Source organism: Saimiri boliviensis, chromosome X (assembly GCF_048565385.1).
Source record: "Saimiri boliviensis isolate mSaiBol1 chromosome X, mSaiBol1.pri, whole genome shotgun sequence".
NCBI lineage: Eukaryota > Metazoa > Chordata > Mammalia > Primates > Cebidae > Saimiri > Saimiri boliviensis.
The window spans coordinates 96496669-96568757 of NC_133470.1; the positions used below are offsets into that span (position 1 = coordinate 96496669).

Genomic DNA, 72089 nt, shown 5'->3' on the forward strand with positions numbered 1-72089 from the left:
AAAAAGGAACGACATTTCTGAGAACCAACTCTGTGTCAAATACTGTCCTAGATGCTTTGACCACATTATCTAATTTATGCCTCTAAAAACATTACACAAAGAGGCCGGGCATGGTGGCTCACACCTATAATCCTAGCACTTCGCAAGGCCAACGTGGGTGGATCGCTTGAGGTCAATAGTTTGAGACTAGCCTGGCCAAAATGGTAAAGCCTGTCTCCACTGAAAATACAAAAATTAGCTAGATCTGGTGGTGCATGTCTGTAATTCCAGCAACTTGGGAGGCTGAGGCAGGAGAATCACTTGAACTCAGGAGGTGGAGGTGGCAGTGAGCCAAGACTGTACCACTGTACTCCAACCTCAGCTACAAAAGGAGACTCTGTCTCAAAAAACAACAAAAAATATATACAAAGAGAAGTCGTACAGCTAACAAGCATCTGAACTGAATCTTGATCTTATCTCTTTGGTGTCCCTCCATTATTCTGTCCCTCTAATAAAGAATTCATTACAAGTAATCAGTACTGTTTAATCTCCTTCCTCACCACAAACAGCATTTCAGATGCTATCTGGGCCAGTTAATTGAATTTCAGAGGCTCATTCAATACATCTGCCATTCAGCTTGCCAATACCTATCACATTGTTCACTTTAGATTGTTTAAACCTGTTTAGTCCTTTAAAATTTTTTTCATCTCCTCAGGGTACATGGTTGTAATAGCCTGATGACAGAAAGTCAATCATGACAATCCAAGCAGGCTGAGTTCCATTGGATCAATAACTCACTTGGTGGTCTGCTGCCAAGTGGCCAATCGCCATCAGAAAATATGGAGCCAATTCTTCTCTCATCTGCCGCTGATTAATTGGCAGTTCTATCATCAAAAATGTTTTTCCTTGGCAGTGGTGACAGTCTCTTCGAAGCAATCATAAGCGTGAGACTGAATGTGCAAACAGCCTGCAGATAGGGAGTCGCTGCAAACATTTATAGACATTTTTGGATTGGGGAAAAGTTTGTAGAAATGTATGTATAAAGTACTTATGTAATAGGGCATACACAATCAGTTTAAAAACACTAAACACTTGTCAAAATGGCAGTTACATTTTTTTAGAATTCAATGAAAATGATGGAACAAGAATCAGGAAAGTAATTAGCCAGAAAAAAATGTTTCTCGGATTTGTAATTACAGTTAATTGCAAAGAAACACCATGTTGATTTGAAAAGCTGTTAACTAAATTGAAAATAATGATCTTGTGAATGCATATGTTTTTATGTTTGCCTATGCATATGGGCTAGGGTAAAGCCCCAGATGACTCTGTGAACCAGCTCATCATAGCACTTTCCGGACTGACTGTACATCCAGCAGTTTTATCCTGGTTGCATCTGCTTTCTCTTTCTCACTCTGTCCCAATACATGTGAAAGTTGCCTTTCCCTATTCCAGAGAGCTTGTAGGATGGAGATGTCAAAAGAAAATAATTTATGAGATTGAAAAATAATAAAATGAAGCTGTGCAGTTGACCTGGCTTTATAATTGGCATTCCATGGAATCATGCCAGGGTTGAATCTTTCTACACTTTACATAACTTCAAAGCATGTCGTTTTTATTCACTGTAGCCACAACTAGCTAAATACAAGAGGTTTCCAGGTTCATTCTTCTTGAAGTTTTTCATTCAAATGTGATTTAGGTTATAACTATAGTATGACGATGGACTTTCAGAAAATCTGTCCTAAATAACAAAGGGTAATTTTATCTTTTCAAACTTTACCTGACACAAAAAATGATCTAAATCCATGGCTCCATGTAATGTCTCTTTGATGAGTTAATATTGCTATCTTCCTTCAGCTGTTTTTAAAAAGTTGTGCCCTAGTTACTTATTGTTCTATGTTGGGCAGGGGGTTATATAAGTAATTCAAAGAATTCTACCTTTTTGTTCAAGTAATTACATGTACATGTCTCAATAATATTTAAATACCGATCCAATACATGCTTGTGTGCTTGTCCATTTTAACGACTCTTTATTTAGTAAAATTTATTTATATTCGACTATAATTTACCCTCATTTATCTTTCACATTTGGGGACAATCTGGCCCTTTAAAATATCTCTATCTTTTTCAAAATGTGTACTGTCGTAGAAAGTGGTAGAGGTGCTTTTACTAGCTTTCCATCTATGTCTAGCCTCTATTTTATGAAAATGCAGCTGGGCACATTTTCATGTGGCTCACACCAGTACTTTGGGAGGTCGAGGCAGGTGGATCACGAAATCAGGAGATCGAGACCATCCTGGCCAACATGGTGAAACCTCTTCTCTACTAAAAATCCAAAAATTAGCTGGGCATGGTGATGTGCACCTGTAATCTCAGCTACTCGGGAGGCTGAGGCAGGAGAATCACTTGAACCCAGGAAGCGGAGGTTGCAGTGAGCCCAGATTGCACCACTACACTCCAGCTTGGGCAACAGATTGAGACTCCACCTCAAAAAAAAAAAAGAAAAGAAAAGAAAAGAAAAAAGAGGCTGGGCAACGTGGCTCACACCTGTAATCCCAGCACTTTGGGAGGCCGAGGCAGGTGGATCACGAAGTCAGGAGTTCGAGACCAGCCTGGCCAACATGGAGAAACCCTGTCTCTACTAAAAATACAAAATTAGCCAGGCATGGTGGCACATGCCTGTAATCCCAGCTACTCAAGAGGCTGAGGCAGGAGAATCTCTTGAACCTGGTAGGCGGAGGCTCTGGTGAGCTAAGATCGCACCGTTGCACTCCAGCCTGGGCAATAAGAGGGAAAACTCCATCTCAAAAAAAAAAAAAAAAAAAAGAAAGAAAGAAAGAAAAAAAATGCCAGGGGAATGGAGATAAGCTGAATTTAAGTATTTGATAGAGAAACTAATTAGGCTTTGAGAGTTAGCTACCAAATTAAACTCTGGTACCTTTAGACTGTCCCAAACAGAGGGCAACTCTGTAAGCATATACTTTTACAAGATTAATATTCACGAATTCATTCATCTATTCATTCTACCAATGTTTCTTTAGCTTCTGTTCTGGAGACATTACTGCACAAGATGTGGGAAATAGGTAAAGCAACTCATGAAATCTTCACAAGACTATGCAGTGGATAGTATCATGATTCTTATTTTACAAGTGGAGATCACAGAAGTTATTTGCCCAAGGCCATATAGCTAGTAGTGGCAGAGCCACTCCAAAACAACTCAAACAACAAATACACCTTTAATTTAATCTTTCACTCAGGGAAGTAGTATTTGATCAAAAACCTTAGGCAGAGGATTGGTAGAGTTTTAAGGCACTGTGGACACATAGGATTATTTACTGGAACTTTTATCAACTCTTTACTACTTTGACAAGATAGCACCACCACTAAAGGTGGCACCAAATATGGACATTCATGATCATAGTAGCTCACCATCTCTTTTTTAAGCATCTGTGGTGTCAGGAAGTTCTGTGTGACTTACCAGGATCACAAGGTACAATTCAATAGAGTCTGATTTAAAAGCTTAGGGTTTTTAGTTATTTTGAAAATCTGCTCTAAATTCATTACCAGGACTCCAATTTTAGTCATCCATAGGAGTTGGGCAAGTACGTATGGCTCTGAGAATCAAGAGGACAATTAAAAAAGGAAAAAGCAGCTTCCCTTCTTACCTAAGGCCCATAACTAGAGCCTAACCACAAGTAATTATAGATCTTATGATCATATAGGGATGGCAGACTTCAGTGAGAGTGAACTCCAAAATTTGAGGATGAGGCTGAAAAAACAGCCTATGCTGCCAGAAATCAACATGAAATCGATGGCTGCTTGTTCCATGTTAGAGATTCATCCAATTTCTATCTAGCCACATTGCCCACTTTTACTTCCTTCATTATATTAGGAGTCTAAAAAAAATCCCCTGGTAGAAAAAGTAATATGCTGGAAGAAATTTTCTTTACCTAGGAGTTAGTCACACTTCTTGAGCTCCATTTTCCCCTCTGAAAACAGACCAAGCAATGTCAAGTATCTCTCTGGGAGACTATGAGAGATGAGATGGAATGTAATAAACTGATTTTCAGAAACTTAGACAAGAAGCAGCAGCTAAGACAGAATTAATTCAAGATACTAATTCCTGTTTGCTTGATTTTTAAGTACTAAAGAGCTAAACAGTTTTGCCCTTGAGAATGGTTAAGTGTCAATCACTAAGCCTGCTTCAGTGATTCATGCCCCCTTAATCCAGTAGCTGTCCAACTTGGATGTATACAAGTTTCTGGCATACATATAACAAAGTCTTATTTTTTTATTATTAAATCACCCATGGCCTTACAGAAAAAAATCAGAGCATATAAGAAAGATCACTGTGAGTTTAATTAGAATCATATTTTTCATTTTTTTTTTTTGAGACAGAGTTTCACTCTCGTTGCCCATGCTGTTGTGCAATGGCACAATCTCAGCTCACTGCAACCTCTGCCTCCTGGGTTCAAGCAATTCTCCTGCATCAGCCTCCCAAGTAGCTGAGATTACAGGCACGCGCCTCCAAAACCAGCTAACTTTTGTTTTTTTAGTAGAGATGGGGTTTCTCCACATTGGTCAGATTGGTCTCGAACTCCTGACCTCAGGTGATCCACCTGCCTCAGCCTCCCCAAATGCTGGGATTACAGGCGTGAGCCACTGGGCTCTGGCTCATATTTTTCAAAAGATGCCAATGTGATTCCAGTGTACATCCAAGACTAAGTGCAACTAGTTTGGATAGTTTCAACCTTGGGAGGTTTTTGAACTTGAACTCAGGTCAAACGTAGCAGGAGTAACTCTCTAGACCAGGATTTTCCAATAGAAATATAGGAGCCATGCGTGTAATTTTAAATATTTGGAATAGCACATTTTTTAGAAGTGAAAAGTAACAGGTAAATTATTTTTATAATATATTTTATATAACCAAACACATCCAAAATGTTATCATTTCCACACATAATAAACAGAAAAAATAATGGGATATTTTATAAATTTTTCAGACTAAGTCTTGGAAATGTGGTACGTATTTTACATTTTATCCATCCTCGGTACTAGACAACACAGGTCTAGAAGCTAAGGTACTCTTCCACCATGGGACTATGCTCAAATAAATACCCCCAAAGTATATGGCTCTTACTGCCCTATTGGTTATCACTCCAACATGGCACTGTATAAAACAATAAAGGCAAAGATGTTTCACAAAGTCACAAACCCTCAAAGCTGAAAAGGCCCATAGATATTTGATCCAATGTCTACTAACAAGGTAATTAAGGCTCAAGAGTGGAAGGCTTGTCCCAAATTACACTGATAATTAGTAGCATAGACTCTAATTAGTACAGACTTTGGAATCTTAGTCTGCTCTCACTATCCTGAAAGAGACTGGTAATTGAAAAGGTGGCATCTGTCCTAATTTTCCCTTTTCTTGATTTTCAAAACAGTATTTAATCCTGAAGACAACTAAGAAGCTGATCTTCCTCTTCTACTCATGTATATAACAAAGAAAATTATGTTGTCAGCAATTCAATCATATCACCTAGCCAAATATATCAGAAACTTTATATTTTATGCTAAATAATTAAAATAACTAATTATCACTTTGTTGGGATTTTTTGTTGTTGTTGTAGCAGGGTTTAGATAGCTTATTTGATGCTTCCTCAACCATCAGTGTCACCACACAAAGAATGAGATGACTAAAGGCCAAATTAACTCAGGAGGTTCCCAGTTGAATGGAGTCATTGATTTCTGGAACAATCCACACATCTGGTAGGAGCAATCAGATGCCTCATTAACAGACTTGGTGTTAAACAAAAGGCTATTTGGGGTGTCACAGGCCATTGCTTCGTTATACAACCTCCTTAGTCTCTCATCTTTTTTTTTTTTTTTTGAGGAAGTAAGTGTCAGCAAAGGTCACAAATACTAATAGCCACCTGCCTAACATTCAGGAATGTGTGGTAACAAAAAAGCCTTTTTTAAAAGAGAGATGCTTAGTTACTGTCAACATGTGCTTCTCTAACATGCGATTGTGTGTACTAGAAAGAGATTTGGGTCAGTGTGTTTGGGTCCTTCTTTGTTCTTTTAATTATTCTCCTCCGTGGTTTCTGTTGGTGTTAACCTGGAGACAGTTCTGTCCCATTCAATGTTGGCTTGTCTATAGCTTGTCACTTTATACCACATAACTGTGCAAAAAAACCAATACATGGATACATGCCAACACATACATACTGATGCTATTCTTAATGCATTTATTCATTGACTGAACATCTCTATAGAAGGCACTGTGCTAGGCCCTCCATGGGACATAAAGAAGATACAATTTCTACCCATAAGATGCTTAGGTGCATGTAGAGGGAACATAGAAACAGCTGAAACAGATGACAAAATCTTTGTGTTCATAGACATGAATTGTGCAATATTATGGGATATATCACATATTTTTACAGCTGTGTATCTGTATAATTTATTATATTGTTTTGAGTAGATGTAAGAAAGGGACACACAGATGAGGTAGGGACAAGTGACAGGCAGTTTTGACAAACTCCAACACTTGAGTGTTTTCTCTTTATTCTGCTTTAAATGCACAGTGGTGAGAAAATTTCTATTCACCTAGAAAAGTAATGCATTTTTGCTTGTCCAATTTTACATTACCTGATAGGAGTTGGGCATAATTTTTTTACAAAAAAAGTGAAAAACAGCCTTCATAATCAATGATACTTTTACAAGCTATTCATACAGAGAAATCAGGGAATCTTTACTATGGGGCTTGCACAGAGCCCAGTTAACCTGGCAATATTCTTGCACCACATTGTGAAGATACGAACAAATGACTATGACTGGTGGTTGGACCAATAGACAAGTGAAGTATTATTGATGTTAGAGAGAGAGAGGCCCTTCCTCACAAAACGTCTAGGAGCGTTGTTCCCTCTACCTCCTCCTTTAGACCTTGCAGTTGATAGGATTTTGTGATATCACTACTGACTATTCAAGATGTGGAAACACCAGAGATTGCTGAAAACTTTTTCTTGTTTATGGTGGAAGGGATAACAGAGATGCATTTGAGATGAGCTTTAACAGATGGGATGAGTTTTGAACAGCCGAATTGAGGACAAGTGGCACTATAGGCAAAGGCAGTGACAGATCCTAAAGAATTGGTAGAATCCAGAGCAAGGGGGAGCTACTACTATACCCTGTCCCTAAGATAATCCTCACCAAGGGATCAAGGGAGGGGTATAAGAAGATGATTCTGGCAAAAGTGAAGAAGCAATTGCAAACATCTCTGTTCCTTTTGGCAAAGTTCCTCCTAAAACTCTTCCAACTCTCCTTTATCTATTTATTTTATTTTATTTATTTTTTTGAGGCAGAGTTTCACTCTCATTGCCCAGGCTGGAGTGCAACGGTGTGATATCAGCTCACCTCAACCTCTGCCTTTCGGGTTCAAGCAATTTTCCTGCGCCATCCTCCCAAACAGCTGGGATTACAGGCATCGGCCACCACGCCCGGCTAATTTTGTATTTTTACTAGAGGTGGGATTTCATGGCGTTGGTTGGGCTGGTCTCAAACTCCCAACTTCAGGTGATCCACCCACCTCAGCCTCTTCAAGTGCTGGGATTAGAGGCATGAGCCACTCCGCCCGACTCCTTTATCATTTTTTAATTCCTACGTAATAAGGAGGCCTGTGGGATAGATATATAGACTCCTTTCTGAGTTGCTGCAGGAAACTGAATAATGGGGCTTTGTAAACAAGGCTCTTTTAAAGTCCTTAATCCTAAGACATTTAGTAATATTCACAAATACAAGTTTAAATGAAAAATGTGAAAAGCAAAATATGTCTGCTATATTAATAAAGTATTAGTGAACTATAATAAGGTTTTCATTTAATCTCTTTAGGTAGCCCGTAAAACCTGCATTGATTACAAAACGATTCTTCTTGTTTCATCTGAAATTCTACCTCAGCAAATTGTTCATCCAGCCATGGAAAGACACTGAAGCTTCTTCAAAATGTATTCTGCCCACTGGCAGATCAGTTTAGGTTGTCAAGTCTTATTTTATATAACATGTGTCTTGCTTTGGTGATTATTTCCTGGATTAAATAATCCTCTATTCGATATACAAACAATCAACAAACATATGAAAAAATGCTCAACATCACCAATTATCAGAGAAATGCAAATTAAAACCACAATGAAATACCAGCTTACTTCTGCAAAAGTGGCCATAATTAAAAAATCAAAAAATAATAGACGTTGGCATGGATGTGGTAAAAAGGGAAAACTTTTACATTGCTGGTGGGAATGTGAACTAGTACAACCACTATGGAAAACAGTATTGAGACTACTTAAAGAACTGAAAGTAGAAGTTCCATTTGATCCAACAATCCCACAACTGGGCATCTACTTAAAACAAAAGAAGTAATTATACAAAAGAGACACATGCATATGCATGTTTATATTAATAGCAGCACAATTTGCAATTGCAAAAATATGGAACCAATCTAAGTGCCCATCAACAAATGAATACATAAAGAACATGTGGTATATATGCACCATGAAATACTAGTCAGTCATAAAAAGTATGAAATAATGTCTTTTGAAGCAACTTGGATGAAGCTGGAAGCCATTATTCTAAGAGAAGTAACTCAGGAATGGAAAACCAAATATTGTATTTTCCCACTAATAAGTGGGAGCTAAGCTATTAGAATGCAAAGGCATAAGAATGATATAATGAACTTTGGGGACTCAGGGGGAAAGGATGGTGGAGAGTGGGCAATAAAACACTACGTATTACAGATGGGCGCAGTGGCTCAAGCCTAGTAATCTAAGCAGTTTGGGAGGCCAAGATGGGCAGATCACGAGATCAGGAGTTCAAGACCATCCTGACTAACATGGTGATAACCCTGTCTCTACTAAAAATACAAAAATTAGCTGAGCTTGGTGGCACACACCTGTAATCCCAGCTACTCAGGAGGCTGAGGCAGGAGAACCGCTTGAACCCAGGTGGCGGAGGTTGCAGTGAGCCGAGATCATGCCACTCCACTCCAGCCTGGGCAACAGAGCAAGACTCCATTAAAAAAAAAAAAAAGACTATGTATTAGGTACAGTGTATACTGCTCAGGTGAGCGGTGCACCAAAAGCTCAGAAATCACCACCAAAGAACTTACCTATGTAAACAAAAACCACGTGTACCCCAAAAACTATTGAAATAAAAAACAGTCCTCTATCAATAGACATAGTTTTTAAAATTAATTCATTTCCAGTTGACCAAAAATTCATATATTTATCATGTATACGATGCTTTATTAAAATATGTATACATTGTAAAATGGCGAAGTCAAATTAACATATGTATTACCTCACATAGTTATTATTTTTGTGGTGACAACACTTAAAATCTACCCTTTTGACAACGGTCAAGAATATGATATGTTGTTATTCACCATATTCATCATGTTGTACAATAGATTTCTTGAACTTATTCTTCCTGTCTAACTGAAATTTTGAATCTTTTGTCTCCCCATGGCCCCTCCTCCTTACCCCAGTCCCTGGCAAATGTCATGCAACTCTCTGCTTCCATGAGTTCAACTTTTTTTAGATTCCACGTATGAGTGAGATCATGCAGTATTTGTTTGTCTGTGTCTGGCTTATTTTATTTAACAAAATGTTCTCCAGGTTCATCCATGTTGTGCCAAATGACAAGATTTCGTTCCTTTTTATGGCTGAACTGTATTCTATTGTGTATATATACCATATTTTCTTTATCTATTAATTCACTGATGGACTTGTAGAACATGTTTTTAAAACTTCAAAATTTGGCCAGGCATGGTGTCTCACACCTGTAATACCAACACTTTGGGAAGGCCAAAGCAGAAGGATCACTTGTGCCCAGGAGTTTGAGACCAGCCTGGGCAACATAGGAAGACCATGTCTCTACAAAAAACATTTTTAAAAATGTTTAAAAATTAGCCAGGCGCTGGGCACAGTGGCTCATGCCTGTAATCCCAGCACTTTGGGAGGCTGAAGCAGGCGGATCACGAGGTTAGGAGTTCGAGACCAGCTGGACAAACATGGTGAAACTCCATCTCTACTAAAAACACAAAAATTAGCCAGGCGTGGTGGCACATGCCTGTAATCCCAGCTACTCAGGAGGCTGAGACAGGAGAATTACTTGAACCTGGGAGGCAGAGGTTGCAGTGAGCCGAGATCATGCCACTACACTCCAGTCTGGGTGACAGAGCGAGACTCCACCTTAAGAAAAAAAAAAAAATTACCCAGGCAAGGTGACGGGAGCCTGTGGTCCCAGCTACTCAGGCAGCTAAGGTGGGAAAATCACTTGAGCCCAGTCAGGGCTGCAGTGAGCTGTGACTGTGCCACTGCACTCCAGCCTGGGAGACAGATCAAGATCCTGTCTCAAACATAAAATAAAATAAAATTAAATTAAAACTGCAAAACTTAAAATACTTTTCAAGTAGTTACCCACAAACGTTACTTCTATTCCTCCTTCCATCACTCTTTCCTTCTCCCCTACTTATAATTTGTAGAGACTCTTGAGTCTTCTCCCCTGGAGAAGCTGCATACTGTGGACCTCCTTCTTCCTTTATATCTGGGCAGTTCACTGAGCCTCAAATTACTCCTCTGTTCTGGCTCCTCCAGTCTTCGTTGGAGGAGTCAATATCAAATTCATTGCACTGGCACCTGTGTGCTTCAGAATAAACCCATTCTGCCCTGCAAGCTACAATGCCTCTTCCCCTGTTACCCACTATTTTAAAAAATGAACCAAATAGTTTAACTTCAAGATTAGAGAAAATAAAATGTATCACAAATTTTTCCCATTCCCATTACTCAGGAGGATTACATAATGTTTTGGCAAATTCCTAATGCTAAAAACTTTTATATTCCTTAAAACTATAGATATTTGGAATGTAACATCTAGACAACTGCATCACATATGAAGGGTTGTCACCTAAAAGCTATTTCAGAATTGGGTAAGCCACCTTTTTTAACACTCATGAAAAGTGAGCAATTGTAAGAAAATGTTGGAGTCTAATTCAGCTGAATGACACTTATCTTTATAAAGTACATCGAAACATGTCTGCAAATTTTATCTGAGAATCAGAATTATACACTAAAATCTACAGTTGTAATAATTTCACTGGGGCAATAAATACCACTAATATTCAATGCAATATTGTTTTCCACATCTAAAAATTTACTTATACATATTACAATTAACAATTATAATACCTCTCAATTATATATCACATTATATTTTATAATGTGTGTTTATATGTACTTTCTTACTTGCCCTCACAATAACCCTGTGAAGAAGGCAAAGCAAATATTATTGTTCTTCCCATTTTAAAAAGGAGAAAACTGGAAATGAGATCAGGATCACCCAACTAATTAATAGTGGAGTTAGATGTTGAATTTATTTTTTGACTTCCTGTTTGACAGTAGACAGCAATGGGGTACTTATCTGGCACTCAGTAATAAGATGTTCCATAGTCTGAATACAATGGATTGCAATTATGTCAGAGAGCTGACCCTTAACTGATTAGGTTGAGGGAAGAGAAAGAGGGTGAATAGAAAGACAAAGAGATCTGTACCACTCTCAGATCAAGTGTTCATCTGCAGCCATTCAAGTGAAATTCAATGAAATACTTTTGCTGGTTGATGGTCCCACTTTCTCTAAACAAGAAGCATATTTTCCCTAACATTTTCTATTAATTTTTAACCTCATAACTTTAACAAATTTTCATTAAAACAAAAATTAGGTGGCTTCTTCTGGGATGGAAGTTAATATTTTATATTCTATCCCAGTTTGTTTGTCTGAAAAGGATCATGAAATGCCCCTTTAGCCGCATAAAATATTGTCATCCACTGTATACTCTGCTCCTTATAAACTGTTGGACAAAGAGGAGGGAAGAGACCAGGGCAGGGATGGAATGTGACCAAATAGGCCAGGGTCCCAAGGGCACAACCAGAGGAATTTTGCTTTCCATAGCCAATTCCACGTCTTCAAAAATAAGGCAGCTCTTAGTGAAGACAGTTGGGCACAGTCATCCTATCCCACTGCCAGCTGGAAGAAAACAAAAATAAAAGCCAGCACATCTGGCTTCACATGTTTACAATGCCTCTGCTGTTCTGCATGAAAGGGCAGGACAGGATTCAATGAAGGCCAATGTAATTCTATTTATTTATTTATTTATTTATTTATTTATTTAGACAGAGTCTCGCTCCATCACCAGGCACCAGGTGCAGTGGTGCCACCTCGGCTCACTGCAACCTCCGCCTCCCGGATTCAAGCAATTCTCCTGCCTCAGCCTCCAGAGTAGCTGGAACTACAGGCGTGCACCACCACACCCAGCTAATTTTTTTTTTTTTAATTTTTAGTAGAGACGGGGTTTCACCATGTTGGCCAGGATGGTCTTGATCTCTTGACCTCATGATCCAGCCGCTTCGGCCTCCCAAAGTGCTGGGATTACAAGCGTGAGCCACCACACCGGGCCCCAATGTAATTCTTTATTCATCAGTTCAGACATTTTCAAGCTTTGAAAAAAATGCAAATTCTGACCCATCTTACCTCATACCTAAATGTTTTTTTCAGAGCACTTCCAAATACAACAAAGTTTTTGTTGCATTTATTATTTTTCCTACTAAGAAAACTTCTAGGCATTTATTGTAGAAAATTTTGAAACTGCAGGGAAAATGTATTTATCTTTCCTCCTTAAGATAAATTTGGTTGTGCTTCAGAGGCTTACATGCTCTATCTTTCAGAGCACAAATCTTAGGGCAAAAAGAAGGAACCATATTTGAAACTGGCTTTGGAGTGAGTCAATATGTGGGAACAAATGCAGTTATAAGGTAAATACTGCAGGAACTCCAGTCCCAAGAAGGGAGTTAGACAGAACAGTAAATATAGTAAATGTCAAGGGTGGAACTCTCTCTCATCCAACTATATGAAACAAATCTGCCAAATCACATTTTCTTTGCATTCTACTGGGGATTATTACTTGGTTAATTAGAATATATCACATTTTTTAGCCCATGTAGTGAACAAACTTAGTGAACATCTAGAGGAATGGAACAAGGACAGATGTTGATCCAAGGATACAAAGTTTCAATTAGACAGGAGGAATAAGCTTTAGTGATCTATTTCACAGAACGTTGACTGTAATAAATAATTATGCATTGTGTATTTTAAATGTTTCACCACAAAAAGTTATTAAGTAGCTGAAAGAGTAGATTTTAAATGTTTTCACCATAAAAAAAGATTAAGTATGTGAGGTGATGGATTTGTCAGTTTGAGTTAATCATTGTGCAATGTCAACATACATCAAAATATCACATTGTGGCCAGGCACGGTGTTTCACACCTGTAATCCCAGCATTTTGGGAGGCCAAGGAGGGCAGATCACCTGAGATCGGGAGTTCAAGACCAGCCTGACCAACATAGAGAAACCCTGTCTCTACTAAAAATACAAAATTAGCTGGGCATGGTGGTACATGCTTATAATCCCAGCTACTGGGGAGGCTTAGGCAGGAGAGTCACTTGAACCCAAGAGGCAGAGGTTGTGGTGAACTGATATTGCACCATTGCACTCCAGCCTGGGCAACAAGAGCAAAACTCTGTCTCAAAACAAACAAACAAACATATGAAAAAAAGCTCATCATCACCGGTCATTACAGAAATGCAAATCAAAACCACACTGAGGTACCATTTCACAACAGTTAGAAATGTGATCATTAAAAAATCAGGAAACAACAGATGTTGGAGAGGATCTGGAGAAATAGAAATGCTTTTACACAATTGGTGGGAGTGTAAATTAGTTCAACCATTACAGAAGACAGTGTGGTGACTCCTCAAAGATCTAGAACTAGAAAGACCATTTGACCCAGCAATCCCATCACTGGGTATATACCCAAAAGATGATCAATCTTTCTACTACAAAGATACACGCACACGTATGTGTATTGCGGCACTGTTCACAGTAGCAAAGACTTGGAACCAGCCCAGATGCCCATCACTGATAGACTGGATAAAGAAAATGTGGCACACATACACCATGGAATACTATGCAGCTATAAAAAAGGATGAGTTCATGTCCTTTGCAGGGACATGGATGAAGTTGGAAACCATCACTGTCAGCAAACTGACACAAAAACAGAAAACCAAACACTGCAGTTTCTCACTTATAAGTGGGAGTTGAACAATGAGAACACATGGACACAGGTAAGGGAACATCACACACTGGAGCCTGTCAGGGGCGGCGGTGAGGGGCTAAGGGAGGGAGAGCATTAGGAGAAATAACCTGGTATAGATGATGGGTTGATGCATGCAGAAAACCACCATGGCATGTGTATACCTACGTAACAAACCTGCATGTTCCGCACATGTACCCCAGAACTTAAACTATAAGAAAAATCACAGTGTACCCTATAAATATATACAACTACAATTTGCTAGTCAAATAAATATTTTCTAATCTAGTGGAAGAAAAAATTAAAAATGCTTTTCCTCTATTTGCAGGCAATGCCATTCATTCCTAACACATTGGTTGGGGGTGGGGGGCATGAAGAGAGAAAGGCAGTTTCAAGTTCACTCCTGATTTATTGTGAGCAATGCTTATGACTAATAAAACTCCTTACTCTTATGTAAGTTTCATTTTTCCATATTTTCTTGGGCCTGGTCCCAGGCAGCATAGGAAATAACAAGTGAATAAACTAGGGATAATATATAGAAGAAAAGTAGACACTGAAATTATCACCAAAAAAATTACCAGATAACATTCTGTCCTCCACTTCATTATTTTTTATTATTTTCTGTGTCACAGGACCTATTTTCAGCAGTGAAATACTTTTGGTTGGAGGCACTGGCTGTCCCTATAGTTCTTTGTGAAGCAGCATTGGGGCATCTTCCAGCTGGGTTTAGACTGCCTAGAAACTATGCTGAGTCAACAATGCAATCCGACCATAAATGTCACATGGTCAATAGAGCAATGAGGTTCATCTTGGGGAATGAATGGTCAAACTCACCAGGAATACTATGTAAGACTTTGGCACCTTGGCCCATGGACTGTTGAGAGGAGAAAGCATGGATAACAGAAGCCTCAAAATTGTCAGATGAGGATTGAGAGAAACTTAGCTAGGCAAAGATAAGAATAAAATGACACATAGGTGCTGTCTTCAATTATCAAAAGGGTCATGTATCAGCAGGAGGTGACTTGCTCAACAGATTAGAACCTGTATCTAAGGAGGCAGATTTCAGTTCAATATGAGGAAGAGTTATCTAATGAAGATGACCAGAGACTGAATGAGCTACCTTAGAAAACACTAAGCTCCCCAGTACCGGAGATGTTCAAGCAGAGGTAGAAGAGATAATTTCAAAACTGCGATATAGGGATTATGCTAAATGGCCTTTAAGGGTTGTTTGCAACTCTAAGACTACATCATCACCTTCCCTTGACTTGTCCTCAGTCTCAGCTGAGATCTACGGGAAGCAATGGAAATTTTTCCTATATCATAAATCAGGTCATTGCTTAGCTTTCAACCAACCTTCACTGACAGGTGTGCCCTCTCTGGGTTGGTCTGGGAACACAGTAGGGATTTCAGACAATACTGCAGGTAGCTTTAAAAAATCTCTGATCCAGGCCGCACGTGGTGGCTCACACCTGTCATTCCAGCACTTTGGGAGGCAGAGGTGGGAGGATCACGAGGTCAGGAGTTCGAGACCAGCCTGGCCAGCACGGTGAAACCCCGTCTCTATTAACAATACAAAATTAGCTGGGCGCCGTGGCGGGTGCCTGTAATCCCAGTTACGCGGGAGGCCGAGACAGGAGAATCGCTTGAAGCTGGCAGGCAGAGGTTGCAGTGAGCCAAGATTACGCCACTGCACTCTAGACTCTAGCCTGGGCAACAAGAGTAAAACTTCATCTAAAAAAAGAAAAAAAAAAGGCTCTGATCCAAACTAGAGCTGGACTTGACCTAAGTTACCAATAGGCACTGGCACAGATGACACCCATCCAACCAGTTCAGGAAGCCCTCCGGAGCATGTTCCCCACTACCACCTTCTCACATGCAAGGATCTCCATGCTTGAACAGACCTCTGCACAACAACCAACTCCCCTCTGTAGGCTGCTTTGTGACGAAAGCCTCTCAAAATGCACAGGTTTAGTAATAATGCTCAAGGCCTATTTAGCACAAATGCAGATGCCCAACCACATCTTTACCTCCTATCTCCCTAACTGATCTAGATTGTGACTCATCCTTCCCAAGTCAACTTGACTTGTAAAGCAGCTGGAAGTCTCTGATCTGAACCAATAACAGATCAGAGGTTGGCTCTTTGCTATTGGTTTACCAGATTTAGAGCCCTTGCTGCAGCCTGAACCTAGTGTACAAACTCAGGTGCAAAAAAATCAAAATGTTGCAAATACTCCTACCTACCTTACCCTTACATTCTTACAGAACACAACAAACCCCTCCTCCTCATTTCCCAACAGAAATATGCAACCAAATATATTGTATCATTTTAGCCAGGAAAACAGCCTTCTCAAGAATGCTCACTCCTAAAAAACTGCTTTCTTTCTGCACACACAAGAAACAATTTCAGCAATTTCTGATATTTTCAGGTCTGCAGAGTCAGTACCAACACCTAAAAATTTTACCAACTCCAAGGTCAAAAGGAGGAGGTGGAAGAAAAGCCTCTCGACTTTCTTGTAGGGGAATGGCTTCCCAGTACCTAACATCAGTAATGCTTCAAAATGTCTGTTGATGTAACTGCCCGCAGGGTCCTGTGCTTGTATCTTCCGAATACTGCCAGATTAACTAGACTCTGGGCAAGCCCTATAATAAAGATTTTCTCGTTTTCTCTGTGCAAATATTTTAATATCTTATAAATGTATCATTAGTTAGGAAGGCTGTCTTTATCTTTTTGTGTAAAAATTCACACCCAACTCATATTGGGTAATATAAAGTTGGACAAGTGAAATGCATTACTATTCAGGGTAGGAAGGGATTTTCCTACTATTATGCAATTGAAGCAGATTAGACAAAAAAGAAAATCTCTCTTATTGCAGAAGCTGATAAGCTTGTAGCTATCATCTTTAAGCCCTGATTCCAAGTGTTGAAGTTTGTCAAAACTGCCTGTTACTTGTCCCTCTTTCATCTGTATGTCCCATGTCTAATAGAAATGACCTAATAACAAATACCTGGCATTTCACCAGACATAAATCTCTATTTCTATTTCTCTCTCTTTCTTATTTTCTCTCTCTCTCTCTCTCTCTCTCTCTCTCTCTCTCTCTCTCTTTCTGTCTCTGAGACAGACTCTGGCTCTGTCGCCCTGGCTGGAGTGCAATGGCATATCTCGGCTCACTGAAACCTCCATCTCCTAGGTTCAAGCAATTCTCCTGTCTCAGCCTCCTGAATAGCTGGGATTACAGGTGCCCATCACCATGCCTGGCTAATTTTTGTATTTTGAGTAGATATGGAGTTTTGCCATGTTGGCCAGTCTGGTCTCGAACTCCTGATCTCAGGTGATCCGCTCTCCTTGGCCTCCAAAAGTGCTGGGATTACACATGTGAGCCACCGCACCCAGCCAGTATTTCTCTCTCTCTCTCTCTCTCTCTCTCTCTGCCCACCTCTCTCTATGTGTGTGTATATATATATATATATATATATATATATATATATATATATAGCCTTCTACCATAAGGCCTTACCAAGAAATGTTCTTTCTGCTATTCACTGATTGTTTTATTGTTTTGTCAGCTCAAAGTCACACTAACTGCTTTCTACATAAGTATTTTAGTGGGATACCTCGTTGTCGTGCAAGACTTTTCTATCTACATGACTATGAACAAATCTCAGGATATAGAATCGCTGCCTGAATGCATATTCTCTTTAGGGGATTTAAGTAATTTGATTTTTTTATTCACTTGCAAAAGAGACCACATTTCAGCAGGGCAAAATATAGTATAGAAAGAGGAAAGTTAAAAAGTTGTCTACTTGGATCTACCTAGTGGGCTGCAGGAAAAATTAAAGTGTTTCTGTTCTGCCTTTTAATACCTTGGATTCAATGTACAAATCTAAGAGCAAAGCTCAAATAACCGTGAATTAATAATCCTCACTTTGCCAATAGGAAAGTCATTTACTTGAAGATTTTGACCTTCCTCTCTCATAGAAATCCCAACAGTGCACCTACCCTAATCAAGCTAAGAGCTGTACATATTAAAACATATGTATCAGGTGCGATTGGTGCCTTTTCAAGATATTCAGCACACAATCTGTTAATAAGGTCTACTCAATAATTTTAACCATAATCCAATTTACACAAAAATTTTCCAATAAACTTTTGCAAAACAAAGTGTCCCTGGAAAAGCTTTCTTTAGGTAAATTGCAACCAATATAGTCACTCTACTTATTATAAAGATAGATTAGAAGTTCCCTACAAAGATACAGTGAGGTTTAATTAAGTTGATTCCCTAGGACTGATCAGAGCTGAGAGACAAGGAGGAGCACACCGGCCATTTTGCCAGCAATGCTGAAGGGACAGCGTGAAATAAAGCAAACTGTTGTTCGCCATCTCCCATCAATGAGCAAAAGCATTGCCAAGATTATTTGTAAATCATCTTTCAACTGGCACTTTCATTTATTTATTTATTTATTTATTTATTTATTTATTTATTTGAGAGAGAGTTTTGCTCTTGTTGCCCAGGCTGGAGTGCAGGAGCGAGATCTCGGCTCACTGCAACCTCTGCCTTCCAGTTTCAAGCGATTCTCCTGCCTCAGCCTCCCCAGTAGCTGGGATTACAGGCGCCTGCTACCACAGCTGTCTCATTTCAACCGGCACTTTCTGTGGCCTCATTTGAACTTCCACTTTCACCTCTGTCCATTGCACTTCATAGCAAGACCCTATAACTGTTTAAGTCAGACCCTCAGGATGTACTACATAAGTCAGTATCTACAGGCATTCTTTCATACTCTGGAGCCATCTGGTTATTTCCTACCTTCCTCAAGATCTCTATTATGAGCTATTCCCTTTATGGGATAGCTTTATTCCATTTATGAAAGGAAAATAAGTTCCTTCATGCAATAGAGACAGGAGAGTCCTTTCCTTATTCAAATAATGGCAACTCTGAATACAATTCTCTTCTGGATAACAGGAAAATTTCTGTTAGTCTGAGAGGCTGGCATTCTTGGCCATTCCCTCCTCAATCTGGTGCCCAAGATAAGTGCCTATGACCATGCCCCTGTGGCTCAGAGGATCTTTCCAAGCTGCATCTCCTCTCCTTTCTTCCAAATCCTCTAATCCTATCTGCGTTTCTGTGATTTGCATCCAGATGCCTCAACCCAGCCCTTTTGACAGCAGTGGGATGCCCCCGTTGGACTCTTGAGATTTCAAAGGCTTATTTTCCTGGCTTTAGTACCCCCTGGAATACTTACTCTGTATTCATGGGTCAGAGCAGCCTCACTACTGAGTCAAACTGAGATTCCTAGAGCCCCTAGCTGGCGCTTGCCACCCAGGCTCCAAGCTCTGGAGAGGAATAAATAATCTTTTACATCTGTTTCAACCTTTACAGTTTCAACTGTTGCAGGTCACAATTGAATTTCAATTTCATTCTAACAATTGCCTTATCTGGGGTTAAGCAGGGCAAGTGTAATGTCACAGACATTTTATAGATGAGGAAATAGAGACACAGAAGATGCCCCAGGTTGTGTCATGGACAAATGAAGAGTCAATATAAGGTACTGTAGAGTAGTACTAACTACTCCTGTTCTACAACTATGATTCCTAACAACACAACCGTAACAATAATAGCTTATGAATCCTATGTTATAAGCTGACAGCAAGAATTCACTGCACATTAGAAAAGTAATGCTTCTCATTTAATTTTGCAACTTCAGTTAATTATACACTGGCAAGTATCTCCTTTTGAACGGCATCAGCTACATAATTGGTAGGGCCTAGTGCAAAATGAAAATGTGGGGCCCTTTTTTCAAAAATTATTAAGAATTTCAGCCGGGTGCAATGGCTCATGCCTGTAATCCCAACACTTTGGGAGGGCGAGGTGTGCAGACCACGAGGTCAGGAGATCTAGACCATCTGGCCAACATGGTAAAACCCTGTCTCTATTTTAAAAATACAAAAAATTAGCTGGATATGATGGCATGTGCCTGTAGTCCCAGCTACTCGGGAGGCTGAGGCAGGAGAATCGCTTGAACCCGGGAAGTGGAGGTTGCAGTGAACCAAGATCGCACCACTGCACTCCAGCATGGGTGACAGGGCTAAACTCTGTCTCAAAACAAAAACAAAAACAAAAACAAAAACAAACAAAAAAAAAAACAAAGAATTTCAAGACAGTAACAGCAAAGCATTAAGCCAAGCATGAAACCTTTTAAGCAAGGGCCCTGTTCAGAAGCCCCTTTTGTCCATGAAGTTGGTCTTGCTTATAAACCCTCAAGAAATACCTAAGTCTTAATGTAAGGTTTCACTGTAGGGACAAGAGAAGAAACGTGTCATTGGTTCTCTTATTCTTCTTGTTGCATAAAAACATTCACTTTGTTACTTCTTGTAAATCCTTATATCATCAAGAGTATCATTAGAATCAGGGAGGTGCCATAATTCCTGGTTGACAAATCTCGTTTTTATTTTATTGATTTCTTGAGATAATGTACTTCCTGTGAAATTTTGATGCATCTTGCTGACCTCCCAAATATAATATTAAACAAAAACTAGGGAAGCTGCTTAATCTTCATTCCTTCCCTTCTTAGAACCTTCAGTCAAGAAAGGATACACTGATTATGTTAAGACTAAACTAAGCCTTGACAAGACTCCATCTGTCAGCCTACTTATGAAGAAAAACAGAGTCACTGAAGTCATAGCTTCACACAAGACTGTGCTAAGCAGCTCCCCCAATGGAGATACTAGAACTTTTCAGTCTAGAGAGATCCAGTCTGTTCCAGCCCTGCCCCACCTGTCACCATTCTTCCCTAGCCTTCCCACTTCCAAACCAGGAAACAACTAACAGAATGCCAAGAAAACCATGAAATACCGATTATGATGAGACGCATAATGGAATGTTATTTAAGGGGACTATGACAAAATTTTAAAGAGAATCACATTTTAAGATTTGCAAATACAATAATATAGAGAAAAAATGTTTTCACTAGGCTGATGTCTTTGAGTTTGACTTTTTGCCCTGCATGATCCTTTTCTCTTGATAAATGACCTGCTGTATTTTATCAATTCTAGGATGCATTTTTTAAGTCACATTCCACAGCACTAAAATCAGAATGGATCTTATAATCAATGGCATTTTACGGTCACCGTAGGCCAGAAGGTGGTTGAATGAGGGTAGACATTGTCTGTGTATGCTCAAGTTTGGTCACGGTTGTTATATCATGATACATAATAAAAATGTATATCTAACTAAGTCTAAAAGAGCTCATTAGTAAGTATAAAATTAAAATTCTATAAATATGAAAGCATTACATCATAGTTTATCTGAAAGTGTATACTTCTCTTAATTTTACATTAAAAAATTACATTAAAAATTTCAGCTGTGATTAAATACTTCATGTCTTCAATAGGATGCATTATCCACCACTAGAATTATGAAGAGTTTGAAAAGCTTTACATGTAACCACCAAAAAACCCTTCAAAGTTCATACTGGAAAAGTTTCCAGGTACTAATAGAAGACTTTTTCCCAATATTCTTAATGAAATATTACTTTTTAAACTTTTTCCTGCTTACTACTAAAAATCCCCCAACATGGAAACCCAAAATCTAGTAAAAGGCACAGGTTACATCAGAATAGCAATATACTGAACCAGATTAGTGGAAAATCAATTTTTTCCACAGAAGTGGTTTTAGAGTAACTTAGAGAGATTTCCTATATATACTTTAGACCAGCACTGTCATCTAATATATATAATGTGAGCTTCACAAGTAATTTTAAATATTCACATTGCAACATTTTTTAAAAGTTTAAAAATCAGGTAAAATTAAATTTAGCGATATGTATTATTTAATTCTATATCATCAAAATATTATTTCAACATGTTATCAACATAGAACATTAGTGAAATATTTTGTTTGTCCTGTTCTTGAAATCCAGTGTGCATTTTATACTTACAGCATATCTGTGTGTACTAGCCACATTTCGAATGTTAAATAGCCAGATGTGATCGTGGCTCCCATATTGGACAAAACAACTTCATTCAATACATATATTTATCAACAAAACAAAACAAAAAATCCCTTCCAGAACATTTTGCTCAAACATAATCACTCATGGAAGCATCTGGCAGAAATTCAAAAGTGACTTCCACTCCACAATTGTGAACATGAGCTACAATAAATGAGTTATTCCAACAATTACAACAATATATTGTTCTTCTGGAATAATCTTGCAGGAGACAGACTAGAACATTGGTCTTCAATTTAGGCTACTTTTACACAAATTCTTTTGTTTTTATGGTTTTGTTTTTGTTTTTTTGAGATGGAGTTTCGCTCTTGTCACCCAGGCAGGAGTGTAGTGGTGTGATCTCGGCTCACTGCAAACTCCGCCTCCCAGGTTCAAGCAATTCTCCTGCCTCGGCCTCCTGAGTAGGTAGAATTACAGGCATGCACCACCACACCTGAATAATTTTTTATTTTTAGTAGAGACAGGGGTTTCTCCATCTTGGTCAGGCTGGTCTCCAACTTCCAACCTCAGGTGATCCACCCGCCTTGGCCTCCCAAAGTGCTGCGATTACAGGCGTGTCTCACCACGCCCAGCCCACAAATTCTTTTCAAGAAGTACTTGAGTAGAAAGAGTATCAATGAATTCACTTTCAGGTTCTCAACTCTCACATGTATTCTGCATAAAATGAATCTGCCTAAGAACAGCATTTTTTTCCCACATGCATAAAATTAAGCATTATTTTTCAGCTATTTTCAACACTAATCACTAACATGTGTCATCAACTGGGAAAAAAAAAAAAAAAAAAAAAGCATCTCCTAACTAATTGCAGTATATATTGCTGGTGCTGATTCTTTTCAATATAACTGGACTGTTTTCTAGTACTAAAAAATTATTTAGACTGGTAAAACTTATGTATAGAAATTGGCAATACCACTACTGGGCATTTATCTAAAGGAATAGAAATCAACATATCAAAGGGATACATGCACTACCATGTTTATTGCAACACTATTCACAATAGCAAAGATATGGAATCAACCTAAGTGTCCAACCACAGATGAATGAATAAAGAAAATACGGCACATATAAACCATGGAATACTACTGGGCCAGCCATAAAAAAGAATGAAATCCTATCATTTGCAGCAACATGGATGGAACTGGAAGCCATTATCTTAGGTAAAATAAACCAGGCACAAAAAGACAAATAGCACATGTCCTCACTCACATGTGGGAGCTAAAAAAGTTCATCTTGTGGAGGTAGAGAGTAGAATAATACACATCAGAGACTGGGAAAGGTGTATAGGCAGGAGGGGAGAGATGAAGAGAGGTTTATTAATTGCTTCAAACATACAGTTAAATAGAAGAAATAAGTTCTAGTGTTTGATAGCATAGTAGGGTGACAATACGTAACAACAATATATTGTGTTTTTCAGAATAGCTAGACAAGAGGATCTGAAATGTACCCAACACATAGAAATGATAAATACTCAGGTGATAGAGACCCTAAATACCCTGACTTGATTCATTACAAATTCTATGCATGTAACAAAATTTCACATGTACCTCATAAGTATGTACAAATGTATCAAAAATATTTTAAAATTTAAATTTTAATTAATTAAAGAAGAAATTATGTGATTTATTTCAGAAATTTTGCGATCATTCTATTAAACCTGTTAGAATCTGTTTTATCAGACTGTATTGTAAAATATCTTTTCCAATTAAAATCAATCATTGGCCAACTGCAGGGACTAAAGCTTGTAATCCCAGCACTTTGGGAGGCCGAGGCAGATGGATTGCTTGAGTCTAGGAGCTTGAGACCAGCCTGGGCAGCATGGTGAAACCCTGCCTCTACTAAAAGACAGAAATTAGCCAAGTGTTGAGGCTCGCACCTATAATCACAGCTACTCCAGAGGCTAAGGTGTGAGAATCACTTGAACCCAGGAGGCAGATGTTGCAGTGAGTTGAGATCGCACCACTGCACTCCAGCCTGGGAGAAAGAGCAAGACTCTGACTCCAAAAAAGAAAAAAAAAAATCAATCTTTATTTCATTTTATAAATAACCTTCATATTTTCTACCTCCTATTATCAAAAATAAAATAATGTGCTAGTTTTATATTTAGCAATTTTTTAAAACTCTTTCATAAAATATCGTTAAACAGTTTAATTCTAGGCTGGTAATCCCAGCACTTTGGAAAGCGGAAGCAGGTGAATCATTTGAGGCCAGGAGTTCAAGACCATTGGCGCCAATGTGATAAAATCCCATCTCTACTAAAAATGCAAAAATTAGCTGGGCTTGGTAGTGCGCACCTGTAATCCCAGCTACTCTGGAGGCCGAGGCACGAGAATTGCTTGAGCCTGGGAGGCGGAGGTTATAGTGAGCCGAGATGGCACCACTGCACTCCAGCCTGGACAACAGAGCAAGACTATATCTTGAATTATTTTTCATTTTACTAATTACCAAATGTGTGATATTTTGTGTTCTTCAGATTAAGTGTGTATTAGTAATAATTTTATGATGAAAATTTTAATCTTGGCCAGGCACAGTGGTTCACACCTGTAATCCCAAGCACTTTGGGAGGCTGAAGTGGGTGGATCATGAGGTCAGGAGTTCAAGACCAGCCTAGCCAACATGGTGAAACACCATCTCTACTAAAAATACAAAAATTAGCCGGGGTGGTGGTGGGCACTTGTTATCCCAGCTACTTGGGAGGCTGAGGCAGAGAAGTGCCTGAACTTGGGAGGTGGAGGTTGCAGTGAGCCGAGATCACACCACTGCACTCCAGTTGGGGTGACAGAGCGAGACTCCATCTCAAAAAAACTAAACTAAACTAAAATAATAAATTAAATTAATGTTTTAAGGCTTAGAGTCACAGAAAATTTATTTCAATTCTTCTATGCTTTTTGCAGGCATGTATGGTAAGGTGACTAATAAAGGGCCTTTCAACATTAAAAATATATGCATTGCTATACATTATGTAGAGAAGTTGAATGGGATGGCAATTTCAAGGAGATAGAAAAATTACTTAAAATTTCTGACTGCTAAAGAAGACCTTGTTCATGTTTTTTTAATCAACAATTATGAATATCAAATGAGTATGGTATTTTTATTTCATTGAATGCATGCAAAAATTTGATGAAATCAATTTAAAAGTATGAGTATTCACAATATGCTGGAAATAATAACACTACAAATATTTAAACTTATGATAAGAAATTTCAGATGTTCATTTCAAGATGTTTGATGGAGTTGATTATTTTCCAAAATGATTTTAGGTGGTAAATAATTAGAAAGTATGAAGATCACTGCTATAGAACCCAGACTCAGTGAATTCCAAAGGGAAATTCGGGGCGGCAGGGGGAAAAGTTAGAGACAAAGATTTCTTTTTATTTTATGACTTTTTTATTTCTAGATATGTAGCAGAAACCGCTACAACTTGATGTATACATGTTTATTCACCAGGGTGGTTACACAAACTTGCAATGAGTGAAGTTTAGGAACGTTTCTGAGCAATCCACAAATACGGTACTTACTCAATTTGGTCACTAGGTGGCTAATGTGCAGTGGGCAAGAAGCCCTCTTCCCCTTCTTGCACCCTGCTCTCTCAATCTTCCATCTCTTCCTGAAAAGAGGAACAGAATACTAACAACAGTAACAACAACAACAAACCACACTAGCAAGAAATATTTGCTTCAAGTCTTTCCTTTTGCCAGAGACCGTAATAATCCCTTTGATCACTGAGAATTTCAGCAGTGACCTTGTTTGTGAACATAATCTATATTACTACATTAATAAATTATTCTTTTTATTTATTTATTTTTTGAGACGGAGTCTCACTCTGTCTCCCAGGCTAAAGTGGAGTGGCGCAATCTTGGCTCACTGCAACCTCTGCCTCCCAGGTTCAATCAATTCTCCTGCATCAGCCTCCCAACTAGCTGGGACTAGAGGCACACGCCGCCACGCCTGGCTATTTATTTATTTATTTATTTATTTATTTATTTTTGTATTTTAGTAGAGATGGGGTTTCACCGTGTTGTTCAGGCTGGTCTCAAACTCCTGAGCTCAGGCAATCCACCTGCCTTGGCCTCCCGAAGTACTGAGATGACAGGCTTGAGCTACCACACCTGGATAATTATTCTTTATTAATACATTTACCAAAAAATTGATTAATACATCTCTATGAAATAATCATGCAGCTTGACCACAAAAACCAAACCGTTATCTAGCTAAGCACTTTGTACCCAAACCAAAAAATACACAGGCTAGAGTGCAGTGGCACAATCTTGGCTCACTGCAACTTCTGCCTCCCAGGTTCAATAGATTCTCCTGCCTCAGCCTCCTGAGTAGCTGAGACTACAGACACATGCTGCAATATAGCAGCAATAGCAGCAGAATCTATGACATCCTAAGCACTGAGCTAAGCCCTTCATTTCACTACATCTTCAAATGACTCTAAAAGATAGGTGCTAATATTACTCCCATTTTATAGGTGAGAAGGCAAGAAAATGACCCCAAATCATTGAACTAGTAAGTGATAGAGCTGGGATAAAAATGCAGGTTTTGTTTTGTTTTTAACTTCAATACACATGCATTTAAATATTACAGTTTGACATTTCAGTGAGGTGTGTGTCTATCTTACTATACATGTCTATGCACATGTTTCTATTTCTGCAATTCCATGTGATTTTATGTCTCTGATTCTCTGCACGTGAAAGTACATTTGCATGTGGGTTTGTGAGATGTGTGCATACTCACATGTGAACTCAAGATCTTTTAGAGATCCTTTTGGTAATGTCCACATCTACTTTTATACAGTATATGCAGCAGAAGGAGCTTGATAATTTCCATTCTCTCGAAGAGACTAAGACAAGGGCATATTAAAAGTCCTAGCCTACTTTGAAAAAGTGCTTCTGGCTGGGCTCAGTGACTCACGCCTGTAATCCCAGAACTTTGGGAGGCCAAGGTGGGTGGATCACGAGGTCAGGAGATGGAGACCATCCCGGCTAACACGGTGAAACACCGTCTCTACCAAAAATACAAAAAATTAGCTGGGCGTGGCAGCATGCACCTGTAGTCCCAGCTACTCAGGAGGCTGAGGCAGGAGAATCTCTTGAACCTGGGAGGCGAAGATTGCAGTGAGCTGAGACAGCACCACTGCACTCCAGCCTGGGCAACAGATTGAGACTCCATTTAAAAAAAAAAAAGAAAGAAAAAGTGCTTCTTTGTGGTTAGGTGTCTGTGTTTCTCATATGTACAAATTGTATGTGTCTCTAATGTCTGTGTATATGTAAATCTGTGTTTCTGTTTGTGGCATGATTAAATCCGTGAATGCATCCACGTACCAACACTGGCACATGCATGCATGTATATTCATATATTCAATGTGCATTTAGGACTTGTATTTCATGAACATAGGCACACATTTGTAGATCTGTGTATGTGGATATGTGCATACCAGTGTGTATATATGTTGACATGTGAAGGTGCATGTCTCTACATCTGTGTATTTGTGTGCCCATGGCTATCTATATGTACATATGCATGTTTTAGAGTGTATTTGGGTAGGTATTATCTAGAAATATGTGTATGTCTCTTACATGCTTAAGATGTAGTCTGCTTGAGTGTTTCTGTGTGAGCATACATAGCATGAGTGTACATCTGCATGTGCATTAAACGTCTATATATGCAAGTACATTTACAGGATGCTTTGTGTATGTGCCTGTAATGTTTTTTTTTTTTGCTTTTTGAGGTCGAGTTTCACTCTTGTCGCCCAGGCTGGAGTGCAATGGCACAATCTTGGCTCACTGCAACCTCTTCCTCCTGGGTTCAAGCGATTCTCCTGCCTCAGCCTCCTGAGTAGCTGGGATTACAGGCACCCACCACCATGCCCGGATAATTTTTGTATTTTTAGTAGAGATGGAGTTTCACCATGTTGGCCAGGCTGGTCTTGAACTCCTGACCTCTGGTGATGCACCTCCCTCGGCCTCCCAAAGTGCTGGGGTTACAGGCATGAGCTGCCATGCCCAGCCTGCAATGTGGGTTTTGAGTGTGTCATCATTTCAGTGGGTGAAATCCTGTCTTGTTTGGGGGCAGTAGCCATGTCTAGGTGTACATATGTAAGTCTGCGGGACCTTATCTGTATTCACCTGTATTTATTTCTGCATAAATCCGGGCATATAAGAGCATCTACATCTGTGTGGACATGTTTGGTCCCTATGTTTACCACTTGCAAATATTAATCTGTGTGAGCTTCTGCATGTCTATGTATCCATGTGTACATAATATACATATACTCACACACTGGGTATGAGTCTCTGTCTGTGCCTGTACATTCTTGCTTGTTAGATTAAGATGCCAGGAATCATTTAATCCTTACAACAGCCTTGAATGTGGGGACCACCATCATCCCCAATTTATAAGTGAGGAACTAAAGATCAGTGAATTAAAGTACCTTGCCTACGGTCATATGGCCAATACGTGGCAGAGACAAATTTCAAAACCAGGTCTGACAGACACCAAACACATATTCCTTGTGCTCTACCACAGAGCATTTCAATATCTAAATGTGCCCAGGTCATAGCACCAGGGAGTGGTGGAGCCAGGACTGGAAGCAGGCAAGTCTGCCTCTAAATTTTATGTTCTGAACCTTGATTCTTTCCTGAAGTTATCTCATTTAATCCTTGGAATATTCTAAAAGTAAATATTGCATCCATGTTTACAAATGGGTAAACCAGACTCAAAGAAATAAAGTCACTTGTCAAAGCTCTGTGTGAGCATTTAGGCCCTCTCCTCATATTCTGTGGAGCAAACAATATGGTATTGGGTATTAGATGTAACTGACGTGAGTTTGTCCCTTATGAGTGAATCTGAATGTTCTAGAGCGAGCATACTTATCATACTGCTTTTTCCAGGTGCTGTAAGGCCTTCTGAGTATTGTGTAGCAAGTCTGGGAATTATGAGAGCCAGCTGTGAAATTTGGGACAAGTCTATGTGTTGTGGACTGAGAACGTGCATTGTGGATTACACTTCCCTGTATGTGCCTCTTCTCTGCATCCTGATACGAATCTAAGGTAGGGGTGTATAAAGACCATGAGGCAGTCTGGGTGTGGTGGCTCATGCCTGTAATCCCAGCACTTTGGGAAGCTGATGCGGGTAGATCACAAGGTCAGTCTCTACTAAATATACAGAAATTAGCTGGGCGTGGTGGTGGGTGCCTGTAATCCCAGCTACTCCGGAGGCTGAGTCAGATAATTGCTTGACCCCAGGACGCAGAGGTTGCAGTGAGCCGAGATCACACCACTGCATGCCAGCCTGAGCGACAGAGTGAGACTCAGTCTCAAAAAAAAAAAAAAAAAAAAAAGAAAGAAAGCCATGAGCCAACCCTGAGTGTTCTGGGTGAAATGGCATGTCTCTGTGTAGTGGTGCAAGGTCAGATGTTGTGGGTCAAGTGTGGTGAGGTGTGGTAAGTCTGAATGTAGTAGAGAACATCTTTTTGTTACAAGGGAAGCCTCTTTGCATTGAGAGTTGGTTCTATGTGCTTTGGAATAATGAGCTTTATGTTGTGGCATGAGTCTTTCTGATAGGAAAGTAGGTTGTGATCAAGTATGTGGGTTATTCAAAGTATAGGTAAGTGTAGGTCCTGTGAGGGAGTTCCTTGTGGTGCCAATCTGTGCCAAGTGGGACACATGTCTGCACTGCAAGTTTCTTCTCTACATTAAAAGAGGCATATATAGTCTGGGTGAAGTGGCTCACGCTTGTAATCCCAGCACTCTGTGGGGGTTGAGGAGTGGATCACGAGGTCAGGAGTTCAAGAACAGCATGGCCAAGACAGTGAAACCCCGTCTCTACTAAAAATACAAAAATTAGCTGGGCGTGGTAGCACATACCCGTAATCCCAACTACTCAGGAGGTTGAGGTAGAGAATTGCTTGAACCCAAGAGGAGGAGGTTGCAGTGAGCCCAGATCACACCACTGCACTCCAGCCTGGGCGACAGAGCAAGATCCCACCTCAAAAAAAAAAAAAAAAAGAAAAGAAAAGAACCATATCTAAATGGCACATAGGGACTCTGTGGGTTGTCGTACATCTCTCTCTATATATTTTTTTCTTCTCAAATTCCTTTTTACCACAGGTTATCTCTATAAAGTGTGGACCCAGTCAGTCATGGGCATCTGGTTTGGGGTGAGTATGCTTTGTGAGAATGATTCTAGGTGCTGGGACTTTTATGATTATGGTTTCCTGGATGCAATTATATGCAGTGCTATGGGATTATATGCAGTCTACAGAGTGCGGATCATGTCCTCACCTTGTAGGGCATGTTCCCGGTGTTGTGGTCTATACATGACTGTCTGCATATTGTGGGATGTGTCCTGAAGTCATGGGGTGAGACTATATATTTCATGGGTTGATTCTGGACAGCTATAGTAAATCTCCATGTGATGGAGCAATATTTGCATTTTATAGTGCATCTGTGCCTTATAGGAAATTTATGTTTTGTTGTTGTTGTTGTTGTTGTTTTCTGAGGTTTGCAGTCCCTCAGGAATGGGGCTCTATTTATACCTAGCATGGCAATTCTGGAACTTGTGGTCCAATTCTGTGCATTATCAGGCAAAGTTTGTATGATACATGCTGGTTCTAGATGTGATATGAGGTGTGTCTTGCTGTTGTAAGCAGAATGTGGGTGGTTAGGGGCAATTCAGGGGTGCGGTGAAGCTTCTGTTTTCTTGTGTCCTATAATACTATAGGACCATGACTAGAAAGTCAGCCTGCATTATAATGCAATTTTGGGTGTTGTGGGGTATGCCAAGTTATAATTAAGCATGCCTTAAATTGTGGGTTTTTGTGTTATGTGATGGCTTGTTTTGTGGGGTGATTTCATGTGATAAGCTGTGTCTGTGCATCACAGGGTATGTGTCTCAGCGTTGTGGGGCAAGTCTGTACATTGTGATGCTTGGTGTGAATTGCCATGTACACTTTATGTTTTGTAGGTCACGTATTGATGCTGTGGGGTGATGTGAGGTTGTGATGAGATTCTGCGTGTTCTAGGAGAGTCTGAGTGCTGTGGAGCATGTCTGTGCACTATGAGGAGAATCAAATATGGGTTGAGTCTGCAGGTGTGATTTGATTCTAAGTGTTTTAGAGTAAGTCTGCATTTGGAAGAAGGTCTGAAAATGATGTGGCAATTCTGGGACTGTGGGAAATGTCTATGAATTTGCAAGATATTTTGTACATTGGAGTACGTGCCTTTCATTAGAGAGTTTTCCAAGTTGTTGTGGGGATAAATACACTGTAGACCATGTCTAGGGTTTCAGTCAAGGGTAGCTCATGGGGTGAGGCTGTATTGTAAAAGGCATGTCTGGTGAGGAGCGTATCTGTACAATATGGGGTAGGTCTTGATCCTGTGATGCAAGTCTCTGAGTCCTAGGGTAATTTTGGGTGTTGGGTGGGGGCGCACATGGTTTTTTGTGGGGTATTTGTATTGCAGAGTGATTGTGAGCATTTGTGGGGTAAATCTGTGCATCAGAATGCAATTTTGTGTTTGTAGGGAAACCTTTCTGTCATAGTGCTCATGTGTCCACTATAAGTTGTATCTAAGCATTGTGGAGCTAGTTTGTGCATTGTGAGACATGTCTTGATGTGATGTGGCAAGACCATGAGTTCATGGGTGAGGCTGGATATTTGGGATCTCTTCCTCTCATAATGGAGCAATTGTATGTTGTAGAGTGAGGCTGTGCATTGTTAGGGAGATTTTTCCATTATGGAACTTATCTGTGGGTTATAGGGCATGTCCTGGTGTCAGCATGGGCAATATAGGGCAAGGCATTTCCTTGTAGGTTCATTGTAGGCATTGTGAGGCATATGTGTAGTACTCTGGTACATGACCGACTCTTCAGTCAACTTTAGGTGTTATGGTGGTATTGAATGAGCTGTGGAGTATGTCTTGGCATTTTGTGAATTTTTGCACTGTGAGGTAAAATTGTTCATTGTGACAGGGTTCCATAGGCTGTGCTGGGAGTCCTATGCCATGGAGCATGTGTGACGTAGTAAGCTGCTCTAGATATTGAGTGGTTAGTGTGGAAGTTATGGAAGAGACCAGACAACGTGGGCTCATATGCATGTTGTAGAGTGTTTCTTGGTGTTGTGGCACATGTCTGTGTGTTTGAGTGCATAGCTGGTGGCTCTGTGCATTTTGAGGTAATCGTTTGCTTTGTGGGTAAGTCTCTGCATTGTGGGGTAATGCCACATATGAGTAAAAGTCTGTGCATTGTAGAATGAATTTGAAAGTTGGGCAGAATTCCATGCAGAGTGGGGCAAGTCTGTTTTCTGCAGTGTATCTTAAACCTGCTGCATGCATTAGCAGGGGGTGGTGGGGAGGAAGGCAAGTCTATGTGTTTGAGAATGTGACTAGATGTTGTGTATCCATTAATTATGGAGTGTATGTTTTGAGAAATACTTGTAAGTTCTTATACAATACTTCATGTTTCAGAGGAGTCTATATCTTACAAGACATATTTGTGTATTGTGAGCTGTATCCAGGAGGTGTGGAAGAAGCCATATATTTTGGGTGGAGTCTCTGTTCTGATGCAATGTAGGGTGCTGTGAAGTAAGTCAACATTGTAGGAAGAGCTCTGTGATGTTACAGAATTCTGTGCTTTGCTCAGGCAATGTCTACATTGTGAAATGTCTGTACATTGTAAGGTGTGTCTGCACATTGGGTGACAAGTGTGAGCTGTGAATTTATTCTAAGTGAGGGCAAATCTATGTGTGGTGCTGCATCTGTTCTAGGGTGGGTTTATGTATTTTGGGATGAGTTCGAGTGTTTGGTGTAAATTTAGGAATTGTGTGGTAAGTATGGGGGTCTTTGTTCTGCAGGGTAGATCTGAGCTGGTTGTAATTGTGCACTATGATGCCATTCTTTGGAGTCAGTCTATGTTGTGTAAAACGTTTGTGTATTGTGGGTGTGTCCATATGTTGGAAGGTATGTGCATACGTTGTGGAGCATGGACATATAAGTATATTCTGGGGCTAAGCTGAGTGTTCCAGGGTGAATGCACATAATATAGGTACATGAAGGTGTCATAAGGTAAGTCTGAAAGTAATGAGGCAAGTCTGGGTGCTACGAGGCACATCTTTGTGGTTTATTTGTGCACTATCCAGAATGTCTGTATTGTGAGACAAGTGTTGGCAGTGTAGAAAAAGTTTATGAATTATGTGGCATGCCCTGTATTGTAGGGCATGTCTGTTAGTTGCAGATGTTGTTTGTATGTTTTGAGTGATGTGTGTATGTTGTGAAGTAATCAGTCTTATTAAGTGAGTCTGAGTGCCACAGTGTGAGTCTGAATCTTGTACAGCAAGTCTGGGTGTCATGGGACATGTTCCTGCATTGTCTGATTTGTCTGTGTTGTTCATCCCGTGTTCTGTGAGGTAAGTCTTCATTCTATGAAGGCAAAAAGTTATTTGGTAGGGCATGTCTGCAGTTGTAGGCCACATCCAATTGTTGCTGTGTTAGTCCTTGTGATTCAAGCTGAGTATAGGTTAATGAGCCATGTCTGTATATCATGGGGTAAGTCTGGGTATTTCGCAGCAAACCTTCAAACTATAGATATATCTGGGCAGTGTAGGTTTCATTTGTGTGCTTCAGTATTTATGTGTGCTCTGAGTCAAGTTTGGGTGGTACAGTACGTCCAAAAATATTTCGTTGGGTTCATATGCACATAATGGAGACAATCTATTTCTTTGGGGGCATATCTGTGTGTGTGTATGGAATGTGTCTGTGTATTGTGGAACCAGCATGGATCTTGTTGTATTACTCTCTGTAATGTGAGGGCAGTGCTGGTGTATATCTGCACATTGCAAAGTTTTTCTGCATGTTTTCTATCATTTTGTATCCCTTCTGTGTGCTTTGAAGCAAGACTTGGTGTGAGACTGTCAAGAAGTTGTTTTTCCTGGCAAGTTTCTGTGTTGGGGGAAGGTTTGTTGGGTGTGGAGTATTTTCATGAGTTGTGGGACTGCTTTGCATTATGTCTGGCTGTTGTGAAGCTAGTCTGGGTGATATAAAGTGTGTCTGGTTTTGTGGAGTAGTATGGGTTTCATGGGGTTAGATTTCATGTTGTGGAGTGAATCTGGGTGATATTTATGTATGTTAAGGGTTTTGTCTGAGTGTTCTCCTGCATGTCAGACTTGTGCTGAGAGGCAAGTCTTCATACTGTAGAAGAAAGCAGGTGTTTTATGGAGCTATTCTGGTGTTAGGGGGTAGACATGTGTGCCATAAGATGATGCCTGTTATTACATAACACATTCAAGTGATTAATGCTATGTCTGTGAGGTTGAGTTTTTTTAATTATATGTGCACTGTCCAGCATTTCTCTGTTCTGTGAAGCTAGTATTTTTGTTGTTGAGGCAAGAAAGGTGTTTGTGGGGACAGTGTGACTGTTGCATGATGAATTCATATAATAGACAGCATTTCTGTTTATTGTGGGTATTAAATGTGTGTTATTGGGTCAGTCTAGGTCATGTGTTCTGGTGTGAGTCTGGATGTTATGAGGCATACCAGTACACTCTGGGGTTTTCTGCACTTTTTTCATTGTTTCTATGTGTGGTGTGGAAAGTCTTGATGTTGCGAAAGCAAAAAGATGCTTTTTGTGGCCAGTATGTAAGTTGTGAGAAGTCTCTTGGCTGTGGGCCATTACTATGTATTGTAGGACAAGTCTGGGTTGCCAGGCAAGTCTGATTGTTGGAAGGTGCTTGAGTGATATGTGATGTTTCTGGTTATGTGGGGCATGTCTGGGCGCTGTGGGGTAGGTCTAGGTATTTGGGGTAAATCTAGCTGTCACAGCTGAACCTGAGCATTATGAAATGAGTGTAAATGTCACAGGGGATATCTGTTATTTGTGTGTTTCTTTTCTGTGTGTTATCCAACATTTCTACATGGTCTAAAGCATGTCTTCATGTTACCGAGGCAAGTAACTATAGTCAGTCTATCTTATTAGCAAGGTTTGTGTATTACAGAGCATGCCACGTGGTATAAGGCAGGGGCCCCATCCCCTGGGCTATGGACAAGTACCACTCCATGGCCTGTTAGGAACCAGGCCACACAGCAGGAAGTGAGCAGTGAGTGAGCAAGCATTACTGCCTGAGCTCTGACTCCCATCACATCAGCGATAACATTAGATTCTCATAAGAGTGTGAACCCTAGTGTGAATTGTTCATGAGAGGGATCAAGATTGTGCACTCCTTCTGAGAATCTAATGCCTGATGATGTGAGGTGGAACAGCTTCATCCCAAAACCACCCCTCCACCTTACCCCCAGACTGTGGAAAAACTGTCTTCCACGAAAATGGTCCCTGGTGCCAAAGAGGTTGGGGACTGCTGGTGTAAGGCATGCCCTGGTGTTGCAAGGCATGTATTCTTATTGTGGTGCATTTTGGTGTTGTGCAGGGACATTCTGGGTGTTGTGTGGCAAATCTGGGTGTTATAGGTGCATATCTTGGTGCTGCAGGACTTGGCTGTGTATTTTTCAGCATTTGGGTGTGTTCTTAAGAAACTGTCAGTGTTGTAGAGACAAATAAACATTTTGGGGGTCTTTGTATGTATTGTGCAGATTGTCTTGTCCAGTTGTTATGGGACAAATTAGACTATTACAGGTCAAGTCTGGCTACTGCAATGTCACTCTGGTGACAACGGGCACTTAAGGTTAGGTGGGGGTAGATCCTGATGCCATGTGTTAGTCTGAGTGTCTCAGGATGAGTTTGTATCAGTGTGTTGCAGTGAGATTGTGTGATATGAAGTGACTTTGGGTGTTGTAGGGCATGTCTATGCATCATGGGGTTTTATGCATGTTTTGCTCAGCATTTCTGTGTGCTCTCAGCTAAATGTTGGTATTATGAAATAAAAAACCTGTTTTTCAGAACTAGTCTTCGTTGTCTGGAAATTCTATGTATTATGGGACATGTCCATGTATTTTGAGGAAGGCCTGGGTGTCATGGGGTAAGTTCAGTTCTTCCCAAAATACACGGACATGTCCTATAATACATATAATGTTGTGATTCTGTGTGGCTTGGATAAGTCAGCATGTGTTACAGCAAGTCTTACTATTGTGAATCATATCTGTAAATTATAGGAAGTGTCTGTAAATTACAGGAAATGTCTGTAAGTTATAGGAAGTGTCTGTAAGTTATAAGAAGTGTTGTGGAGCAAGAAAGTGTTTTGTGGGACCAGTTGTTATGTTGTAGGAAGGATTTATATATGTGGGGTTATGTCCATATACTGTGGCTCCTATTTGGGTGTTCTGGAGCTAGTCTGGGTTGGCGAGGGGGGCATTCTAGGTGTGACATGATGAATCTCTATGTTTCAGAGGCATCTTGGAGTTATAGGACAAGGCTAGTTGAAATGGGATATGTCTATGCGTGATATTAAGCTAAGTTTTGAAAAGACAAGGAAGTGTTTTATGGATGTTTGTGCGTTAAAAGTAGAGTCTGGGTATTTTCCATGTGTTGTAAGGCATGTCCATGCCTTGTGGTTTTATCCATGCATTGTGAAACATGCCCATGGGTTGGCAGACTAATCTGGGATATGAGTCTTTATGATGTTAAATGGATCTGGGTGTTTCCGGGCAAGTCTAGGTCTTGTCCAGGAAGCCTATGTGTTGCAGAACATATCTGCACATTGTGTTTCTCTGTGTGAGGACCATCTTTGTGGGATGCACTGCTGTGAGAGAGGTTGTGGCAGGAAGAGGCTATTTTGTGTGGCCAGTCTGTGTGTTAAAAAGAGAGACTGCCCAGGCGAAGTGGTTCATGCCTATAATCCGAGCACTTTGAGAGGCCAAGGTGGGTGGATCACGACATCAGGAGATTGAGACAATCCTGGCCAACATGGTGAAACCCTGTCTCTACTAAAAATACAAAAATTAGCTGGGGGTGATGGCTTGTGCCTATAATCCCAGCTACTCGGGAGGCTGAGGCATGAGAATCGCTTGAACTCAGGAGTCAGAAGTTTCAGTGAGCACTACATTCCAGCCTGGTGACAGAGTGAGATTCTATCCACCCCCCCACAAAAAAAAAAAAAAAAAGGCAGAGAGAGAGACTGAGGCTGGACATCGTGGCTTATGCCTGTAATCCCAGCACTTTGGGAGGCCAAGGCAGGTAGATTACCGAAGTAAGATCAGGAGTTCAAAACCAGCCTGGCCAATACGGTGAAACCTCATCCCTACTAAAAGTACAAAAATTAGCTGAGTGTGGTGGCGCATGCCTGTAGTCCCACCTACTGGGGAGGCTGAGGCAGGAGAATCACTTGAACCTGGGAGGCAGAGGTTGTGGTGAGCCGAGATTGCGCCACTGCACTCCAGCCGAGGTAGTGACAGACAGAGACTTCATCTCAAAAAAAAAAAAAAAAAAAAAAAAGAGAGACACTGTTTATGGGGTATTGCCATGTGTTTTGGGGCAATTGGTGACTGTGCGTCAAGTCTAGGTGATATAGGGTATGTCTAAGTGGTGTACAGCAAGTCTGTGTGTTATGAAATATATATATATATGTACATTTTGAAATATTTTAATGTGTGTTATCCAACAGGTTTGTATTTTATGAAGCAAATCTTAGTGTTGTATAGGCAAGACAGTATTTTGCTGGACCACTATTTATGTCATGGGGATAATGTCTGTGTTATGGGGCATGTCTTGGTATCTTGTCTGTTAATTGTAGTCAAGTTTATGTGGTGCGATGCCACCCTGCATATTGGAGAAGGCTATGGTTTTTGGATTGTTTCTAGAGATTTTAAATTGAGTTATTTGTGTTGTGGAGCCAATGTGATGTTCTGGGGTGAGTATGTGTATTGTAGAGCACATATGTGTGTATGATAGGGTGCATTTGGTTACACTGAGAAGAGTCTTTGCATAAATGAGTTTCTGTTTCATCGGTATATTGTGCATTGTAGTGTGTCTAGGTGTTGTGTGATAAGTCTAGGTGTTACGCAGAGACCTATATGATAGATGCTTCTAGGCATTGTAGAATAGGTTCAGTCAGGGTGGGTGTGGTGGCTCAAGCCTGTAATCCCAGCACTTTGGGAGGCTGATGCAGGTGTATCACCTGAGGCAGGAGTTCAAGACCATCCTGGCTTACATGGCGAAACCCCGTCTCTACTAAAAGTACAAAAATTAGCCGGGTGTGGTAAGGGGTGCCTGTAATCCCAGCTACTCACGGGGTTGAGGTAGGAGAATTGCTTGAACCTGGGAGGCGGAGGTCACAGTGAACTGAGATGCCACCACTGCACTCCACCTGGGAGATGGAGGTTGCAGTGAGTGGAGATGGCACCACTGCACTCCACCATGGGCAACAAGAGCGAGACTCTGTCTCAAAAAAAGAAAAAAAATAGGTGCCATCAATACGGGTGTTACAGGAAAAGGGTGGTGAGAGTATTCATTGTGATGTGATTCTGTGCTTTATGAGGGATATTCGATGCGTTGTGGGTTGATTCGAGTTGTTTTAGATTGAGTTTTACTTACCTTTATGGTCCAGTTCCACGTGGAGTAATGACAACAATGACAACCTGATCAGCTAATACCAATAACACTACCAAGCATTGTTCTAAACACAAACTCTTTACCAAGCATTGTTCTAAACACTTTGTAGGCAGTAACTCATTTATTCTTCTTAACAGCCATAAGAGATAGGTACCACTATTTAGAATATTATTCCTAATAAATAGCTGAGGCTCGGGCGCAGTGGCTTAAGCTTATAATCCCAACACTTTGGGAAGCCGAGGCGGGCAAATCATGAGGTCAGGAGTTCAAGACTAGCCTGTCTAGCATGGTGAAACCCTGTCTCTACTAAAAATACAAAAATTAGCATGGCGTGGTGGCGCACGCCTGTGGTCTCAGCTACTCGGGAGGCTGAGCCAAGAGAATCTCTTGAACTCAGGAGGCAGAGGTTGGGGTGAGCCAACATTGCATCACTGCACTCAGCCTGGGTGACAGAGTGAGACCCCGTCTCAAAAAAAAAAAAAATGGTTGAACTCTCTAGGGCACAGAGAGTTCAAGAAACCTTTCCTTTCCAAGATCACACACTTAGTAAGTGATACATGTGGGACTGGAACCCAGGCAGTCTGAGATCTGAGTATAAGCTTTTCACCATTGTAGAACAAGTTTTATATTATGTGGGTTGAGACTTGATGAGTTGAGGCTAGTCTTTGTCGTGTGCCAGTCTGGGCACTGTGTGGTAGGTTTTAGCATTGTGGGCCTGGGTTTGCTTTCTGGGAGTCTGGGTGTTTTAGTGCAAGTCTGCATGTTATGGGATGAGTTTGTGTGTCTGTTGTGATATGACACTGTGCATTTAGGAGAGTTTTGTGTTTAAGAGGATATCTCTGCATGGTAGTACTTATCTAGGTATTACAGATACCTGTGTGGTGTGAAGCCTGGTCATATGTGTGGTAGTATTATGAGGTAAGTCAGATTTGTTGGCAACTTAGGAGATGTGGAGCATGTAATTCTTTATGGGATAAGCATGAGATAAGTGTAAGACGCGTTGTGGAATGGGGGCTCTGTATTATAATGTGATGCTGCCAATCTTAGGAGCATGCATTTAGGAACGTTTGTGATGAACAGGAGTATCTGCATGTTGTGAAACAAAAATATGTGTGTGATAAGATGCGTTTGTGTGATGTAGGGCATATCTATGAGGTTAGGATGTGTGTGTGTGTGTGTGTGTGTGTGTGTGTGTGTGTTATGTTGTGTGCCTCTGCTTTGTGGGGTGAGACTAGGTATAACACACAGCCTGGCTTCCAGTCTGGGTATTGTGGGATGTGTTATGGAGCAAGCCTGTGCACAAATTTCTTACTTGTGATGTAATTCTGTGTGTGGCAAGTGACATCTGGTGAGAGTTCTTGTCTGTTGAGTATGTTGGTACTATGGCAGGGTATCTCTGTGCTGTCGAATGTTTCTAGATATTCTAGAGCATATATATATATATATATATATATATATATGTATACATTTTTTGGACTAAATCTCACTCTGTCACCCAGGCTAGAGTGCAATGGTGTGATCATGGCTCACTGCAACCTCTGCCTCCCCAGTTCAAGCAATTCTCCTGTCTCACCCTCCTGAGTAGCTGGGACTATAGGTGCCCACCACCACACATGGCTAATTTTTGTACTATTAGTAGAAATGGGGTTTCACCCTATTGATCAGGCTGGTCTCAAACTCCTGACCTCAGGTGATCCGCCGGCCTCGGCCTCCCAAAGTGCTGGAATTACAGGCGTGAGCCACTGTGCTCGGCTGCTAATCTATATATTATACGGTGAGTCTTCGTGTTGTCAGATGATTCTAGGTATCTGGGGTAGGCCTTTTTGGTTTTAGTAGTAATGATAGTGATGGTTGTAATGTAAATTAACAATTCTAATTGTCACTATGTGTCAGGCACTGGAATAAGCATTTAACAAATCTTAATGTATTTATTATTCACAACAACTCTTTGAAGTAGGTACTATTGTTATCTTTGTTTTACAGTGGTGCAAACTAAAGAACAAAGAAATATACTTACCCAAGGTGATACAGTCAGCAACTGATGGGACCTTAATTCAAACCCAGTTAGTATGGGTCTAGAGGCCTTGCTGGGAATCATTACACAAACTGTATTCTGTTGTTGTAGGCCAGAGGTGTAGCTCAATAGCATGGTTAAACATGTCTGTCCATGGAAATCTTTACACTGTAGCAGTAATATGTGTGTTGTGTATCTGCCGACTGGGAAATGTTTATGTGCATTGTTGGTTTTGCACTGTAGATTAAGTCTGTGTTATGATGCAATTCTGTGCATTGTGGAGGCAATCTATGTGTTTACGGGCGTAACTGTGAATCGAAGACACATCTAAGTGTGGTGTGGTAGATATGATTTAGTATGCTACAGAATAAGTCTGTGCCCTGAAGGGCTTGTCTATACATTTGGGGTGAGTCTAGTGCTCAGTGGTGTTTGTTTGAGTTGTGAGGAAAGGATGTATATTGATGGGTGAATCCGTGCATTTTAGTGAATTTCTGTTCATGACTAGACATATCCTGTTTGTAGGCAGCAGCTTGAACAGTGAAACTGGTCTGTGTGCTTTGGGGTAAACCTAAGAGTGACAAAGCAAATAGTTTCATATATTTTGGGATACACGTTTGCATTGTATAGGCACTGTCAGAACTGTTTTTTCTGTATGAAATAAATATGTATGGCAAATGTGTGCTCTGACATTTCTGAGCACCGTGGAGTTAGAGTGTTATGCTGTGGGATGTGTTTCTATGCTGTGGGTTGCATCAGTATTGTGGATCACATTTGTGACTGTGCCCAAAAGGGTAGGTCTGAATATCTTAGAGAAAGATTAGGTGTCTCTACAACATGGGTTTGTCTGTTGTGGGATAACTCTGTCTGTGGTACAGCCAGTTTTTTCCGCTCTGATGCCAACCTGTGTATTGTGAGATATGTCTATTGATCAGAGTGGGTCTGAGAAATTTCAGTTGTATTTTGATGATGCAGGGACACAGCATACATTGTGTGGTAACTCTGTTTTGGGGAAGGTCCAGGTATTTTAGGGCAAATGAGTGCACTCTGGAGCAAGTATTTGTATTATGTGGTAAACATGTCTTTTGTGACATGAATTTGTGCATTGTAGAAAAAGTTTGTGTGCTGTTGCACAATTCTGTGCATCAAGGAGTGATATCTGTTGTAAGATGTCTTGTTGCATTTCTATGTGGTGGGGTAAGCTTGTCTGATAGCTATAGGGAGAGTCTCTCTATTATGGGTTTAGTCTGCTTTTTGGGGCGAGTCTATGTGCTCTGGGGAGTGTCTCTGTAGGGTTGGGCAAATCTGTGTGTTGCGGGGTCTGTGGCCTGGGGTGCTTGTCTGTGCACAATGGGGTGAGTCTGTCTGTTGTGGGAGTCTTTGTGTCATGATGCGGGTCTTCAAGCTGTCTCATGAGTCTGTTCTTGGGGAAAGTCTGTTTCATTGGCAAGAGTCCCTGTGCTCTAGGATAAGTCTATGATCTGTGGTGAGAGTGTGTGATGTCAGGGGAGTCTGTGTGCACTGGGGAGAGTCTGTTTGCTGTAGGAAAAAGCTCTATGCTCTGGAGAAAATCTGTGTGCTGTGGAGTGAGACTATTGGCCTTGAGAATATGTATCTTGTGGGTGAAGCCGTGCTCTATGGGGTAAGTCTGTAGGCTTTGCATTTCCTAGAAAGTGTTTGTGTGATGTGGGAACAGTATGCGATGTTGGGATTGTTTGTGTGCCATAGTGGAGTCCTTATGGAGGGCAAGTCTGTGTCATGCTGGGTGCATCAGTGCGCCTCAGGTGAGTCTCTGCATTAAGGAGAATATAGGTGCCTCTGGGAGAGTCTATTGATACAGGGAATGGGAGTGTCTGTGTGCTCTGGGGAAAGTCTTTTTGCTGTGGTGCTTGTCAGTGTGCCTTTGGATATGTCTGTGTACTGGAAGGCAAGTCTGTGTACTGTGACAAGAGTCTGTGTGCTGTGGGGATAAATGTGTGTTTGTGTATCTGGCCATTGTGTGCATTACAGGGTGAGTTTGTACACTGCGGACACAAGTCTGCTTCCAGGGAAGTCTCCCTTTGTATCTACAAATAATAATAGACAACACTTACATAATGGTTACTATGTGCTAGACACTGCTCTAAACATGCTGTCATCATCCTCGTTTTACATCTGAGGAAACTGAGAGATTTAAGTAGCTGTCCTGCAGTCATGCAACTAGCAAGCCGCAGAGGTCTGAATCCAGGCAGTCTGTTTCCTGTTCTCACACTGTTATGATTTCCCTCGGGGCCCTGAAGGCATCGGTGTCCTCAAGCCTTAGAATGACTTCGTGGTCACTGGTGAGCATATAGAAAGCAGTTAATTTGGGAGGAAAGAAAGGGAGTGGCTAAAAACCTTCCAAGCTTTATTAAAAAAAAAAAAAAAGTAAAAAAAAGTAATGCTCTATATACAATAACGACGGCAGTGTAGCTCAGAAAAATTGACGTCATGTCTGCCAAATAACTCCAGCCACTGCGGCCCTCAGGATCCCTCCCCCGGCCCCCCGCAGCCGCATTCTGCTACTGCAGTGGAGCAATTGCGCATGCCCTGGAGAGCTGCCATTGCCAGGGAAACCAGCCTCCTCATAAACAAAACACAGCCTAATGCGGCAAGTCAGGAAACTACTGGGACTGAGGCTGTGAGCCAAAAGAGCCCCTTGCAATAACCGCTGGCCAGGCAGCCTCCCACTCACGTGCCATCCTCCGCCCCCCTCCCCTTTTTTTTTTTTTCCAGAATCAGTAAAGCTAGAGGCCCGGGCCAGAAGTCAATAGAGAAAGAAAGCTTCGCTGGGGGCGAGAGAAAGCGTTGGTAATGGGTAGCAAGTGATTTTACTTGTCGGATCTCTCTGGGCAATATTTAACCCATCTCCTACTAAAAAACTCCTTGCTTTATAGCTCGAGCCTTACATCTGCAGTGAAAAGAGGTGGACCACTGGGGTGTGTCCCTATCTAGAAGAGGTAGTGGCAGTGGTAGCATATGAATTAAAACTCACCCTAGCTTCTTTAAATCCCTACATCAGTCTACTGTCAGCAACAGGCTGGCAAACATTATTTACTTCAACTCCTCACACATTCCTTCTATTTCCCTCTTATATCATTCTAGAAAATTCCAGAAACGGAGTCCAGGAAACTAACTCTTTGAGTATCTAAGGAGCAAAAAAAAAAAAAAAAAAAAAAAAAAAAAGAGAGGTTGAAGGAGAAACTTTAACCCTGGGGGCATTTTTTAAAACACACAATTGGGATATCAGGTGCCCAAGAGGAATAGCACACCTCAAACAGTGGTTTCATATATTTGGATTCCTTAATTTTAGTTTGTAACAAGCATGTGACAAACATATTTAAAATGAAAAAACAAAATCCTGTTTAAAAACCACTTCCCTAATCTGCATGTGCCTAGGATTTTTGAAAGACACAAGCACAAACATGGTGCTCTAGTATGCTGTCAGAAGCTGCAAGAAGGTAGGAGTACTATTGCGAAATGTAACCATCTTGTGTAAAGAAAATGGCCGACCTGTGTAAAGCTACACCCTATCTAATGGAAGAACAGTTGTTGCGTTGGATTTTTCAATAAGTGATGCTGAAAAAATTGGTGACTTATTAGGGGAAAACACATTAATTCCTTCTGTATACCACAAATCAAAATGAATTATAGGAGGATTAAAGAGTTAGCTGTAAAAAATGAAGCAATTAAATAATTAGGAAAAATACAGGTGAATACACTAATCAAAGGAAAGAAAAAAATCACAACACTTAAAATGGTCAGATATGGAAATCTAACATGTAAAACTATAACATATTAAAAATCACAACTATAAATGATAAAAATCAATAGGCAAACAATGGCTAAAAAATATTTCTACCACATATAATAAATGAATTAGGTGAGAGGTGTTTTGAAGAAACCTTAAACTGGTTCATACCATTTGATCCAGGAATTCCACGTCTACGAATTTATCCTAGGGGGGAGAAAACCAGAAAAGCACACAGATACTTATATGGAAAGATATTCCTTCAGTTATTTATAACAGCAAAAATAATGCAAATATAAACATTCAATAATCAGACATTTAGTGGGACATCTAAATGATAGAAAATTATACATCCACAAAATATCACATTCTTGTGGAATATTTTAAAATATGGGGAATTGCTCCCAATATATATTTAATGGATAAAACCAGCTAAAAATTGTATGTACATGTGATTTTCATTTTGTATGATATATCTATTTCTATGCATTTATTTGCATATATTCAGAGTAAAGAGATTGGCAGTAATTAGATTAGTAGCAATTATCTCTAAGTTAATGGGATTGTGGGTAATTTTTATAGTCATCTTTAAATTATTCAAAATTTTCTACAATAACTATGATATTTTTATAATAAAGAGGAAAGAATCATTTTTAAACGTTTTAGTAAGTGTATAAAAACACATGAAGCACAGAGAGGAAGGTGTAGACGCAAAGACAAAATACCAATATATACCAGTAGAGGATCACGCAAAATGAACTCATTATGTACTACAGAAAGATTATAGCATTATTTGCATTCTAGTATGTATAGAATTTCTTATACAAGATGGAGTCCTGGCAAATTTTCTTCGCCACACCAGAGAATGGTCACATGTCCCTGGATGCGTCAGTCACTCTCTTTGCCGCAGTGCTCTGTTCAACACCCCCTCCCTTTGCCTCCAGTATGTTCTCTCCCTTTCCCTCTGCAAAACATGCTACCAGCAGACATGTTCAACTTGGGAAAATGGCCCATCCTGTGGACTTTCTTTTAAGCTTTTTCATTCTTCTTTTTCCTCCTTGATTGCTGCTGCGTTGTCATCTAACTCAAAAACCAATCTACCTATTTATCTGTCATTTTTCTTTTCCTCCTGTTCAAGAGTGTCAATCTGAATTTCAGAAAAATAAACCGCCACATCACTTTTTTTTTTTTTTCTGGCAGAAACAGAACTACAAAAGCATAGACATTTTCAGAAATGTTTCAGAAGCAAACGTTAAAGCTTTGTTGATAAGAATCCCTGCTATCCTTCTTACATCCCTTTAAAATAAAAGAAGCACCAAGAACATTCTGTCTTTACTGTATAAATCACTATCCAAAAATACAAATAAATTTTTTCCTATGAAGGCACGATCACAATATTCATTATTACTTTTTCATGATTTTTTCATCCTAAAGCCAAATTTTAATGTTTCTCATTGAGTACATGTTCATATCTCACATGAAGCAATCAATCTGAACGTTATTACAAAGTGCCCTTCCTCATTTTCTCTCTAGTACAGACATTCAGTCATACATCTTTCTTAATTCTAAAAAATGACGCATCATATCCTCTTCTCCATTGCAAAACAATATTGTTCTTATGCTCTCCCAGCACTCAGAAAATAAACCAGATTTGAGAACATCTTGAATCATAACCCATTTCATCATATCAAATCCAAATATCTTAAAGCTGAGGTACAATTCTGAAAGCAATTTTCCAATTTAGTAACTTCATCATTAAATCTTATTTTAGGAAACATCTTACAAGAATCACGAGGGTAAAGTTTCTACATTTCCTCCTAGCAACTCCGTGATTTAAGAAACAAGCTTTAAACTAGAAAAATGGCCAGGAAATATTTAGAATTAAATTAATCCATTCCCCAGTGCTGCTGATTAGAATCAGATTCCTACACAGTTTTGCATTATTCTATTCCATCAAAACACGTCACTTGCTTAGAAATCTTAGTCTGGTTATGTATTTTACAAAATATTTGTCAGCTACTTACCAGTGGCATGCAGTCTTTCCACCAGCTCTGAAGCTGTCGCACTGAAGGAGTGGGGGCAAACAGCAGCGCAACAGCCACTTGGAAATGAGATGTGCTCTGAAAAAGGGATTATCCCTATGGAAAGAAATGAAATGCCTTGAGATTATTTTCAAGAATTCTCAAAAAATATGAAATCATACTAAACATTATATGCTAAAATGTGCATGCTCATCAAAGGACAGATTTTAATAGCTAAACCTCTAATCCAAAGCATACTTAAGTTGCCTTGATTTCCAGAGGAACCCCTACAAGACTATGAGCTTTTGGCTCTCCCGTCTCCTAGCAACAGTCTCATTAACTTTTTTTTTTTTCCTGCAGTGGTCCTACTAGGCATCAGAGAACATTGACAAGGTCTAGTCTTTGAGGATGAACATTACCATTTTGTTGTTCGATATGCGTTTTCCCCCAGGCAAGTAATAAGGAAAGTTAGAAATTCAAATAACAAGTCCCCAGAAGAAGATTTCTGATTCAAATGACATTCCACAGTAAAAAGCAGAAATTGTTCTGGTCCCCTCACTTGGTACGATGCTGCCACTAGAACCCTGTTCTGATATAAATGTGCTCAATGCTACCAAACTATACAGTTAAAATAAAGTGGAAATTTTTTGTTACATATTTTTTCCTACAATAAAAAGGAGAGAAAGAACGATTCATCCCCCCCACCCTCGCAAATACATGTTGTGCAACAAAATGAGATATTACCACAGTCAAAATATGGTGCTGGGGACAGGGATTATAAAAGTGAATAAAAAATAGTTCATCCTCCCTCCAAAAATTCATAATGTGATAATATGCACATGCTGCAAAATAGAAGTATTTTGTCAAAGTTATTCTTTTTTCATCACTTTTGGGCAACATTATCATTAGAGTTGACACATAATCTGCCCAAAAATACTGTACTCCCAATGGGTAAAGAAATACATATTTAATTTTAAAATATGTAAACATGTATTCATATATCTCAACTGATTATGCACACTTATCTTTACAGTGTAGCTTTTATAAAATGTTCACTTCTATTTTCACAAATTTATTCACTTCAGAACAACGTTACAACATTACATCATTACACAAACTGATTTTAAAACTAATTTTATTTTTGCTGGATAGGAAATATGTGGCAATCCAGTTCTATATCTTATAATAAAAAAGATCAGTACCTTTATTATGTATTTATTATGGGTCAGGCACTTTTCTACATACCAAGTGATGAACCTGAAAAGACTGTTATCATCACATTGCACAGCTGAAGAAACTGAAGAGATTAAGTAACAGAACAAGAACACCAACCTTTCTTTTCTAAAGCTCAAGCTCCTCATCACGACATCATTGAATCTCAAACATCGGAGTTCTTATAAATCACCTGGAGTGTTAATTTTTTTAAATGAGGACTAAAGGGACCTATTCCCAAGTATCCTGTTTTGGCAGGCTAGGGGCAAGCACAGAAATCTGTATTTTTAACAAATGTCATCATTTGATTCTGACCAGAAAATCTAAATATATTCTTTGTTATTGGTAATGTTACTGGAGAATTAAATTCTAAAACTCTCTTTCTCTCTTCTCTCTCTCTCTCTCTCTCTCTCTCTTTCACACACACACACACACACACACACACACACACACACACACCACGTGCGTATATACAGCATGGTTAGAACAAATGAGTAAATGAATTTTTCTTTGGAACCAGAGTTCTCACTATAGAAGAAAGGAGATAGAAATATGAATCTGAGAAAGTTAAGAGAATCCTGAAGAAACCCGTGGTAATGAATTCAAATTGGAAGTTTTATTATGAACTCATGATTTCCTAAGACAAATCTTGCTAGGTCTGTCCACAGAAAGGAGGTAATGACACCCCAGTAGCAATTAATATGACACACCAGCAGCAATGAGTTCATCTAATGCCCAGGCATTAGTTTCTAAATACAGTTACCTACTAAAAGAAACCAAGGTTTATTGGAAAAATAGCTGACGCTATATATGGGTAGATAAAATACAAGTGAGCTTGAAGTATCTCGTACGATAAAGCCAAAAAGCACTTGAAGACTGATAAGAACATATCAAAATGACACAGGAGATGGCTTGAAAGGGTTCTCACTGGCAAAATCTGCTACGATTTTAACATCAAAGGGAATAATGACGGTTATTGACTATAAAACCTAGAATAGAAAGAATCCATGAGTCCATAGTGATATAGTAAAAAAGAAAAAGTGCTAATGGAGGGGGAAACTGCTTTTTTCTAAAAAACAACAGTTTATATATTTGTAAAGAATGACAGAATCTGTCACTGACCATTTAGAAACCATTCGTATAGGCCAGTCATGGTGGCTTATGCCTGTCATCCCAGCACTTTGGGAGGGCGAGGCAGGTGGATCTACTCAGGTCAGGAGTTCGAGACCAGCCTGGCCAACATGGTGAAGCCCCATCTCTACTAAAATACAAAAATTAGCAGGGTGTGGTGGCACTCACCTGTAACCCCAGCTACTTGGGAGGCTGAGGCAGGAGAATCACTTGGACCCAGGAGGCAGAGTTTGCAGTGAGCCGAGATCATGCCACTGCTCTCCACTCTGGGTGATGGAACAAGACTCCATCTCAAAAAAAAAGAAAGAAAAAGAAAGAAAGAAAGAAAAAAGGAAACCACCATCAGTATAATAAGAGATTTAGACAAGAGTCGTCAGTGCCTACCAAAACCATGAGATGAAACGTTGGGGAAGAGAATTTTATCACTCCTAGGCTACTAATTAAATATAAAAAAGAAAACTCTGCATTTTCTTTTTTTCTTTTCTTTTTTTTTTTTTTTTGAGACGGAGTCTCGCTCTGTCACCCAGGCTGGAGTGCAGTGGTGCAGTCTTGGCATTGCAACCTCTGCCTCCCAGGTGCAAGCAATTCTCCTGTCTCAGCCTCCCAAGTACCTGGGATTACAGGCACACGCCACCACGCCTGGTTAATCTTTGTATTTTTAGTAGAGACGGGGTTTCACCATGTTGGCCAGGCTGGTGTCGAACTCCTGACCTGAGGAGATCCACCTGCCTCGGCCTCCCAAAGTGCTGGGATTACAGGTGTGAGCCACCTCGCCCTGCCAAAAATGCGCTTTTCAATGGAGAGATTTGGCATACCCCTGCCTTAACTAATTAAACTTCATGTCACAAATAATAGCACAAACTGAAATGTGCCTCTCGATATGATGAAATGGGAAGCACACATCATCTATTTAAGTACTAGCCAAAAATATTTTATCTGAAGAATCAAGCATTACATCCAGATTGTGGAACAATCAAGAAGACAGCTGGCCTGAACCCATCAAACTGTCATTGTATTTCTAAAAAGTGTGTGGGGAGAAAGTGGCAGGGAAAGTATCCTACATTAAGGAAGATTAAAAAGATACAACTACCAAATGCAGTATAGCAATAGGTTAATCACTGGTAAGTCTAGGTCAACTATACACAGGGGTTCACTGTGTTATTTTTAGAGCTTTTCTGTAGGCTTGAAGTATTTTAAATGAAAAAAAAAAAAATTATTGGCCTGGCATGGTGGCTCACGCCTGTAATCCAGGCACTTTGGGAGGCTGAGGTGGGTGGATAACCTAAGTCAGGAGTTCAAGACCAGCCTGGCCAACGTGATGAAACCCATCTCTGCTAAAAATACAAAAACTAGGGCTGGATGCAGTAGCTCACGCCTGTAATCCCAGCACTATGGGAGGCTGAGATGGGTGAATCAGCTGAGATCAGGAGTTCCAGACCAGCCTGACTGATACGGTGAAACCCCATCTCTACTAAAACATACAGAAATTAACAGGGCGTGGTGGCAGGGGCCTCTAGTCCCAGCTACTCGGGAGGCTGAGACAGGAGAATTGCTTGTACCTGGGAGATGGAGGTTGCAGTGAGCCGAGATCATGCCACTGCACTCCAGTCTGGGCTACAGAACCCGGGAGACAGAAGTTGCAATGAGCTGAGATTGTGCCACTGAACTCCAGCCTGGGCGACAGAGTGCGACCCTGTCTCAAGAGAAAAAAAAAGAAAGAAAAAGAAATTATTAAAAGGTAAATTCAGAAAATAAAGAAGAAAATACTTTCAGAAAAAGAATTATTGCACAATAATTATAAGTTAAAATTCATATACATTTTGGAATTAATCATAGTCTAAGTTAGTGAAAGAACTTTCCATCCTGAGCAATTGGAGGATGAATACAACTGATCTTCCATATCTGCGAGTTCTGCATCTGTGAATTCAAAATTGAAAAAATATATTTTTTAATTCATCTGTACTGGACATGCATAGAATTTTTTCTGTGTCATTATTCCCTAAGTAATACAACACAGGGATACCTCATTGTATTGCATGTCACTTTATTGCACTTTGCAAATCTTGCATTTTTTACAAATTTAATGTTTGTGGCAACCCTGCATCTAGCAAGGCTATTGGTGTCATTTTTCCAACGACGTGTGCTCACTTGGTGTCTCTTTCACATTTTGGTAATTCTTGCTATATTTCAAACTTTTTCATTATCATTGTATCTGTTATGATGATCTGTGATTAGTAATCTTCGATGTTACTATTATAATTATCTTGGGGCACCATAAACTGTGCCCATATAAAAGGGGAACTTAATTGAAAAATGTTGTGTGTGTTATGACTGCTCTACCACCCTGCCATTTTCCAGTGTCTCTCCCTCTCTTCTAGATTTCTTATTCCCTGACACACAACAATAATGAAATTAGGCCAATTAATAACCCAACAATGACCTTTAAATGTTCAAGTGAACGAGTCCTCACACATCTCTCACTCTAAATCTAAAGCTTAAAATGATTAAGCTTAGTAAAAAAGGCAAGTGAAAAGACAGGCTGAGAGCAAGGCCTCTGGCACCAGACAGCCAAGTAGTAACTACAAAGGAAACATTCTTGAAGGAAATTAAAAGTGTTACTCCAGTGAATACATGAAAGATAAGAGAGTGAAACAGCCTTATTGTTGATACAAAGTTTGACTGGTCTGAATAGATCAAACTAGCCACAACATTCCTTTAAGCCAAATCCTAATCCAGAGCAAGGCCCTAATTCTCTTTAATTCTGTGAAGGCCCTAGCCGTCAACTCCTAGGAGAAGAGGAAGCAGCGGAAGAGAAGTTTGAAGGTAGCAAAGGTTGGTTTATAAAGTTTAAGGAAAGAAGTCATCTCTATAGCATAAAAGTGCAAGGTGAGGCAGCAAGTGCTAATGGAGAAGCTGTAGTAAGTTATCCAGAAGATCTAGCTAAGATCATTGATGAAAGTGGCTACTCTGAACAACAGATTTTCAGTTTAGATGTAACAACCTTTTGTTAAAAGAAGATGTCATCTAGGACTCAAATAGCTAGAGAGAAAAAAAATCAATACCTGGCTTCAAATCTTGAAATGACAGACTGGGTCTCTTGTTAGGGGTTAATGCAGCTGGTGACTTTAAATTGAAGCCAGTGCTCATTTGTCATTCTGATAACTCTAGGGCTCTGAAAAATTATGCCACATCCACTCTGTGTGTGCTCTGTAAATGCAACAACAAAGCCTGGATGACATCACATCTATTTACAGCATAATTTACTGACTATTTTAAGCCGACTGTTGAAACACACTGCTCAGAAAAAGTAAGATTCTTTTCAAAATATCGCTGTTCATTGACAATGCACCTGTCTACCCGAGAGCTCTGATGAAGAGGTACAAGGAAATGAATGTTCTTTTCATGCCTGTTAATGCAGTATCCATTTTGCAGTCCATGGATCAAGGAGGAACTTTGATTTTCAAGTCTTATAATTTAAGAAATAAATTTAGTAAGTTTATAGATGCCATAGATAGTGATTCCTTTGATGAATCTGAGCGAAATCAATTGAAAATCTTCTGGAAATAAATCAGCATTCTAGAAGCCATTAAGAGCATTTGTGATTCATGGGAGGAGAATATCAGCATATTAACAGGAGTTTGGAAGAATTTGATTCCAACTCTCATAAATAACTTTGAGAGGCTCAATACATCAGTGGAGGAGTTACCTGTAGATGTGGTGGAAATGACAGGAGAACTAGAATTAGAAGTAGAGCCTGGAGATGTAACTGAATTGCTGCAATCTCATGATAAATCTTGAATGGATGAGGAGTTGCTTCTCAGAGATGAGCAAAGAAAGGGGTTTCTTGGGATGGTATCTTCTCCTGGAGAAGACGCTGTGAACATTGTTGACATTATTACAAAGGTTTAAAATATTCCAAAAACTTAGTTGATAAAGTAGCTGCATGGTTTGAGAGGATTGATTCAAATTTTGAAAGAAATATTTTTTCGTTGTTTTCTGTTTGTTTTCTGTTCGATTGAGATGGAGCCTTGCTCTGTCACACAGGCTGAAGTGCAGTGGTGTGATCTCGGCTCACTGAAATTTCTGCCTCTCGGATTCAAGCAATTCTCTTGCTTGAGCCTCCCAAGCAGTTGGGATTACAGGCACCTGCCACCACGCCTGGCTACTTTTTTTGTGCTTTTAGTAGAGATGGGGTTTCGCCATGTTGGTCAGGCCAGTCTCGAACTCCTGACCTCATGATCCACCCACCTTGGCTCCCAAAATGCTGGGATTACAGGCATGAGCCATGAAAGAAATTTTACTGTAGGTAAAATGCTATCAAAATAGCACCGCATTGTACAAAGAAATCTTGTGAAAGGAAAAGCCAATGAATGCGGCAAACTTTATTTATTGAGAAAAAAAAGAGTCTCCCTCTGTCACCCAGCCTGTAGTGCAGTGGCATGATTTCCACTCATTGCAACTTTCACCTCCTAGGCTCAAGCAATCCTCCAACTTCAGCCTCCTGGGTACCTGGGACTACAGTTGCATGCCACCATCCCTGGCTATTTTTTTTTTTTTTTTTTTTTTTTTTTTGTAGAGACAGGGTTTTACCATGTTGCCCAGGGTAACTCCTGAGCTCAAATGATCTGCCTGCCTTGGCCTCCCAATGTGCTGGGATTATAGATGTAAGCCACTGCACCTGGCCTCATTGTTCTTATTTTAAGAAATTGCCTCAGCCACTTCACCCTCCAGTAACTACCACCCTGATCAGTCATCAGTAATCAACATTGAGGCAAGACCCACTCTCTACCAGTAAAATGATTATGACTTGCTAAAGTCTCAAATGATTGTTAGCATTTTTCTCAATGAAGTATTTTTAAAGTTATGGTATTTTTTTTGTTAGTCATAGTGCTATTGCACATTTAATAGACTACAGTACAGTGTAAACATACCTTTAATATGCACTGGGAAATCAAAACAGTTGTGTGACTTGCTTTACTGTGATATTTGCTTTATTGCAATGGTGTGGATATTGAACTAACCTGGGATATCTGCAAGTTATGCCTATGTAACAACTATTTACATGGTATTTACATTATATTAGATGTAATATATAATCTAGATATCACTGAAATTATACAGGAGGAAATCCTTAGGATATATGCAAACACTACGTCATTTTATATCACAGACTTGAGCATATCAGACTTTGGTAACAGTGGGAGGTTCTGGAACCAATCCTCCACAGATACAGGACAACTGTATTTGTCATGTGCCATCTAGTGGTAAAGTGCTGATTTACTGCATCTGAAAGATTTCTAATAACACTGAATTTAACAAACGACCTATTAAATATTACTATAAGGTAACATTTTTGTATTATTGTGTATAAATAGAGTTAAAAGGTATTCCCCTTAATTTTCCGTATTTGTTCTTGGTTATAAAGTTTAAGGAAAGAAGCCATCTCTATAGCAATCTAGAGATCATTGAAATTATACAGGAGGAAATCCGTAGGATATATATATATATATATATATATATATATATATATATATATATACACACACACAGAGGGGAAAGCCTCTGCTGAGATGTCCTGATAATCTTTTGCATGTTTCCATAGGCTATATAGGCAAGGCTCATCTGGAAGCTGACCTAAATCTTGGTGAAGTGGCCTGTGAGTCTCCCTGAGATATGATAAATGGTCTTGTGAGGACTGTTTCTTTCTGACTCCCTGTCCTGTGGGAGGCTGCCAAAAGACAGTTCTCACCTACCTTCCTCCTTCTGCTGAGGCATGGGATTTTCTATCTTGCTGCTTCTCTTTTGGTACAACTTCAGGCTACAGAACCATTTTGACATAGTATAGGAACAGCTCTTCTATGACAGAGTAACACACTGCTCATGCCATCTGTCATCGAACACCTCTGGTTCATTGTAATCCTGTGGAACTAAGGATGTGGGGAGCTGATATCATGATATTCTTGTTCATACCGTCTGTATTAGTAATAAACTGTGTCTATATCCATTTAGGCTCCTTTGATTCTTACTAGCTGAATCTATGACACAGCGGCAGTTCCTGCTGATTATAGACTGCCTGATTGCTTGATAAGGGTATTTTTCTTTCTCAAAATGAAAGGGATAGAGTTAGAATAGCCCAATCTTTTCTGATTTAAAAATCGTTTAAACAGTAATATAAACTCTAATTTAAAAAATCATTTTGGAATTCAGTGTGTGCAACATAGAGTCAGTCTCTAAAAAAAATAATTTGGAACTTTTATGTAATATGCAATAACAATCCATTTTAAAATACAGTTTATTAATGACTCACTTCAATTTGTATACATTAAAAAATTTTTATTTTTTTTGAGACAGAATCTCACCCTGTCTCACCCAGGGTAGAGTGCAGAAGTAGCTGGAACTATAGGGGCCCAAAACCATATCCAGCAATTTTTTTATTTTTAGTAGAGATGGGGTTTCACCATGTTGGCTAGGCTGGTCTCGAACTCCTGACCTCAGGTGATTCACCCACCTTGGGCTCCCAAAGTTCTAGAATTACAGGCGTGAGCCACCACACCCAGTCTAAAATTTTTTTTCCTAAATGTTTTTTTCATTGAGATCAAAATTTTAGATGTTTTTATACATTTTTAAATGCATATTACATATAGAAATGTTAACTTTTAACATACAATGAGCAAAATGACTAATAGAAAAAACTTTAAACTGGTATAATGATCAAAACCACCATAATTAACTCCTAGCCTTCAGCCGAATAATAAATCCAATTGAATGACTGAGTTATGGGTATGATCAGCTGATCTCTACTAACCACTATGCAATACACACCAAGAGGCACCAAAACAATTGTTTAGGTTTTTTTTGTTTTTGTTTTTGTTTTTGTTTTTGTTTTTAAGGAAAATAACCATTCTGCTGCTGTTTAAAATTAAAAGCTGATGTGATTTTTGCTTTTTAGATTCAGAACATTTAGAACAGCTCCACAACCACTACAGATAAGTTCTTAAAACAGCAGCTAGAAATTCTGCACTCTAGTGCAGAGTTTTAACAAAATTGATGTCAATATTTAACCCCATCGATAAACCTCAAATAAAGTTTTATGTAAACACACTCTTTGAGGCTGATGCAAATCTGACTGATTTTCGATGTGAAGAGAAAATGCAAAAACTGTTCTTAAGAGTTATTTATAAACAGAACTAATATCAAAATCAAAATCATCTGAATCATCAGAATGATCTATTTCAGAAAAATCTGATTAATCAAATAAATCTTCAACCAACAACTGTTCGAGAATGATATTAACATCAGTAATAGGAATGCTGTGTTTTCTAGGATTTCACATTTTCAGTGACTGATAATTACTACATTTTGTAAATAGAAACACCATCACTAAAAACAGAATGCTATAAACAGAATGATGTCTTGTTTCCAAAGTTGATACACTAAAGCAATGGGAAAATAATAATAAAGGTGAGATATTTCTAGGCAAAGTTATCTTGAGGTAAACTGTGCACTCTCAAGAGCTGCAGGTGAGTATTCTCAGGGCAAACGGGAAAAGAATTAAAATGGTTAATGGTTAATTTTACGTTATGTGACTTTTACCTCAATGAAAATAAAAATAATAATATTTTAAAAGGAATGAAGTACTGACACATGATGCTACCACATGAACGTACCTTGAAAACTTTATGCTAAGTGAAAAAAGCCAGACACAAAAGGTCACGTATTGTATGACTCAATTTACATAAAATGCACAGAACAGGAGAAAACATAGTAACACAAAACAGATGAGTGGTTGCCAGGTCTGGAAGCGGGGAAATGGATAATGAACTAATATTCAAATAAAACAGTTAGAATTGTATTTGGTACATGCTAAATTCTTGTTTTATTTTCTATAATTTAAAGTTCAATATGTTGTGGTATCCTTTCACTTAAAAAATGTCATTGACCTAAGGAAGTGATCTGGTAAACACCTTGTACGATTACCTATTCTTAGTTGTCTTGTCGCATTAAAAATGAACTATACCTTGGCCGGGCACCGTGGCTCATGTCTGTAATCTCAGCACTTTGGGAGACCAAGGCATGCAGATCACTTGAGGTCAGGAGTTCGAGACCAGTGTGGCCGGCATGGTGAAACCACTTCTCTACTAAAAAATAAATACAAAATAATTAGCTGTGCATGGTTGCAGGAACCTGTAATCCCAGCTACTCAGGAGGCTGAGGCAGGTGAATTGCTTAAACTCAGGAGGCAGAGGTTGCAGTTTGCCAAGATCGTGCCACTGCACTCCAGCCTGGGTGATAGAGTGAGTCTCTATCCATCTTAAAAAAATAAATAATTTAAAAATGAACTATATCTCTACACTGTTTAAGGTTATTCCCAATGTTGCATAAATTCACTCTAAAAATATATCATTACACTTCATCATGTAGTGATTTTGACTTGCTAAGTTCACAGTAGAAATGTATCCAATATTCTCATGACGTGAATACATTTCCTAAACCTATTTTCTCCCAACTATAACAAATCAACTACATGGAAATGCTAAATCCAAGCTTCCCAGTTTTCTTGTTTGGCAGGTATTCAGCTCCTGATACAATTTGGATACAATTCATTAATTAATTGTAAATCAAATTATTCTAATTTACAATTAAATTAATCCAAATTAATTTGTTTAAAGAGTTATTTTGCTAAAAGGTATATTTGTTCTCCAGACCCTATGTGGTTTGGATGTTTGTCCCGTCCAAATCTCATGTTGAAATGTCCTTTCCAATGTTGAAGGTGACGCCTGGTGGGAAGTAATTGGGTCATGGGGGAGGATCCCTTATGACTGGTTTTGCAACATCCCCTTGATGATAAGTGAGTTCTAGCTCAATTAGCTTACAGATCTGGTTGTTTAAAAGTCTGGGACCTCCTTCATCTTGCTCTCTTGCTCTCACTCTTAGCATGTGGTATACTGGCTCCCCCGCACTTTCTGCCATGATTGTAAGATTCCTGAGGTCCTCACCAGAAGCTGAGCAGATGTTGGCACCATGCTTTCTATACAACCTGCAAAACCATTAGCCAATTACATCTCTTATCTTTACAAATTATCCAACCTCAGGTATTTCTTTGCAGTGAAGCAAGTACAGACTAACACAGGATCATGAAGCGAATTCATCAAGCATAGCAAAATATGACATGGAAATTAGGCTTGGAGTCAAATCCTAACTCATTTTACCTGAGCCTCATTTCCTCATATAATAAGGATCATATCATCCAACCCATATGATTCTCATAAGAATTAAAAGACCTAACACATGGTAGGCAGTCAAAAATACTTTTATTTCTATGCCCTTTTCTCTTTTTTTGTTTTACTTTTTATTGTGAAATATAATAATACATAAAGAAGAATGCATAAAATATTTGTATAGTTTTAAAAATATATAAAGCTAATGTCTCCTATTTGCTGCTGTCTAGGATTGCATTGTCCAAATATCACAATTTTCAAATCATTCTCCTGTTCATGCACATTACGGTTACTTCCAGTTTGGAGCCATTTTTTTAAATGCTGCTATGAACATACTTGTACATGTATCCTGGTACACAATAAGAGTGGAATTGCTGGATTATAAGACATATGCATCTTAAAATTTCCTAAATAATGCCAAATTACTTTCCAGGGTGGTGATACCAGTTTACACACAGACTCGAAATCTATGCAATTTCTGTGGTTCAAAATCCTTGTTAACACTGGGTATTGTCAGACTCTTTAATTTTTGCCAATCTTGGAAGTATTAGTATTCATTGTGGTTTTAATTTTCACTTCCTTGATTAATAGTGAGATTTATCATGATTTTCTAACATTTATTTTAGGTTCAGAGGTACATGTTCAGTTTTCTTTTATATAGGTAAAGTATTAAAAACTGATTATAGATTTTTTTCTATCATTCAAAAGAACTTTTTAACTTTTATTTTAATTGCAGGGATGCAGGGGCAGGTTTGTCATATGGGTAAATTGTGTGTTGCAGGGGTTTTCTGTGAAGATTGTTTTGTCACCCAGGTAATAAGCATACATATCTACCCAATATGTAGATTTTCGATCCCCACCCTCCTCCAAACTTTCACCCTGCAGTATGCCCTGCGGTCTATTTTTCCCTTCTTTGTGTACATGTGTACTCAATGTTTAGTTCCTACTTACAAGTGAGAGCATGTGATATTTGGTCTTCTGTTCCTGCATTAGTTCATTTATGATAATGGCCTCCAGATCCATCAATGTTGTTTCAAAGGACATGATTTCATTCTCTTTTTATGGCTGTGTGGTTTTCCATGATATATATGTACCACATTTTCATTATTCAGTCTACCGATGATGGGCATTTAGGTCGACTTCATGTCTTTGCTATTGTGAATAGTATCATTATTATTATTATTATTTTATTATTAATATCATTATTTAATTCTTAGGGGTTCCTCCTTCATGAGTATTGAAGGCTATTCCCATTTTTCCATTGGGTAGTATGCTTCGTACATTCTGGGTAACAATGCTTTGTTAGTTATCTGTGCTACAGATACCTTCTCCCACTTTGTAGCTTATGCTTTCATTTTCTTTAGGGTATATATTGATAAACATAATTTATAAATTTTACTATAGTCAAATTTACTAATCTTTCCATTCATGGTTAGCAGTTTTTGTGTTTTAAAAGTCCTTCTTTAGCACTAACATCATAAAAATAATCTATCCTAGCTTCTAAAAACTTTATGGTTTTGCCTTTACAATTATGTCTATAAACCATCCGGAACTGATTTTCGTATATCATGTGATAGGGGACCAATTTCACTATTTCTCACACAGATCCCAGTTATCCAGCAATATTTGTTGAAAATCCATCCTTTCCAGCACTGACAGAAAATGTGATTTCTGTTACATATCATGTGTCTCTCTATGTGAAGTTCTCAGGACTCTCCTTTCTGTTCCATTGTTTTGTCTATCCTTGTGCCAATATCACACTATCTTAATTACCATAGTTTTGAAAGAAGTTGTTATAGCTCATAGGATAAGGCCCAATCCTTGGCTTTTCTTCTACAGGAAATGTTTTTCATGTGCTTGACCTTTGGACTTTCACAATACGTTTTCAAATTCCACACAAAATAAAACATGGAGTTAAGATTGGCTTTGCATTTTGTTGATTCTATGAATTAATGGCTGATACCTTTATAATATTGGGTCATCTAATCTATAAAAATGCTATATTTATCCATTTAGTTAGATCTTTATTCTCTCTCAATAATATTTTATAGTTTTCCATATATCAGTCTCACATATCTTTTGTTAGAGGACTCCCTAGGGATTTTATACAAGTGTTTCATATTTTTATGCTATTGTAAATGGCAACATTTTAAAGTATTTCATTTTCTAACTTTTTTGCTGGCATATAGAAATACAAGTAATTTTTATACTGATCTTGTATTCATGAACCTTGTTAAATTCTCTTATAAATGCTTAAAATTTATTTATACCCTGCCTTATATAAGTACACAATCATATCATTTGCAAACAATGACAGTTTCATTTCTTCTATTCCAATCATTTATTTATTTATTTATTTTTCAGCCATTTCTTTCTTTAAGCGTTGAATCTTCTTTTCTCACATTGCTGCACTGGCTAGAATCACCAACAAACTGATGAATAAAATTGGTGATAGCAAACATCCTTGCCTCATTTCTAATCTAAAGAGAAAATCTTCATATTTCACAACTAAGTATGCTCTTTAGCAGAGGTTTTAATTTTTAAAAGGGGCAGAAATATCTTATCAATTAAGGAAGTCTCCTTTTGCTCCGAGTTTGATAAAAGTTTTTAAATCATGCATGAATCAGTGTTGACTTCTATCAGATGCTTTTGCTGAATCTGTTAAGATCATCTTTTTTTTCTCATTTAGTTTGTTAGTGTGAAAATTGCAATTGATTTTTAAATTTTAAGCCAACATAGCATTTCTAGAGTAAACTCATTTTGGTCATGATGTATCATCTATTTTATACTTTGCTATATTTGATTTGCTAATATTTTGTTTTTCATACTTGCATATTTTTTATGATTGAAATAGGACAACACCTTTTTGTTCTATCCTGACTGGTTGTGGTATTTACCCAGCTACTCAGGTACTCAGCCTCCTGAGTAGCTGGGATTACAGGCATGTGCCACCACGCCTGGCTAATTTTTTTATATTTTTAGTAGAGATGGGGTTTCTCCACGTTGGTCAGGCTAGTCTCGAACTCCTGATCTTAGATGATCAGCCTGCCTCGGCCTCCCAAAGGGCTGGGATTACAGGTGTGAGCCACTGTGCCCAGCCTCTTCTTTTCTTTCTTTCTTTCTTTTTTTAAATTGCATTTTAGGCTTTGGGGTACATGTGAAGAACATGCAAGATCGTTGCATAGGTACACACATGGCAGTGTGGTTTGCTGCCTTCCTTCCCTTCACCTGTATCTGTCATTTCTCCCCATGCTGTCTCTTCCCACCTCCCCACCCCCCATCCCTCCCCCATTTCCCTCCAACGGACCCCAGTGTGTAGTGCTCCCCTCCCTGTGTCCATGTGTTCTCATTGATCAACACCCGCCTATGAGTGAGAATATGTGGTGTTTGATTTTCTGCTCGTGTCAGTTTGCTGAGAATGATAGTTTCCAGGTTCATCCATGTCCCTACAAAGGACACAAACTCATCATTTTTGATGGCTGCATAATATTCCATGGTGTATATGTACCACCTTTTCCCTAGCCAGTCTATCATCGATGGGCATTTGGGTTGGTTCCAGGTCTTTGCTATTGTAAACAGTGCTGCAACGAACATTCGTGTGCATGTGTCCTTGTAGTAGAATGATTTATAATCCTTTGGATATATACCCAGTAATGGGATTGCTGGGTCAAGTGGGATTTCTATTTTTAGGTCATTGAGGAATCACCACACTGTCTTCCACAATGGTTGAACTAATTTACACTCCCACCAACAGTGTAAAAATGTTCTTATTTCTCCACATACTCTCCAGCATCTGTTGTCTCCAGATTTTTTAATGATCGCCATTCTAACTGGTGTGAGATGGTATCTCAATGTAGTTTTGATTTGCATTTCTCTAATGACCAGTGATGGTGAGCATTTTTTCATATGTTTGTTGGCCTCCTGCATGTCTTCTTTTGTTCTAATATATAAACTTAAGGGTATAAAATGCTCTGAAAGTACTTCTTTGGCTCCACTGAAACAATTTAAAAGGTGGCATTCTCAATATCATTCTGTGCAAAATATTGTCTAAGTTCTGTTTTGTAGCATATGCTATTTTGAAATGTAATTCTTAATTTCCAAATTTGTAGAATTTTCCCACTTTTGTTATCAGTTTCTGGATTAGTTGAATTGTAATCAGAAAAAAACCCTTTACGTTATTTCAATTCTTTAAACATTATTGAGATTTGCTTGACTTCTGTCCCCATCACTTTGTAAGGCCATGAAAACTAAAACTCAAGTTCAGTTGAAACCGTAGCTTTGTAAGGCCATGAAAACTGAAGCTGAGTTTGACAACTATTCTCAGTGCAAGGGTAGTTTCCGTGTTTCCTTTTCTTTTTGAATTCTCATTTTCACTTAGACTTTTTGCCTTGTAGCTCCTTACTATCTAGTCAACTTTTCCATACTTCCAAAAAAGTAAGCCAGGCGTAATCACTCATGCCTGTAATTCCAGCACTTTAAGTAGGAGGGTCACTGAAATACAGGTGTGCAAGACCATACTGGGTCACAGAGCAAAACTCTGACTCAACAACAACAACAACAACAACAACAACAACAACAACAACAACAAAATCAGGTGAAGTGGCACCTAGTCCCAGCTACTCAGGGGGCTGCAGTGGGAGAACTGCTTGAGCTGGGGAGGTCAAGCCTGCACTGAGCTATGATCGTGCCACTGCACTCCGGCCTGAGTGACAGAGCAAGACTTGCTCTCAAAAAAAAAAAATGCACATTGCAAATATTATTTTTCTTTTTAATTTTTTAAATTGACAAATAATAATTGTGTATATTCATGGGATACAAAATAGTCCTTCAATACATATAACGTATAGTGATCTGATCGGGTTAATTAGCATATCCATCATCTCACACATTTATAATTTCTTTCTGTTGGGAATGACCAATATTCTCATAGCTATTTTAAACTATATATTACTGTTACCTATAGTCTAACATTTTTTCTTTTCTTTTCTTTTTTTTTTTTCTTAAGATGGAGTCTCACTCTTGTTTCCCAGGCTGGAGTGCAGTGTCACAATCTCAGCTCACTGCAACGTCTGCCTCCTGGGTTTAAGTGATTCTCCTGCTTCAGCCTCCGAAGTAGCTGGGATTACAGGTGCCTGCCACCAAACCTGGCTAATTTTCATATATTTAGTAGAGATGGGGGTTCGCCATGTTGACCAGGATGGTTTTGAACTCCTGACCTCAGGTGATCTGCCAGCCACAGCCTCCAAAAGTGCTGGGATTACAGGCTTGAGCCACCACACATGGCCTAGTCCAGCATTTTTAATTGTTTTCAGCAAGATTGGTCTGAATCACATCATTTGAGCACCATATTTAGGTGCCCATTGCAAATTACCATTTTTTACTTATACAGTGAACGGTTTTGAAAAGTAAAAATGTCCTAAATTAATAGAGAGAAATTTTATTGCTTTTTGAAGGGGAATTCATGTGTCTGGAACGCTACTGCACCCTTCGCTACTGTTTTTTGAAGGACACAAAAACATCTCAGTTGGCCAGCTCTTGAGGCAATCAAAAATATTCCAGCATGGATTTGATCTCTATATGTACCAGTTAACTTTGTCCCGGGACTATATATTCCACACACTAAATTCTAGCCCATTGAGTAACACAAGGGAAGCTCCTTATTATGTGAAACAGAACTGAAGCACATAACAACTAAGGTTGATATGTTAGTGCCATATTAATAATGCTATAATGTGCCAAACATCACAATATATAGACATTATCTCATTGACTCTTCATCACAACCATGCAAGGTAATTGCTACTCACCCCATTTTTTTCATATTGGGAAACTGAAGCTAAGTGAAGGACACATAGGAAATGACAGAATCAGCAGTCAAACCAAGATCTGTTTTTATTCCAAAACCATATTCTTTCCAATGATTCTTGCTTCCTTTCATCTTCATATGTGAAATACTTAGGTATACTGTATCAAACAAGACATGAAAGGGAGTGTAGTCTCACAGGATTGGGATCTCAAATAAACTGTGCACAACTGGCAAAAGCAAACATCTCTGCAGTTCCTACCTAGTGTCAGTCACTATGCTAGGTTATTTCATATGCATTCTCTCAGTTTTAGTTCTTTCCATTACTTTACTAGGTAGCTTTCATCAAATTCTAGTCCCTTTAAAGTTTTCTTTTAATGAACCTCTCAAAATAACTCATTTCAACCGATCACAGTGTCTCATACCTGTAATCCTAATAATTTGGGAAGGCAAACCAGGTGGATCACCTGAGGTTCAAGTCAAACCAGGTAGATCACCTGAGGTGGATCACAGGAGTTCCAGACCAGCCTAACTAACACAGTGAAACCTCATTTCTACTAAAAATACAAAAATTAGCGGGGCATGGTGGTGGGTGCCTGTAGTCCCAGCTACTCGGGAGGCTGAGACAGAAGAATCACTTGAAGGCAGAGGTTGCAATGAGCCAAGATCATGCTACTACACTCCATCCTCGGCAACACTCCATCTCAAATATATATATATATATATATATATATATATATATATATATATATATATAAAATAATAACTTTCATTTCAAAAGTAAAATAACGTTCTCAGGGGCATGCAATTAACTGGTAAGTAACCTAAAGGAAAGTGATCTCTAAAAAATCATTCCTGGCCGGGCTCTATGGCTCACGTCTGTAATCCCAGCAATTTGGGAGGCCAAGGAGGCCAGACCATGAGGTCAAGAGATTGAGACCACCTGGCCAACATAGTGAAACCCTGTCTCTACTAAAAATACAAAAATTACCTGGGTGTGGTGGCATGCGCCTATAGTCCCAGCTACTCAGGAGGCTGAGGCAGTAGAATCACTTGAGGCAGAATCTCATTCTGTCACCCAGCTGGAGTGCACTGGTGCGATCTCAGCTCACTGCAACCTCTACCTCCCGGGTTCCACTGATTCTCCTGCCTCAGTGTCCTGAGTAGCTGGGATTACAGGCGCCCACCACCACATCTGGCTAATTTTTGTATTTTTAGTAGAGATGGGGTTTCACCATGTTTCCCAGGCTGGTCTCAAACTCCTGACCTCAGGTGATCCACCTGCCCCAGCTTCCTGAAGTGCTGGGATTACCGGCATGAGCTACTGCACTCAGCCAAATATTTTTCTTGGAGAGTTTTTGGAAAGAATATTTATAGCAAAAAAATGAATCTGTTCTAGGTTTGACCTAAATTATTCCTGGTTTAAAGTGCAACCCACTTTAAATATTTGAAATAAAATGAACTGTTTAGGGAGAATCCGCAAAGATATCAGTCTGGAACTCTAGACTGTAAAGACAGGTCATTAATGGTACTGTTTGTGTGAGATGTCTAGAATGTTGGAGCTGCTCCTTGGGCCCCCATTTGGCATTACGAGAACAGTACCACTGAGCCACAGGAGGCATGATAGCAGATTGAATAGCAGACTTGCTACTTCTACAGCAAAGTGAAATATTCAAGACCTATTTCATTGGAAAAATAGGATCTAGTCTCTGGAGAAGGACTCACAAAATCAAAAGTTCATTTAGCAAAACAGAATTAGAACCACATTCCATTGTGATTTTATCTTGAGCTGTTGATGTGACCATGCCTACTGTTGCTTGGGGAAAAAAAACAAACCCTGATTTATTTATTTATCTTTTTTTTAATTGCATTTTAGGTTTTGGGGTACATGTGAAGAACATGTAAGATTGTTGCATAGGTACACACGTGGCAGTGTGATTTGCTGCCTTCCTCCCCCTCACCTATATCTGGCATTTCTCCCTATGCCATCCCCCCAACTCCCCACCTCCCGCTGTCCCTCCCCTATTTCCCTCCAACAGAACCCAGTGTGTAGTGCTCCCCTCCCTGTGTCCATGTGTTCTCATTGTTCAACACACGTCTATGAGTGAGAACATGCGGTGTTTGATTTTCTGTTCCTGTGTCAGTTTGCTGAGAATGATGGTTTCCAGGTTCATCCATATCCCTACAAAGGACATGAACTCATCGTTTTTGATGGCTGCATAATATTCCATGGTGTATATGTGCCACATTTTCCCTGTCCAGTCTATCATCGATGGGCATTTGGGTTGGTTCCAGGTCTTTGCTATTGTAAACTGTGCTGTAATGAACATTCGTGTGCATGTGTCCTTACAGTAGAATGATTTATAATCCTTTGGATATATACCCAGTAATGGATTGCTGGGTCAAATGGAATTTCTATTTCTAGGTCCTTGAGGAATCACCACACTGTCTTCCACAATGGTTGAACTAATTTACATATTTTAAATCAATTGATAAAAGGGAAGATGGTGGTGTTTTCAACCTAATGCATACAAAATCTAAGAATATTATGCATTTAAGTACTTTACATTAAAGGCGAGTCAGTTGAATGCTCCAGCCATCTGCATTTATTGAAACATATCTTCTAGCAAAGCATTGTACCCGTGTCAGTAAGCATAAATAAAATCACAGGAGGTCACCTAGCTAGCTGAACTTTTCTGCTGAGAATTTGGAGAAAACTTTAATTTCCATCTATATTCAAAGAGAAAAAAAGGTCCAGAATTAGGACTTACCCTTAACACAACTAGAAGCAGTAATAACTAAAAAATTGGGAAGAAGCATGAGAAAGCACAAATGAGCAAGAGAAGAATGAGAAATAGTGATGAAAGTGAGATGGCTGTCTCTAGTCTGCCCTTTTCCATATTAAACATCTAAATTCATGATCTGTTTCTTCTATGATAGAAGTTTCAAAATTCTCACCATTTTTAATATCATCCTCTGGAGATTCTCTAGTATGTCCTCCAGAGAATGGTGCTAAAAATTCACCAAAATAATCCAGCATTTGGCTGAAGAACAAAGAAAAGACTAGTATTGTTACTTCTGATGATCAAGAATACTTCTAGACACTGTAATGCAAAGCACGGGGTAATGGGGGAAACCTGGCACTGTATTAGATGCTGATATATAACAGCAAAAAAGACACACAAAGTCCATGCCTTGAAAGAGCTTATTAGTTTGACAAGGAATCAAACAAATAATAAGAATGTAAGCTAACAGGCTGGGTGTGGTTGCTCACACCTGTAATTCCAGCACCTTGGGAAGTGGAAGTGGGCAGATCACCTGAGTCCAGGAGTTTGAGACCAGCCTGGTCAACACGGTGGAACCTTGTCTCTACCAAAAATATAAAAATTAGTCAAGTGCGGTGGTGCACGCCTGTAATTGTGTGTGCCACCTACTCAGTTGGCTCAGGCACGGGAATTGCTTGAACCTGAAAGGCAGAGGTTGCAGTGAACTGAGATTGCACCACTGTACCCCAGCCAGGGAAACAGAACAATATTCTGCTTCAAAAACAAACAAACAAAAATGTAAGATAATAATGAGTGCTACAAATAAAACAAAGCAGAGTGATACATGCAGCCTAGGTAGTCAGGAAAGGCCACTTAGAGAGTGACATTTGAAGTGAGTCCTAATGTCAAGAGTAAACTAAGAAACTTATGTGTGGAAGTATTTCCTGAGCTGAAGGAACAACTAATGCAAAGATCCTGAGACTGAATGAGCTAGACATGTCCAGAGACCAGAAAATGGAAAATGATAGGAGATAAGATGAAAAAGGTGAGCAAGTGCCAGGTCATGTAGGGCTCTATTAGCGATAGAAATCAACTTGGAGATCTAATTTTATTTGAGATGGAGTAGTGATCCCTCTTAGGGGCCAGCCAGGCACCTTCTCAACCCAAGAATGGAAAGAAAGGAAAATCTTGACTTCCTTCAAGGGAAATTCCAGACACCTAATTAACCTTGAGAAGTAAATGAGCAACCTGATAAGCAAGAAGGTAATAGCAGCCTACAATAGCAGCCAAGGAAGTTCAAGTCTTAATGTGTTTAGTTCTATATAGAAACTAAAGATGATGTCTTAACATATGTCCCTGGTCCCTGAGTTGTTCTTCAGAAACTTGGACCCCCCCAATCAGTGGAAAAATGCCATCTGCTGGCAGGTGGACCTCAGATGAGGGGGGACTGAGGACTGAACTGTGATACCCATTCTGTGTTCTGAGTTTCTACCTGTGGGGGCCTGGAGGAAGTCACACCCACAGGCCAGAGCTCAGAGCTCAACATTTCTTTCTGCTGATGCCAAATTTTTGACAAACCTTCACCTCCTTAAACAATTGCAAATCAGAAAATCTGTGAATCTACCTATAACCTGTGGGCTCCTGCTTTAAGGTGTCCCACCTTTTTAGGTCAAACCAATATATAGCTTTCAGGTATTGATTTTTTACTTTGTCTGTGATCTCTGCCTCCCTGCCTTCAAAAACCCTTAAGCCATCAGGGAGTTTGGGTCTTAGGCGTAAGTTTCTTATTTCTCCTTGCTTGGGGCCCTGAAATAAATTCCCCCTTTCTTTCACTGCAAATTCCAGTGTCAGTGTTGGGCTTTGTTGTGACAGGCAGGAAGATGGGCCCAAGTTGGGTTGGTCACAAAATGCAAAGCTACTTCAAGGTCTTTAGCAAAGAAATGACATTATATATCTATTTAAATTATAGCTTTGGCTACTGTGTTGAGAATGGACTGTAATCTGGCAAGTATGGAAGTGGGGAAAGCTGTACAAAGGCTCTTGCAGTAGTCCATGCAAAAGATGTTGATGGATTGATTTAGGTGAAAGCAGAATAGGATGGTGACAAGGGTTCAAATCCAGAGCACATTTTAGAGGTACAGCCAGCAAGATATTATTGCTGTAATAGTGAGAAAGAAATCTAGGATGATTGTTAGTTTATGGACATAAATGTCTAGGTGGATGGTGGTAGCTGACAATTGATAAGGGACAAGAGAAACAGATTTGAGGGAGGAAACTATAAAACAGGAGCTCCGTTTTGGAAATATTGAATTTTATATTCTATTGGAGATGTTGTATAGGAAGGTAGATTCACAGGAGAGGTCTGAACGAGCGATATAAACTGGGAGTCATCAGCCTATAAATGACAATTCAAGCCATGAGAATAATTAAGATTATCATGGAGTTGAATGTATAATCTTGGACAAGGCAATGGACCTCACTAAACACCAATACCTTCACGTAGAAAATAGCGACTATACCCATTAATGCTGGTGTTGTATTGACTTGTCGTAAGAATTAAATAAAATCAATGTAGCCGAGAATTGTTTAAACGACGTTTAGTAGCTCTGCCGCGTTGCTGCTCTGTGTTTAACTCAAATTTCTAGAACTTTTCACATAACATACTTCCACTCAAACATATATCCTCCTACATCTTGTGCTAGTGTAATTGATGTCTTTCATGAAAATGGATCTCTTCCATCTCCAATCACAATTGGAGATGGAATTAGAACAGATTTGCTGTCTCCTTGTTTCTACATGCTGCATGCTGCCATGAAGCACATATATAGAGTGTACTCTATCATGCTTGTTGTCTATGACTTCCCTACTGAGGCTACAGAATAGAGTAGACTTCAGAAAAGCAACTGGACTACAGTAGGCTCAGTCATGGTTCAGCAAATACCACCAACAACCTAAAGGATATAGGTAAATATCAAAATAATTTTGGACTATAATGCATATTTAATGTTCACACAGCAATTCAACTAGCCATGGGTATTAATCAGTATTATTATCCAATACAACATAAGGAGAAAGGGTCAATAGAAAGAGAAATAAGGGTATCAGTGGCAAAAAGAGAGTGGGAGCCAGACTACAGAGACTTAAAGAGCATCGAATAAACACTCAAGAAACCTTTTAAAAATAAAGCAGAACCCTAGTCCTGAAAGTAGTAAGCCAAGGCAAGGGTTTCTGCTAATAACACAAGGACCAATGTAAGAGCTCAGTTAAAATTGCTAAGGCTTAGGGTCAAAAGTAGGACTGTAATGAGACTAGCAGTATTGAGTATGGGTACAAAGGCCCTTCTAGTACTCTCTCTAGAGCCCAGACTAGTCACAGATTCTGGAGTAGGGCTAATCGTATTTGCAGGAGGTTGTAGCCCAACTAGAAGAAGTAAAGACATAAAAGATGCATGATTAACCTTATGGCAGAAAATTAACCCCAAAGGGGACCCTTTCTTAGAAATAAGAGCAACATTCTGAAAGACAGAATGGATAAGCTGCACAGATAGGTTGAAAGATTGTAGGCCGGGCGCGGTGGCTCAAGCCTGTAATCCCAGCACTTTGGGAGGCCGAGGCGGGTGGATCACGAGGTCGAGAGATCAAGACCATCCTGGTCAACATGGTGAAACCCCGTCTCTACTAAAAATACAAAAAACTTGCTGGGCGTGGTGGTGCGTGCCTGTAATCCCAGCTACTCAGGAGGCTGAGGCAGGAGAATTGCCTGAACCCAGGAGGCGGAGGTTGCGGTGAGCCGAGATCTCGCCATTGCACTCCAGCCTGGGTAACAAGAGCGAAACTCCGTCTCAAAAAAAAAAAAAAAAAAAAAAAAAAAGAAAGATTACTGCAAGAATTTCCTTATCAGTCACACAAGGGGGGAAAACTTCAAAAAATACACTTGCTTCAAAGTCACCATGAGAAATTTTAAGATCAGGGATTAGGATGTAGAGACAGATTTGGAAGTCACTAGTCTAGAAGATTGCCAGCATTTCATTATCTGAAATGAGATATTTAATAGATCACAAATATTACATTAATTATGTTATCTCAAGCCTAATTACTTCCTAAAGCCCCCATTTTGGGATTATTCAATTTGTCTCCCAGGTGAAACTGGGAGATAGCCACTTGGGTCTAAGTCTTTGAATGCTATCCTGGAAGTTAGAGGCGTACTCAGTTGTTACATAGATGTTATCATAAATAACATCTGACATTTTTATATAGAGGTATATAATTTTGGATATATTTATTATCTGATGTATATAATCATAGATAATAGCTGACTTTTTTTCTGTGACGGATACTTCTATGTGGGCACTGATTGTCTTATTTAACCATCACAGTAACCCTATGAGAGAAGTACTATTTATTATCCCCATTTCACAGATAAGAAAACTGAGGTTCAGTCTGCAAGTAACTTTCTTGAAATAAGTGAAGGAGCAGGATTAGAATCCACACATTTTGACAACATAATCCCTCCTATTTATGTTCTACTGCCTTCTCTATTTCCATCTGGTGATGTGTGCTACTGTGAATTAGGTGACTGCCTTCATTACTAAACCACAATCTCCCTCAGGGCAGGGACCTAGTATCATTCACCCCTAATTTTACAGGCCAACCACAGTCCCTAAGCAACCATCTAGGCCCACCTCCTCATTCTCTTAGTTACCCCATTCGCAGGCTTGTTTCTATGATGCAGTATCATTATTGTGATGTATACTGACTTCATATTGGGGGTTTCAAAACCCTTCAGAATCCTGAAAGGAGAATATCATCTTCATTCGAAGGAGAGAGAAAGGGCAGATAATTGGACTAGAGTTAAACTTCTCCTTTTGTCCATAGGACAAAAAAATTATACATATTTAAATAATGAACAAAATTCCAATGTTCTTTTATTTTCTTATATATGTATTTTTAGTGGAATACCAATTTTATTTACACTTGGCTTATTCAGGTGAGTGAAAGTCAACAGGAGAACTAACAGGCTAAAAGAATAACATTAAGCACTGGGGAAGAAAAGTTGTACCTGGAGGTAATTATATTTCACTGCTAAGTATTCTCAAGACAATAAGTTCTCACAAATATTTTGCAGTACCCAGAAAAGTCAATGGATCAACATCCAGACAAAAGGATGTAAACAGAGCACATCAAGATCATGAATATTCTTCAAACTTCTCAGGTAAATCAATGCATTCTTCACATTCAGTGAGATTACAGTTATTTCAAAAGATAATATAGCTTAGGGCTTCTTTTGTAGGCTGTGTGATTCTGTCTTTGCCTATGTATAGGTTAACAGCACAGTACATAAAATATAATAACTGGGCCGGGTGCGGTGGCTCAAGCCTGTAATCCCAGCACTTTGGGAGGCCGAGGCGGGTGGATCACGAGGTCAAGAGATCGAGACCATCCTGGTAAACATGATGAAACCCCGTCTGTACTAAAAATACAAAAATTAGCTG

General features: G+C 39.4%; 1 long non-coding RNA gene across 1 annotated transcript; it reads right to left on the minus strand.

The window, feature by feature from the left end:
• Window positions 1-17203: 17203 nt before the first annotated feature.
• On the minus strand, window positions 17204-46573 carry LOC101042753 (uncharacterized). The gene is made up of 2 exons (XR_012515719.1): window positions 46473-46573; window positions 17204-44655 (listed from the first exon to the last, which is right to left on the minus strand). It is a non-coding gene; the product is annotated as an uncharacterized LOC101042753 (long non-coding RNA).
• Window positions 46574-72089: the final 25516 nt, after the last annotated feature.